General features: G+C 33.0%; 6 protein-coding genes across 10 annotated transcripts; 3 read left to right on the top strand and 3 right to left on the bottom strand.

Annotated features, from left to right (window-relative positions):
• Positions 1-592: 592 nt before the first annotated feature.
• Positions 593-6745, top strand: LOC131930428 (cilia- and flagella-associated protein 299-like). The gene is made up of 7 exons (XM_059286902.1): positions 593-733; positions 1015-1246; positions 2299-2429; positions 3061-3151; positions 3394-3536; positions 3793-3922; positions 5185-6745. Exons 2-7 carry the CDS (start codon positions 1139-1141, stop codon positions 5281-5283), a joined length of 702 nt encoding a protein of 233 aa, XP_059142885.1. The 5' UTR covers positions 593-733; positions 1015-1138; the 3' UTR covers positions 5284-6745.
• Positions 6746-6888: 143 nt separating this feature from the next.
• LOC131930427 (uncharacterized protein DDB_G0290685) lies at positions 6889-21004 on the bottom strand. Of its 5 annotated transcripts, none has more exons than XM_059286901.1 (8): positions 20692-21004; positions 19787-19901; positions 18066-19405; positions 12709-15156; positions 11308-11343; positions 10697-10840; positions 9587-9783; positions 6889-7888 (listed from the first exon to the last, which is right to left on the bottom strand). In XM_059286901.1, the coding sequence occupies exons 1-8, from the start codon at positions 20870-20872 to the stop codon at positions 7814-7816; spliced, it is 4536 nt and encodes a 1511-aa protein (XP_059142884.1). In that variant the 5' UTR covers positions 20873-21004; the 3' UTR covers positions 6889-7813. The 5 variants fall into 5 exon arrangements, with proteins under 5 accessions (XP_059142884.1, XP_059142883.1, XP_059142882.1 ...); XM_059286900.1 differs by having other exon boundaries at positions 18066-19525; XM_059286899.1 differs by having other exon boundaries at positions 18066-19645.
• A 2171-nt stretch (positions 21005-23175) lies between these two features.
• LOC131930426 (retinoid-inducible serine carboxypeptidase) lies at positions 23176-31416 on the top strand. The gene is made up of 13 exons (XM_059286895.1): positions 23176-23419; positions 26177-26331; positions 26768-26857; positions 27234-27389; positions 27968-28042; positions 28639-28749; positions 28866-28938; positions 29327-29467; positions 29661-29774; positions 30263-30325; positions 30448-30525; positions 30867-31024; positions 31247-31416. Exons 1-13 carry the CDS (start codon positions 23287-23289, stop codon positions 31301-31303), a joined length of 1404 nt encoding a protein of 467 aa, XP_059142878.1. The 5' UTR covers positions 23176-23286; the 3' UTR covers positions 31304-31416.
• Positions 31417-31958: 542 nt separating this feature from the next.
• Positions 31959-35821, bottom strand: LOC131930424 (dnaJ homolog subfamily C member 12). Its single transcript, XM_059286892.1, has 5 exons — positions 35615-35821; positions 33842-33920; positions 33483-33619; positions 33221-33368; positions 31959-33055 (listed from the first exon to the last, which is right to left on the bottom strand). Exons 1-5 carry the CDS (start codon positions 35708-35710, stop codon positions 32970-32972), a joined length of 546 nt encoding a protein of 181 aa, XP_059142875.1. The 5' UTR covers positions 35711-35821; the 3' UTR covers positions 31959-32969.
• A 268-nt stretch (positions 35822-36089) lies between these two features.
• LOC131930425 (NAD-dependent protein deacetylase sirtuin-1) lies at positions 36090-50406 on the top strand. Its single transcript, XM_059286894.1, has 10 exons — positions 36090-36424; positions 43281-43321; positions 43434-43533; positions 43698-43942; positions 44047-44199; positions 44401-44548; positions 44725-44804; positions 45158-45344; positions 45657-46709; positions 47050-50406. Exons 1-10 carry the CDS (start codon positions 36205-36207, stop codon positions 47517-47519), a joined length of 2697 nt encoding a protein of 898 aa, XP_059142877.1. The 5' UTR covers positions 36090-36204; the 3' UTR covers positions 47520-50406.
• A 338-nt stretch (positions 50407-50744) lies between these two features.
• On the bottom strand, positions 50745-56131 carry LOC131930429 (uncharacterized; the record flags this gene model as incomplete). The annotated part of the gene is given in 11 exon segments (XM_059286903.1): positions 50745-51431; positions 51947-52076; positions 52252-52512; positions 52736-53007; positions 53610-53715; positions 54058-54161; positions 54363-54534; positions 54626-54774; positions 55095-55249; positions 55442-55590; positions 55857-56131. Coding segments are annotated over 11 exon segments (2241 nt in total). The 3' UTR covers positions 50745-50912.
• Positions 56132-58917: the final 2786 nt, after the last annotated feature.

Consider the following 58917-nt stretch of genomic DNA (forward strand, 5'->3'; position numbering starts at 1 on the left):
CCCTTGATGAAAAGGTCTTTCCTCCGATCACAAGGGTAATCGACATCATTTTCGAGGATGTTTTAACTTCATAAATGTTTAACTTCATGACGTATTAACATATAAAAGGTAACGTCACGAATATTGTTAGGCCTAGGCACTATATGCAGTGGCATAGCGAGGTCGGGTGTCCACCGGTGCGGCACTTAATGGTGGTCACCCCCCTTCCCGGGGACAAACTTTCAATTTTTTTTATTTGCACCCCCCCCCCCCTCAAACTTTCGATTTGCACCCACCCCTCAAGTTTTTCTATATATATGTTGCTATTATTTGCCTCTGACTATATGTTCTTAGCTCAAAGTAGAGATAACTTATTTTTATTCTAGAGACGAAGCAAATTATTCAAATAGTGTTAGCGTAAGTTTAAAAATACTAATGTCATCACTTTCTTTTTTTCGAAATAGACCGAGTAAATTAAATAGGTGGTACACATATAATGAGGGGTAGAAATACGCTCTATGTTATTACTTGAGCCATATGTCGAGTTTCTTTTACAAACGAGGCTAAGGTTAGTAACTCTCATCTGTTAAAGATATTAAGGTAGTTGTCTTTCTTTACTGTTGCCAAGGAGATAGTCGCTTACAATAAGCTTGCTCTTTGCATTTGATTTTCTATATTCCCGGTTTATACGGATAACTTTTTTTAACAAATTAAATAACAACATTAACTTAGACGATACCACTGAGCTCACCTAGTAATTACTTTGTCTTTATTTATGAGCCTAACGATTTGATTAAATAAAATTAATGTGTTTGCAATGAACAACTCAATGGAACAGTGTCGTGACTGAGACTGTGGTGTAGTGTGTATTTACTACTGGGTTGTATTGTAATTTTAAATTTTTAAAAAGCCATTGGGATATAGATCTAGATCTATTTCTAGATTCTAGATCTAGTCTTGATCTAGGACATTATATATTATATACCTATATGATTATTATATGAAATAATAATGACTAAAATTATAAATTACTAGACTACAATACAAATCATACTCGAGTACTAGAGGGAAAAAAAGAAAAAAAAAACAGTCACTGGATTGTTGTAGTCAGTAGTGAAGTGACTTTGTTTCAAAACATTACCTAATCTAAATTGAAAAGATGGAAGAGGAAATATCTACTGGCAGTGACAACATTGTTACAGAATATAATACCTATGAGGATTTTCTGGACTCACAGATAACTTCATCTGATTTATACTATCTTGAGGTTAATATTATTAATATATATATATAGGCCTAGACTATGTCAAAGTTTATATTACTATTATTAATTATTAGGCCTAATACTTAAGTAAAAGGCATAGTCAATAATACTTACTTGGTAGATCTAACCAGTTTTCTTCCAGACTTCTTAAAGTTTATTATCTGGGGGGGGGGGGGGGAGAATAAAAATTTTGAGGGTGGCGGCCACTGTTAAAAGTATATATTTTCTATATAAATTCCAATTCATTCGGGGGGGGGGGGGGGGGTGCGGTAGACTCTCTTCAGGGGATCTGAGCCCCCCCCCCCCACCACCCATGGTAAACTGTCAGGTTTTTTTTTGTGCCCCCCCCCCCCCACACCCTTTTCTATATTGGTATTACATAGATTTCTCACATTTTTTAAAAGCCTCTGCCTCCCTTCCAGTAGAGAAAGGTTGAGGTTCTGTTTACCAGTCACTTTTCCTTTTTATTATGGTGTCCCACATTTGATGTAGAAAACAGTTTGGCACCCCTTAGTGCCAAGCCGCCCCAACCACCTTCCCCTCGATACACCCTTGGATCTAACCTTAATTAAATAAATAAGATCATATAGAAAAAGAAGAAAAAAATTGACTAAACAAGATCTATCTGCTAATTGAAACCTTGAATCAGACATTCATTCAATATCTCCATTCTTTTTTTTTTTTAAATAATTAACCAATAATAGGCTAACTGTACCTCTAGTTCTACAAAGTCTAACCCTATTATAAGATTATGTAAGGAAGGCTAATTTACATCTATTAACCATCCCCAAGAGTTTAATCAAAAATTGTTAACAGAGATTGTTAATAAAATGATTATTACCGCAGACTAAACCAATATGATGTAATACCAGAACATAAATCTATTACTCTTTTGTATAATGCATTTTTTGTAAATATAATTTATGATACGTTTGTGGTGCGTAACACCTTATAATACAGTCATTAGAATTTAACACAAGTTTGAATACTAGGTAAGAATCAATCAAATTACGATAGTACATGTCAATATATTTTTTATAAATGATGAAATGCAGGATCAAGAGCTAGCAAGACAGTTAGTGGAGCTTGGTTACCGTGGAAGTGGGGAGGTACTCAAACGAGATGAATTTGAAGCCAGAAAGCAAGCAGCAGAAGCTAGCAGACTTTCAAAGCGTAGCCAGCAAAAGTAAGTGAAAGCATCTTTTTAGGTGGCTCCTATAATTGATCAAAAGTCTGAAGACCATTTTGGGGGTCTGTGTCTAATAGTCAGTTTTGGGCCCACAAGTCTAGCAGGCGAAATCCTGGTGGGCCCCCATGTAAAACAAAAACTAGATTGGCTACAAGGAACAGTGCTGTAGGTCTACTAAACCTATTAGTGCTTAATTTTTTTTTTAAATCAATCTATCACGTGCATTTTCATCAAGCTGAGGATGATCATTGGGCTTTAATGGGGTAAAAAAGCACAATGAAAGTTTCAATCTGTGCTGAGGCACATTTTAAAAATTTTCCGGATTAATGGATGTAGCAAGTCCACCCCCGTCTCCCCATATAGTTATGTATATATTTATTATTACATAGCTATAAGATTTCCATGATGCACAGTGTGTGATATAAGTTGCCCTATACATCAAGAATTGCGTTCAAAGGATTATTGTAGGGACATTTAAATGGAACAAAAATTTTGAGAATAGAAAACCATCTAGCACTTTTTGATGACATTCTAAAAATATTTTCTTGATTTTTACTCATTAAATTTTTTTAATTTAAGTTTTTAATATTTTCGTTACTTTTACTGCTTTATTTTTTTTTTCCTCCAGAAAACTGGCCAGTGATGACAAAGACATTAAGGAACCACTTTTATTGGCATTAGCTGCGCGAGAAGCAGGAAACAGAAATGGAAAAATGACAGTTAGTTTAACTATAGATTTTTTTTTTCAAAATAATTTCTGTAATGTTTAGGCCTATATACTATATCATTTAAACTTACTTTGATTAAAAACATCCATGCTTCACTGAAATTTTAAAATGCTTTTTTTAAACAAATATATTTAGAGCTCACCAGAGATTCACAGAATAAAGAATACTAGATACATACTTGTTATTGCCTTCTAAAAGTGTGTCTAAATTTCATTTTGCTGTATTATTTTCAGTCAATTGTTTTTATAAGAGATCGCAACTCCAGAGGCCAAGAGATCTCAGGGTACATTGATTACGCTTATAGACTGAAAACTGAAGATTTTGAACCTTACTTTAGTGGAAAGAAAAGGCTTCTTCCCCGGCCATCAGATTTAAGGTTTGTCTCCCTTATTTTTCCAAAGTTTAATATTTCAACTCATTATACAAAAACAGTATTAAAATTCCTTTAACATAATATGCAGACATACACAAGACAGCTTAAACTCTTAAGTTTTGAAAACTACGAGTTCAGGTTAATCCCACCATCTTCTTCTATAAGAAAGTATGTCTTAGCAAAGAAACATAAAATCTAGTATTGTATTACTTTGCATGCACAAAGTTCAAAGACGTCTCTAAAAAATATTTTTTTATAGTTTCTACAACTGGGAGACTGCAACATCCACTTCAAACCCAACACCCAACTACCAAGTCATCGCTGAGAATGCATCAGGGCTGCTGTTCAAAAACAAAAGAGACAGGAAGATTATCAATGTTGACCCTAAGGTTGTTTTTTTTTTAATTTAAAAAAATTGTCTTTGATACCCTATACTTAGTTCTTTTTTATTTCCATTCTAAAGTTTCTCTACTTCAATCCATCAAATTTTATATGTTGAAAAGCAGTTTTGATATTCTGAATGAAAAATTAAAACTGTTTAGTATAGTGTCTGCTTGATGGGATTTTTATAAATAATAACTGGACTAGAATTAGGCTAAAACTGAAGGAAGCAACTTTAATCAGGTAGTGACAACAGCTTTCCTGGCAGCTTGATACGAAGCGTTAACTCTTCTTCCTTGTCTCAATCCTCTTTCCATATTTTTGTTGGCCTGCTTCATTTTCTTTAGATTTCTTTAGACAACTATAACCTTTCAGTGTCTGTATATAACAGTGTTATGGCATGTGTTTAAGATAAGCTACAGGAGCTGAAAAAAAATAATAAAATAGAAAGCTTTTTTTAAATTCCCTAGCTTCACAAATTCTGCCCAATCAGCTTTGTAGAATATAGGTACAGATACTTTAAATATTGCCTCGTCTAACAAAAATTTTATTCACAGGCATAGGTACAGATACTTTAAATATTGCCTCGTCTAACAAAACTTTTATTCACAGGCATAGGTACAGATACTTTAAATATTGCCTTGTCTAACAAAACTTTTATTCACAGGCATAGGTACAGATACTTTAGATATTGCCTCGTCTAACAAAACTTTTATTCACAGGCTTAGGTACTGATACTTTAAATATTGCCTTATCTAACAAAACTTTTATTCACAGGCATAGGTACAGATACTTTAAATATTGCCTGGTCTAACAAAACTTTTATTCACAGGCATAGGTACAGATACTTTAAATATTGCCTCGTCTAACAAAACTTTTATTCACAGGCATAGGTACAGATACTTTAGATATTGCCTCGCCTAACAAAACTTTTATTCACAGGCATAGGTACAGATACTTTAAATATTGCCTTGTCTAACAAAACTTTTATTCACAGGCATAGGTACAGATACTTTAAATATTGCCTCGTCTAACAAAACTTTTATTCACAGGCATAGGTACAGATACTTTAAATATTGCCTCGTCTAACAAAACTTTTATTCACAGGCATAGGTACAGATACTTTAGATATTGCCTCGTGTAACAAAACTTTTATTCACAGGTATAGGTACAGATACTTTAGATATTGCCTCGTCTAACAAAACTTATTCACAGGCGTAGGTACAGATACTTTAAATATTGCCTCGTCTAACAAAACTTTTATTCACAGGCTCCAAATCCTGGAGATAATTCAGAGCGCCACATCATCAGTACGAACAAGTACATCCAAGTTGTCATCTATGACCACATCAACCGCAGGAAAACGTAACGTCCTCATACTTTGATTATGTCAACGTAACTTCCACTTATTGCACATTTTATATGTTGATGTCAAGTTTTATAGAACAAAACTGTACCAATGGTTAATTTTTTTCTTCAGTGTCAATATGATCTAATTACAACTGCAGTGCAATTTAATTTTTTTTTTTAAATATAGCTGAGTAATGCTGAGTAATGTTAATACAACACTTTCAAATGTAAATATAGGCAGCTAGTGATTTAAATTATTTAAACACTAGACAAACTTTATCAATACTAAAACTAAGGGATTATAATGTGTTGATTTTTGTAATGGTTTTTATAATAGTTTTTTTTTTCTTTCCAAGAATTTTACATACATTTAAACTTTTTAAACTTAAACTTGCTCCCCAAATTTAGAATCAAGAGTTGTCACTCATTTAACATTATTTAACTTAAATTGCTTTATTTGGGCTTTAAGAATGGATGTTTTTCTATGTATTGAAGTAATTGTTAATCACAAATGGTTTTTCTAAACTGTCGAAATTTGTCTAAAACATTTTGTTGTTTGTTTTGTAAAACAAAATGAAATTATAATCTGTGTTGATTTTATTTTAAGTTATTTTTTTTTAATGGTTCAAGTGATAAAACAGTTTTGATGTCAACCTTTTTACAATTGTTCTTTTCATTTAAAGACTGGGTTAAGAAACTATTAAACTGTAAGTTTAACTCATTATATATGGTAGAAGAATTCATATTATTATTTACTCTACAAGTGCCAAGTGTTTGGAAATGTGTTTAAAGTAAAACTTACATAAATCACACTCTCAATCCAGCTTATTTATAAGAAAAAGAAAATCCATTTTACAAAATATTATCCTCTTTATTTTTTGAAATACCACATAGGATGTTAGGCAAGAGCAGTTGAACAATGCATCAAATATTCTTTAATCTTTAAAAAAAAATGTTATCAAAATGTATTTCTGTTATGGAAGTTATCACAATTAAGCATGAAAAAAGCAAAGTAAAAAAAAAATGTACCAGTTAAATGTTGAATACCCACAGATGAATAAATATAATAAGTGTGAAAGCCAATTATCTATACACATCTTTCTTTTCCTTTATTGATAATGGTTTATTTAAAGCATCATATATTATAATTCCAACTATAAAATCTAAAAAATATATATATATAAACATGAATGACAGTTTACAACAGATCAAGTAAAGTATTATGCATTTTTAAGGTGGTGATGTAGAAAAAAATGAGAAAAAAATCCCTAATAATTAAAGCCCTTTGTTCTTTTGTAGTAACAAGTAGTCATTACCATATTTAACAGCCCATACAAAATATTATTTAAAATAATAAATACAATAAAAATAAATTAATGAAGGTGGATTTCTATTGTGTCCTCACTAATACTTAACATATGAAATAAAACTAGAAGTTGGTCCACTTCTGCAATTCTTTGGTGATTAAGCAAGTTTTTTTTTTTTTAAATTGCCTGTCCTTATTTAATCTCTAGAGTAACAATATTAATCTTGATGCCAAATTTAACTTCTATGTGCCTCCAACATTTTAATTAAGTAAAATCATTAATAAACCTCCACTGGAGAGGCTGCCTATCATCACAAAAACTTTCCATAAGGCACTTTATTATGTACAAAATTAAACTCACAAGACAAAATACTTAGTCCTAAGTAAGATTAAAATATTATTATTTATACTTCTTGATTACTTTTTTAAAACAAAAATAAAACAACACCTTTTTAATATAATACACCTATTTTTACTTTTAAACTCTAAAAATTTCAGTATACATTTTTTGTTAATTTCCAAAAATAAAATTGTTATTTAAATTTATTAATAATAGTCCATTTGTTACTTTTTACGGTAAAAAAAACAACCTAAGATGGGAGGTGTTTGCAAACTGTTAAAAAATATCAAGATCTATTGTCAAAATATGTTGAACCATCTAGAACATCAAAGTTGGGACACAAGTACTCCCATCTTTCACAACCTTCTCACCTAACACAACAATCTATGACATGAAGGAACAATTCTTACTCTTAAAGAACAGTGCCAACCCTACAAAAATTCAGGTTATGAAGTTTAAAAAAATAGATCAGAGATTCTATACTGCTGGTGTATCTCATACATTCTTATGTACATACAGTGGAGTGAGATCTTTGAATTCAAATGGTATGTTTAGAACAAATCTCTCAGCTCTTATAATACATCTAGTAAATACCACATTAATAACAAGTTTTGGCTTCATGTGAACAATACATCATTATAACTTATCGCCATTGTAGTCAAATCATAAACAACCTGTACTGAGCAACCAGAGAGAGTAATGACATCACCAACACATAAAATGACACATGTCAAAGGACACATATCAAATGACACACCAACAAAAAAAAATCTAGGTTAAGACTCAAGAGAGCTGTGAGAAAACTTGCCAACAATACACAGTACAGTGTTATGATCTTCTAAACACAGTACAGTGTTATGATCTTCTAAACACAGTAGAGTGTTATGATCTTCACAACCTGATTTAAACAAACTCATGATCCAGCAGACGTTTCTTGTCTTCTCCATGGCATGGGCTTGACTTTTTGAAATACGGCAGCTGAAATACATTAAATAATATAAGCTTATTTACTATTACATAAAACATTCATGAAACGATTTCTGAGGAGTCCCTTGCAAAAGGTGCTAAGTAGCTTTAAAATTTATAGAAAAATGGATAAAGCATTGTTATAGCAATCTAATTTATCCATACATCCTCATGTAACAATTTTTTTGGTTGAATTAGGGCCCACAGGTTACTGGCCAATACGTAAAATATTTGCTAGGACAATGAGGACAGAAGACATCCAAAGTTTAGCCTGAGAGATCTGCTATTACAATAAGCCAGTTATCTTAAAAAAATATAAAAATACTAAAAATGTGCTTCTGAGTGGGTTTCTATTTTCAGACGTATCACTTCATAATATGCACAGCAATTTTAACAGAACCAATTTATTCAATATTTATCTTTCAATAGCAGTTTCTTAAGTTTTTCATTCCTTAGATTTTATTAATTTTTTGACATATTCAAGTAACAACTGTTATTACAAATCAAAAGACAACTGACTTTGTACCTTTTGGCAAGTGGATTCCTCGTTAACAGAAAAATAATAATTTTGTAATGGTTTTTTTTGTTATGAAATGTAATGTTCCTATGAATTTCTCTCGTTTCACTTGTATCACCATGATATCAGTCAGCTACGTAACCTTATAGAAAGCAAACAAGATAGTACCAGAGACAGTAAAACAAAGGCTGAATCTAGAACTTAATGCTGACTATAAAAGTTGATTCTAGAAAAAAGTATGACAAAGGCTGATACTGGATAATGGAATGAATAGGGGACAATGCTTGCTATAACAGATAGATAAAAGAATACAAGACAGTACATAAAAGACATAACGATAAAATGGTTAATTATTATTAATTAGTTACTCTCACATTTTAGCACTTAGTTAGGCTACAGGTAGAACTGATGGACTAAAGCAGTAAGTTTTATAGTTAGGCTACAGGTAGAAGAGTGACAAAAGCAGTAAGTTTTATAGTTAGGCTACAGGTAGAAGAGTTTGACAAAAGCATTAAGTTTTATAGTTAGGCTACAGGTAGAAGAGTGACAAAAGCAGTAAGTTTTATAGTTAGGCTACAGGTAGAAGAGTTTGACAAAAGCATTAAGTTTTATAGTTAGGCTACAGGTAGAAGAGTTTGACAAAAGCAGTATGTTTTATAGTTAGGCTACAGGTAGAAGAGTTTGACAAAAGCATTAAGTTTTATAGTTAGGCTACAGGTAGAAGAGTTTGACAAAAGCATTAAGTTTTATAGTTAGGCTACAGGTAGAAGAGTTTGACAAAAGCATTAAGTTTTATAGTTAGGCTACAGGTAGAAGAGTTTGACAAAAGCAGTAAGTTTTATAGTTAGGCTACCGGTAGAAGAGTTTGACAAAAGCAGTAAGTTTTATAGTTAGGCTACAGGTAGAAGAGTTTGACAAAAGCAGTAAGTTTTATAGTTAGGCTACAGGTAGAAGAGTTTGACAAAAGCAGTAAGTTTTATAGTTAGGCTGTGGGTTGATTTATCCTTCAGAGATATGACAAATCACGAAAAAACAAATTAGGACATTTTGAAAAAGTCTCAGTAACTGGATGAAAAATATCCTCAGGAATTTTAAAAAGTCACATCCCTGATTCTTATTTGCGTTACTAGCTATACATGCATGTATGTCAGGCTTATTGTGAATGTCAATAAAAAAAAAAAAAAACTACTCACTATAAATGCTTTAAAGCGTGCCTGGTATGTGGATATAGCCACAACAGCAATGAGAATAGCTACAATAATCCAAGTGTACACCAGCACCATCCCTGATGGTGCTGTGGGGCCTTTCTTGCTTGGGTCTACGCTGTTGAAATTATCTCCTTCCACGTTAAAGTCATCAGATTCAGTCCTTTCTGGTTCTGCCTCTTTCTCTGCAATAATGGGTGAAAAAAATATTCATTACTCTGGTCCATTCTATGGAGAAAATTAATGTTAGCTCACAATTAAACTTAATAATTCACAGTCATGAAACTTTGTTGAAGTAATTTTCTAAACCCAAACGTCCATATTGCAGGTGAGGAATAGACTATCTGCCTTGGCATATGAGAAAGGGATTGGCAGAAATGTAAACTTTGTCTTATCTAAGAATAATGATGTTGTATGCCTAATCAATTACATCTGTCTTATCTAAGAATAATGATGTTGTCTGCCTAATCAATTATATAGTGTGTCTAATCAGTGAAGCGATCTAACTTATGCTTGTAAGTCAATAAAACCTTTTTGACATACAATACAAAATGTGCCAGTAAAAATTACTCAACAAAATCATTTTAAAAGTATAAACATTGCACACAGCAGTATAAAAACCTCCAGGCTTACATCCATTGTTTGTAAGAACTTACATACCATCCAACTTATCCACTATCCTGTCAGATCGTACATATCATCCAACTTATCCACTATCCTTTGTTTGTCAGATCTTACATACCATCTGACTTATCCACTATTCTGTCATATCTTACATACCATCCAACTTATCCAATATCCTGTTAGGTCTTACACACCATACCACGTATACACTATCCTGTCTGTCATATCTTACATACCATCTGACTTATCCACTATCCTGTCAGATCTTACATACCATCTGACTTATCCACTATCCTGTCAGATCTTACATACCATACCACGTATACACTATCCTGTTTGTCAGATCTTACATACCATCTGACTTATCCACTATCCTGTCAGATCTTACATACCATCTGACTTATCCACTATCCTCTGTCAGATCATACATACCATCCCACTTATACACTATCCTATTTGTCAGATCTTACATACCTTCAGATTTTTCCTCTGTCCATAGTTTGTTGGACTCCTCACGCATATATTCATCATCATCGTCTTTATCATTATCTAAACCGTATTTCTCATCATCATCATCATCCACAGTATCTTCATGCTGATTCTGTTTCTTCTGATCTTCTGAAACAATACCACATTCCTCTTAAAAACTTTTAAATCAATCAAAATACTACACTTTAAAAATGGGACACCATGACCTAGTTGTAGAGCACTAGAATTCTAACATGAGTCTCGAGTTTGAATACTCGAGTCTTGAATTCAAATCAGGGTTCAATTTAGTAGAACACCCTGAGTCCAACAAGTTCTAATGGATACCGAACTCACATTTGGGAAAGTGAACACGGCTGGGCATAGTGCTGACCACACTATCCCTTCATATGCAAATGTCACAGAAACAGGTGAACTCTAATTTATCTGAACAGGAAAAGATAATTTGTGTTTTTATGTGCTTAAATGTCATATAGATTATTACCAATATACTAAAGTTCAATCACTTGCATCAGGTTCAAAACAGGTACTTTACTTTATTTTACACTTTTAAAAAAATCATAGGTTCCTATATGGATTTTTACTTTCAAGCTACCTACCATCCATGTCTCTTGTCGATTCATCATCACGGTCAACTGTTTAAAAAAAGTGCTAAGTATTAGAATTTTTAAGTGAATAAATTATAAAACAAATAAACAAAAAAAAATGTTACATAAAAAAAAGAATAAAGGAGGAAAAGTTGTTTACACATGTGCAATGGGTCTCAACAAAGCAAGCTTGACAACTCATTACAATAAAAATTACAAGTTTCTAAGTCTGTGAGAACCTTGTAATTCTAGAGTTGCAAGCTAAGATAAATTATAATAATGAAACATTATACCAAGCATTACATGGGGGACAGTCAAGCATTAGTAAGGGAACATGCAATAAGGTTTAATCATGTTCATAAATAAGTCATCACTTTTTTATGAACACTAATGTTCATAAATACTGAACCATTAATGTTTATAATTACTGTAGTATTAATATTTATGAATACTGTATCACTAATGTTTATGAATACTGTAGTATTAATGCTTATAAATACAGTTTCACTAATGTTTATAAACACTGTATCATTAGTGTTTATAACTATTGAATCAGTATGGAAAAGATAGGAGTGGTGACAGAATAACAAAACACCAGTTATTTCATGGCTCTCATTACAATTGATTTTTTACTGCTGAAGTTAATAAATGTCTATTAAACATGGTCAATAATGTAGGAAAATCAATAAAAAACCAACAATATACCAGCTGTTCAAAGCTTAGTAAAGATAAAATTGGCCTGAGGTTTTAAGATAATTCTCAACTCTGAAACTTCAGCTATTAAAATGTTAACTTCAGGTTATTAATTAGGGACTATAATGATACCTTTGTTGGAAACCTACAAACATAGTAAACGTAATTGATTTAATATCTTTTAACACAGAGGTATTATAAACCCATTCTTAGAGAAGAAAAAAAGAAAATTGCCTCACTTCTTTCTACAACAAAGAAGGTAAAGTATCAGATCTGTCAGATATAGAGAGCTTCAGTTCTAATCAGATCAGGTGTAATCCAGGAATTGGCATGCAGATAAATGGGTTAAGCTTGTGAACCAGTAATTTACTTACTATAACTAGCCTGATTCAGCTGAGAAATTAATGCTTAAGTTTTAACTATGTATACGACCAATGATACATTAAGTACTAAATTTAACAATTTGCCAAGATTAATTTATTATTTCAAAAAGTAAATGAGCTTGAGGTGGAATTTAACTTTTTTGTATACCATAACTTCAATTCATAGACAATTAATAAACCACCTTTAAAATAAAGAAATACCAACTCTTTTTTTAACACCCAAAAAAAAAAATTAGAAAGTAAAGAAATAAAAAATCCTGTGACATGCAAAAACATCAAAATACCAGTGTCGAGCTTCCAGGGTTAGTGTAATGATCCCAGGCACTTTCTGACTTACCCCCAGGGTTATATGTCCAACTGTTTAGAGGTAATTTATTGAACAGTTTCGTTGTTTCTTCTGTTTGTTCAATATTATAATCGTCATCATCATCACTCCTCAACATAGCTTCAGGTTCCTGATAATAACTACTGTCATCATACAGGTATGTATCAGTATCGTCATAATTTATTCCATCAACAGGATTGGCAGTGCTTGAATAGCTGGGGTCACCTATGGACAAATTAGATGGTTCTTTCAGCCAGGCGTCCAACTCGAGGTCATCTTCTAATTTTACATTCTTGACATTTTCATCTTCAGAGTCTTGGTAGCTGGGTTCTACCCTCTGTTGTAGACTTTGATAGTTTGGCTTCTCTTGATTATAAGGGACATCATTCACTTGCTGTGAATTCTCATAAAGTTGCTGGCCATTTTGATCATTGTTTTGTTGTAAATCTTGAATAATTGGATGCAGTTGATTGGTTGAATCAATATTGTTTTGTTTTAAATTTTGGTAGATGGGTTGTTGTAAAATTTGATTTTGCTCATTTGATAATTCTTCCATATTTTTCTGAAATCCTTGATTTACTTGATTCAGCTGATTATTAACATCTATATTTTGTTGTAACTCTTGATTTACTTGATTCTGCTCATTATTAACGTCTATATTTTGTTGTAACCCTTGATTTACTTGATTTTGCTGATTATTAACATCTATATTTTGTTGTAACCCTTGATTTACTTGACCAATCTGATTATTAACATCTATATTTTGTTGTAACCCTTTATTTACTTGATTTTGCTGATTATTAACATCTATATTTTGTTGTAACCCTTGATTTTCTTGATTTGGCTGATTATTAACATCTATATTTTGTTGTAACCCTTGATTTTCTTGATTTGGCTGATTATTAACATCTGTATTTTGTTGTAACCCTTGATTTACTTGATTTTCCTGATTATTAAGATCCATATTGTTTTGCTGTAAAGCTCGGTTTATTTGACCTATTTGATTATTGGGATACTCATTATTTTGCTGTGATCCTTGATTTACTTGATTAATCCTATTATTGGGATACTCATTATTTTGCTGTGATCCTTGATTTACTTGATTAATCCTATTATTGGGATACTCATTATTTTGCTTTATACCTTGATTTTCTTGACCAATCTGATTATTGGGATCCACATCATTTTGCTGTAAACCTTGAAGTTGATTTACTTGATTAATCTGATTATTGGGATACACATTGCTATGTTGTAAACCTTGATTTATTCGTCCAATCTGATTAATTGTATTCACATCATTTTGCTGTAAACCTTGATACTCTTGATTAAACTGATTATTGGGATCCACAACATTTTGCTGTAAACCTTGAAGTTGATTTACTTGATTAATCTGATTATTGGGATACACATTGTTTTGTTGTCTATTTATTTGTCCAATTTGATTATTAGGATCTACATCATTTTGCTGCAAACCTTGATTTTCTTGACCTATCTGATTATTGGGGTACACATTGTTTTGTTGTTTATTTACTTGACCTATCTGATTATTGGGATACACATCATTTTGCTGTAAACCTTGAAGTTGATTTACTTGACCTATCTGATTATTGGGATACACATTGTTTTGTTGTTTATTTAATTGGCCAATCTGATTATTGGGATACACATTGTTTTGTGGAACACTTTGATTTACTTGACCTATCTGATTATTGCGATCCACATCATTTTGCTGTAAACCTTGAAGTTGATTTACCTGATACACATTGTTATGTTGTAAACCTTGATTTATTTGTCCAATCTGATTATTGGGATACACATTGTTTTGTTGTTTATTTAATTGGCCAATCTGATTATTGGGATACACATTGTTTTGTTGTTTATTTATTTGTCCAATCTGATTATTGGGATACACATTGTTTTGTGGAACACTTTGATTTACTTGTCCTATCTGAGTATTGCGATCCACATTATTCTGCTGCAAACCTTGATTTATTTCATCTACCTGTTTATCCTGCAAGTTTCGATAGCCTGGTATATCCTGGTTAAGCCATTCCCCAATATTTTGGGGTAAACTCTGCTGTTGCGGATTCCCCACATTAATCTTCTCTAATTTATAGTAACTCTTCTGTGCCTGATTGTTGTTTCCATAGCTTGGCTGCAAATCTCTGAAGCCATTTTGTACCTGATTCAGGTTACCAAACTGCTGCTGACTGTAATCCATTTCCTGCCTCTGTTTAGCATTTTCCTCTTCTTTCACATACTGGTATCTAGAGAGGTCACTGTTACTTGTATTATGATCTGAATCTATGAAAGGAAACTTCTCAGGAGGGCCCCACCTTGACAACAGACCAGATGTATTGTACAACTGAAGACTGTCAGCTAGAGGTTGATTGGTTAAGTTCTTAATAGGCTCAGAGTGTCCATCATTAGCTACTACATTATTGTATAAGCTAGTTAAATCTAGTAGAAGAGAACAGATATAAACTCAAACAAGTTACTTTAAATGCGTAACTGCAGGCATACAATTTAGAAATATGGTTTGATGTAAGAAGTATTAAATGTAAAAAAAAAATATCAGTGATTTCCCCTGATGTATATTTTAGATATTTTATAGTAATAAATTTTACTCAATAATTCCTCTAAATCAGTGGTTCCCAACCTTTTTTGAGTGGCGACCCCCTTTTATACAAATTAAGTGACCCGCGACCCCCATAGAATAAAAAAGCCGAAATTAGTATGGAAATTAATAAGCACTAAAATAACATTTTCTAGTAAACTTTCAATATGAACTACTCTTGATAACTGTTTTAATACCATGAGTAAAAGTGCATACTATTCACTAAACATTCGCGGTTAATTTTTTAAAGTATTTTTTTAACGCCAACATATGTCATTATCATTATCTTAATTTTGTTTTTAATCGAAAAATAGTGTTGAAAATCTATTCTCGTAAAGTCAATCAATTTTACGTTTGGGTATGAATGGTGAATACTACACCAAAATTCAATGTGCAGTTTTTTTTATCTTACGTGGAATCATTCTACAAATCAAAGAATTCATCTTGTAATTCATCGGGAATGCTGGCAACATTGAGGGAAGAAGAGAATGGATAACGCGTCAATGCAGATTCTTGTTTTTTTCAGCTCAGAGAAATAGCGCTGCAGTTCGTTTTCACTTGATTCAAGATGCCCAGAAATTTCTTCTTTCAAAATTTTAATGATCTCACAATTAGATTCATCTACCACACTGCAGAGTTTCTAAAATTTACAATATTTCCAAGATTTATTTTCTTCGCCGATTTTGCAGCTTTCATAAAAATGCCCCGAGATAATCATGGAAAGTGATAATATTCGTTCATTTTCCCTGAAGCTTCAGGTTAAGATTATCTTGATGTTTGAACACATCTGCTAGGTATGATACTCTCTCCAACCACTCTATGTCGTTTTAAGTATACCAAAATGTCTTGTTTCCTTTGCATTTCCAAGAACAATTTTGATTTCAGATTTCAATTCAAAAATACGATTCACAACAATTCGTTTGACAGCCAGCGCACTGTAGTGTAGAAGAGCAGAACCTCGTGATCTATATTCAGGTCTTTGCTCAGTTCTTTGAAGGCTCCAGATTTTATATAATTTACCACTTATACTAGCAATGGAGTCTTGGTGGCGATTGGTGAGGGCAGTGGTTAGGGAGCTAAATCTTTTCTGCTTTCTGAAAGCCCGATTTTGACCTAAACATAGATGGTGCACCATCCCTACAAACCCTCACAGCCGTTTTAACCCATTTTAATCATCCAATTAAAAAAAAACGTATTTATTTTCTCCATGCTATCTACACAAAAGAGAAACTCTTCTTTGCTATCATCTGAATGAATATAGACAAAGACCAGCAACTGCGAACACGAACTCACGTCTGTTGATTTATCAACTTGAAAAGCAAACAATGGTGAAAGCTTAATTTCAATAAAAATGTGTTATTTAACATCTACGGACATGTAAGAATTAACTTCACCATCTTCAACATGCAGCGTTTGATGAGATTTTCTCCTATTGTGTTTTTTTTTTTTTTTTTTTTTTTGCTTGGCATTTTCTATCACGACTTCATTTGATGCTTGCACTAATGCTGTGTTTCCTTGGTGAAAACTTCCTGTTCGATCAAGTCTCTGACGTTTGCAACTAGCTTCATACCGACGAAAGACCTTCATATCTTTTTTGATGTGTTTCGAATGACTCGTCTCAAATGACGTTTTAGTTTTGAAGATTTCATAAACTCGTGACTGAGAACAACTTTGTACAGTACGCTTTGCTTCTTCTCTATGCCCTTTCCAGTGATGTTAGTAAAGCCGAATTTTTAAAAAAATTCTTCTAAATATTTATGTTTTGTTTCAAATTACTAAGGTTTAGTATACCAGTTGGCGACCCCCCAGAAAGCCCTTCGCGACCCCCAGGGGGGTCGCGACCCCCAGGTTGGGAACCCGTGCTCTAAATAATATGTGATGCAACATAATGATTTTCTTCTAAGTCAAGTAAATAAACATCTTTTAGTGAGTTACTTCAGGTTAATTTTAGTACCTAGCAGACCACAAGATTTTATATGTAAACATAAATACCTATGTAGCAGCTGATTAGTAAAGCAAGTTTGATTTTTAGCTAGGACACTTTACATGAGAAAATTAATTGACCGCAATAGAGTACACAGGATACCTACTCTGATAGGCTGAACTGGCACTATATAGCTTAAGTCTTTTTAGATGTTATATATTTTTAAAAGTCATTCATTGGAATGGAGCATTTATCTTGGGATGGAGAGTATTAAGAATTTTTTTCGTAGCATAACAAATAAATGGATGACTGAATGGGGGAAAATGTGTTATTAGTGTTCCCAGGAGTTTCAGGTGATGTTATCAAAAGGTGGGTAGCTAATGAAATCATGTCTGGGTTTTCATGTATGTGTGTGGGGAGGGGCGAAAGAGTGGTGTTAAAAGGTCTTTGTTTTCTTGAAATGTGTCGTCTGTTGCTGTGCAATAAACCCTAAAAGCATCCAAAATCTTTGTATTTTATTCCCATGTGTATCTGAAATCCTGTACTTAAAATTCAGGTGATTGTGGTAAGTGGTAAACACTCAACACACACACACACACCCCCTCTCGCCTGGAGTTACCATAACCAAGTTCCCCATAAACAGACTTTTAAGAAGGTTCACACTTGAATGAGCAGCAAGAAGGCTTTGGTTGGATGGCAACTGACACCAGCTGACATTTGATCAGGTCAAGGGGTCAAATTAAAAAAACTTCAAACTATAAACTGAAGCGAAGACCACACAAGAAAATTAGCATCATCCTAACACACAAAAACACAAAATATGGTTACCTGTTTCATCATACAATGGACTATTATTATTAGCCACTGGTTGTGTACGGCCTCCATTTACTGTCATTTTCTCTAGGTCTGCATCTTGGTTTTCATCTGGTTCATCATCATCCTCGTCTTGACTATCCGTTGGAGCTGCTGCTTGAGAAGGTTTGTTGTACGATTTATAGACAGAATTTGAATTTGACGGTGGAACATTTTCATTGGGATTTAAATTTCCTTGAGGAAACTGAGAACGTTGATATGGATACATCTTTTTCTTTTCAGCAGAGTTAGGAACAAATTTATTTTCAGGAGATGTATCAGAATCTTGCTTGTCATCTGCTGCATCGTAATCTACACCTGGTATACCACTATCTGTGACTGTTTCAGAGTTAGAATTATCATCTTTATCATCTGCAAGTTCATCTTTAACATCGTTAAGCTGGGACTGCGCTTCAGTTGGTTTAATAATTTCGTTTTCATTGACAGTTTGAGAGTTTGATTGATCTTGATCATCGTTCTCCAAAAATTGGTCAACATCTGCAAGTAGTGGCGGGTCTGTTTTAGTGGGCTCCATGTCATCTGATGTTTTTTTTATTCCATTATCATTAGCTGTTTGAATACTTGACTTGTCTTTGTCATTATTACCCAGAAATTGGCGATACCCATCTGCACGCTGGGGCAGATCTTTTTCAGTGGGTTTCTCTTCAACTGATGTTCGCACCTTATCACTATCATCATTCTCCAAAAGCTGGTCAACATCTGCAAGTTGTGGTGGATCTTTATCTGTGGGCTGCACTTCAACTGATGATTTTTTATTTTTATTATCTATTTGAGAGTCCACCTTATCACTATCATCATTCTCCAAAAGCTGGTCAACATCTGCAAGTTGTGGTGGATCTTTATCTGTTGGCTGCACTTCAACTGATGATTTTTTACTTTCCGTTTGAGAGTTCACCTTATCATTATCATCATTCTCCAAGAGCTGGTCAACATCTGCAAGTTGTGGTGGATCTCTATTAGTGGGCTGCACTTCAACTGATGATTTTTTACTTTCCGTTTGAGAGTTCACCTTATCATTATCATCATTCTCCAAGAGCTGGTCAACATCTGCAAGTTGTGGTGGATCTCTATTAGTGGGCTGCACTTCAACTGATGATTTTTTACTTTCCGTTTGAGAGTTCACCTTATCATTATCATCATTCTCCAAGAGCTGGTCAACATCTGCAAGTTGTGGTGGATCTCTATTAGTGGGCTGCACTTCAACTGATGATTTTTTACTTTCCGTTTGAGAGTTCCCCTTATCACTATCATCATTCTCCAAAAGCTGGTCAACATCTGCAAGTTGTGGTGGATCTCTATTAGTGGGCTGCACTTCAAGTGATGATTTTTTATTTTTATTATCTATTTGAGAGTTCACCTTATCACTATCATCATTCTCCAAAAGCTGAACAACATCTGCAAGTTGTGGTGGATCTTTATCTGTTGGCTGCACTTCAACTGATGATTTTTTATTTTCAATAGCTATTTGAGAGTTCACCTTATCACTATCATCATTCTCCAAAAGCTGAACAACATCTGCAAGTTGTGGTGGATCTCTATTAGTGGGCTGCACTTCAACTGATGGTTTTTTATTTTCCGTTTGAGAGTTTTGCTTGTCATCTGCTGAAGGTTGGTCAATATCAACATCTGCAAGCTCTTGTTGCAGATCTGTGGGGGTTTGAGAGATCAACTTGTCATTTTTATCATCATCTGAATTTTCTGGCAGCTTCGGAGGCTGAATCTCTTTACTTTCTTTCTTTAATGATGTGTCTATTTCTACTGAATCACCATCAGTTACTGTAGGTTTACTTACTGTAAAAAGTAATTTTATGATTTTAATAGAGAACATTCAATATACATCAAATCTTTAAGATGATTTATTTAAATTCAGCTCTTATTAATATTTAATAAAATTGCAATGAAATCGTAATAATAACAGTTAACTTACATCACCTAATATCATTTTACAACATACCAAAGTTAAGCTCTTAGTTTAGGCATAGAGATTTTTTTTTTAAATCTATGCACCTACTTGTAAAAGTTATTTTTAACACTCAAGGTAAACTCTCAAAGACAGAACAACACTCGCAGCGTTCGACAAGCCGGCCTGCCATGCTATAATGACGCTCCAAGTGTCCAGTAAAATGTTCTCTATTTAAATTTAATTTGTTGTTTTTCCTAATCCAAGTAATTAATCATAAATCTAGGACATAGATCTATCGCTAGTTTCTTATTGGGTTGATTTTACATTTTAAAAAAAATTTTTGGTAAAACTGCATTGTATAACACTGTGGAGCTCAGTTAAGCAGCCATATCTAAACGTTTAAGCCACCACATTATAAAATTAACCAAAATTTAAATATTTTAGCTAGATCTAGATCTAGATTCTAGATCTAATTCGATCTAGTCTAGAAATCTATGATTTTTGTAGACAAATGGAGGTTCTTTTGTTTTCTAAAAAAAAACTCATGAAATAGGCCCCTGCCCCTACAATTTTTATTATTTATTTTCCTGACAGAAGCATATTTTTTGCCTGAAATTATCAACTCTAGATCTAGATCTAAATTTTACGACCTTATGCCTTATTAAAATAAAAACATACATTTTTGGTCACCGAGATTTTGGTTGAAGCTGTTGGCAACACTTCTTGCCTCTGAGTCTGTGGGGTCAACATCACTCGTAGCAAATCCAGTATGAAAATAATTCACCGTTAAACACAGTATCACAAACCACGTAGATCTAGATCTAGATCTAGATCTAGATTTACAACAAAGGTTACTCATTTTGATTTTTTTAAATTAAATTAAATGATGATGGATTAAAGTGTTGTCTTTGTACTGTTGTGTGTTTGACCACACCTAAACTTTAGTGCTTGTCACTGTCACAAACGCCTTACTTGTTACAGTAGTTTTTTATTAAACCATATAGATCTATCAATGGTTCCAATATTATTTTATATGACCCAGTATAATAATATAAATAGCGTTGCACATGTAGGCGTGAATAAAATTCACCATTTTGTTGCTAATTTAGTAGCAAGACTGAAATGCACTTCAATTTTGATATCAGAGTTTCTTTCATGCATTTTTTTCGGGGGTTTATTGTTGTAATACTGTGTCTATCGATCATCATTTCTTTATCTGTCTAATATTATTAGACTCTAATAGTCTAATAATAGTAAAGGGTAGTGTTAGGTGGTTCTTTCAGACTTTTTTCTTTGGGGACGGGGGGGGGGTGCAGAGGCGTAGCAAGGGAGGGGGCGGAGGGGGTACATATGTCCCCGGGCGCCGACCAAAATGGGTTGGAAAAACAAATTTTAATCTCATGTTCGCTGCAGTTTTGCATTATAAATATAAAAAAATATATTGGGGGGGGGTGCAAATGGAAAATTTGAGGGGGCGCAAATTGAAAATTGAAAGGTCGTTCCCGAGAGGGGGGTGGCGTCAAATTGAAAGTTTGTCCCCGGGCGCCGGGAAGGTTCGCTGCGCCTCTGCGGGGGGCACTTGAAATTTTCGAGGGGGGGGGGCGGGGCGGACTAAATCTAAATTTTCCGGGGGGGGGGGGTTGATACTGGTAAAAGTATTCTATGAGAGTGTTACATGACTTTATAGCTCTCATTGTATAACATATGTATGTACAAAGCCCAGAAGAATACATTAAATTCGACTGTTTATTATTATTACACTAAGTTTAAAACTTCATAACTTTAAAAAGAAGAAAAACTATTACGTCGTGTATCATGCGGATGTTAACCCTAACACGAATTTTAAAATAATGCTCATTCTCTTAATAAATAGAGAGATGGGGTAGCACTATTCACTATAGTATAGTGTATACAATATATCAACACTTGTTTAAATAGATCTAGATATAGAGTCGTGATATAGATCTATACTCACCTCCATTTTTATCACATTTTGACAAACGCCGACTATAAATATTAAATATTAATATAAATGAAACTAACCATGTTCAAACCCGTATAGTAGTATATGACTGAGTCCAATGTACATATTGAAAAGTTAATTTAACAACAGATCAATGCCTTGCGTAGGTAATACTTTCAATTTTTTATTTATTTATTTTTTATTTTTTATTTTTTTTATTTTTTTGCTTGTGACTATTTATTGGGACATTTATGCCCAACGGTGACATCAGTTGAGGACCACTGCACATTTAGGCTAGCCAGATTTTAAAGTTTTTTTTTTTAACGTTTTTGCATTACAATAAAATTAGTATTACGACAATGTTTTTGTGTATAATTTGCAGTTATGTTGCAACTATATAACTTGAACACAATTAAGCAAGGTTGTTATTTCTAAATTTTAAAAATGCACGTATGTTTATATAGATTCTAAATTGACCATCAATTTATTAATCACTTAAACTCATTCAGAGTGCTTACGTTGTATGTAGAATCTGGATAAATGTTAAACATTATAACTTCAGAACTAAAATAATTGTTTACTTATGTCATCGACTTATTTTTTTTTCTTTTAAATAGACAAGGGGATTAAATAATTAAGTAACAGTTCATTGTTTACGAGGGGTCATTACGAACATTGGTCCTATGCTCAATAGCAGATAGTTTATGCATGTTCAAATAATTTAGCATCGCAAATAAATAATTCAAAGTTATTAGATCTATATATTTCAATCTCTATAGAACATCGGTATAGCTTAATTGCAGCGTCTGATGGAGTTGTTCCTTTTGATAGAGTTGTTTTTATTCAATGCCTAATGGGCATACTGCTAACAGTAGGTTTACTTTCTAATTTTAGAAGTCACATGACTTTTGAGAAGTGTCATGCTGGCTTATTTTATTTAATTGTATACATAAAATATCCTTAATGTTTGATTAAAATTCTGGGTTAATCAATTATTATTTTTTTTATAAATTGCGCGGAATGCAACAAAACAATCTCATTTAAGACAATTAAGCAAAATAAATAATATATCTAGTTGCCAAACAAATTAAAAACATATTTTAAAACTGTTTAGGCCTAATGTTTATAAATTAAATTAGTAAAATTACCCTAGCCTTTTTTTTAAACTTTAATTATATTTTTCCATTTTAATCTGGCAGTTTTAGTTGATCATGTGACATTGCATATTTCTGTGTTAAAACTAAACATTTGGAAAGCTAAATAAAAGGCTGCATCTTCAGATCTAATTTTAGTAAATAAATACACAAAAAATGATATCCTTCAGGGGTGTTTTCAGCAGTTTCTTTCTCTATTTATTTGTAATATTTTATTTTATTTGTGCAACTAGATCGCATAATGTAAATCAACTTAAATATAAATCTACATTTCAGAAACATGATTCAGGTAATAAAAAATATTTTAATTTTGGCTTAGACATCTAGGTAATCTATAAAAATAAGAATAGCTCTAGTAATTGTAGTAATCTATCGTTTTGTAGGTACGTAAAATCGGCCGAGGCTAGATTCTTCTAGTAATGTGAAAAAAAGGGTGACTCATCAATTTTTTGTAATTATTTCACATTTTTAGGAGGGTTTATGTTTTAAAAGTTACAAAAATGTTTCAAAGTTTCATTAAAGTACCTGTTTTTAAACAATTGTATTAAAACTTTTCAGTAATAAAGAAATATATTAGCGATGTTTTCATCAGAGATGCAAACAAGCTCATTTACTTTTAAGTTTTTTGATAACATTTTAGCTAGAGATTCAGGGGAAACCACTCTTAATTTACAGATGGCTGCTGTCAAACCTTGCTCGCAAACAAGGCTGTTTAAAGTTAATTTCTGGCCTTTATTGATATATTTAATATTAGGACATTGCTTTTTGTTTATTATTGAATTATCTATTATACTTGACACAAAATATAATAATATACTTGTATTAAAGGCTAAAGCCATATTAATGAGACACTTTTCTCGCACATTACTAACCTCGGCCGATTTTACGTACTTAAAACGATAGATTACCTAATAATATTATCGCTTTAGGTGCGGGAGGTAAAATCAGCCGAGTCTAGTAATTTGAAAAAAAGTTGCCTCATAGAAGTATATTGTGATATATTTGTGTCAAATATTATAGATAGGCTAACTGAATTAAACTAAATAATAATAATAAGTATTATTATTAGGCCTATAGGCCAGATAATGCAGATAGTATCTTTAAACAGCAGTGTTTGCAATCAAGATTTGCTATATAAATAGTATTATAAACTTGGCAGCATCGGATGAAAACGTGGCTATTCTTTATTTTTTACCAAAAAGTTTTAATAGTTTAAAAACAGGACATGAATAAAACTTACAAACATTATTATAATATTCAAAACTTAAATCCTCCTAAAAATGTGAAATAATAACTAAAATTTATTGTCACCCTTTTTTCACATTACTAGTCTCTGCAGATTTTACGTACTAAAACGATAGATTAGCAAAATTTAAAATATTTAAATTAGTAATTAGTACTATTATTCTGTAATTAGTAAAGTAATCTAATAATTAAAAATACTTATTATTAGGCCTACTTTTTTATTAGGATTAGGCCTAAATAATGTATTATAACTATGATATTTAACATTAGCCTAAATAAGCCTAATTAATTAATTAATTTTACATGTGTCCTAATATAGAAATAAGATATGCCTAGGCCTAAATATTAATTTATTGATATTAGGCCTATAAATAGTTTAACATAATGGACGATATTTTGAGTCGACCCTTGATATCCCTTGCAGAGCGAACCCCTGGCATGGCCTCAAGTAATAAGGGGTGGGGGGCTTGTTGCATTGAGTTAAATATAAATTCAATACAATAGGCTAATATAATAAAGCCAACAATACAGACAACACCACAAAACTTTAAAGATTGTATGAATGAGGTGAGAAAGACATAGAATTGTATAATATTGCTGATGTTTTTTTTCCATAAAATGTTAATTATATATACACAAACACTTTAGAATTAATTTGTGTACGTTAAATCATAATGTGTGTAATTACATTGATATTATATTCGTCACACAATTATTTTTGACGGAATGTTTTAATTTTTATTGGCTCATGTGATCTAAACTTCTTCAAAACTTCCTCTGTGCCCTTTTCTAGGTTACATGACTACTATCTTAATCACTTAATCTTAAGACTCAAGAGCCTGTTATCTTTTAATTATTATCAACTGCCAGCTCATGTATACTATAGTCATGGCCTATATCACTAAACCTCTTTAAGCCACTTAAGTTAAACGGCCTGTGATCTTAAAATTACTTATAGTGTAACATGTTATTTCAGTCCCCTTTTGTTTCTTACCATAATGGTAAAGCTGATGATGATACTTGTATAGTTAGTGCTCGAGTAAATGACAGACTATGGTTGAATCATCTTCATCAGAGAAACAGCCTAAAAAATCTGGCTGTAGCAGATTTTGACTCTATGGTACCTAATGAACTTCATTGTTTATCTTTCACTTTTTGCTTTGTCATCAGCTACCAATAAAAAAATGTAGTAGTCATTACTAATTTATTTTCACTGCTATTTGAAAACAATTTAGTAAAAATTTTAAAGGCATTTTTTTTCCTAATGTTTTCTTTGTTTATTTTTGTGTAGTCAAAGAACGGGGAAATTAAAATTTTAAATGCATGATGCAATCACATCTCTTTGATAAGTAAAATTGAGCAGTTTAAGAGAATCAATTTTCAACCCCATGATATGATATTTCTGAGAATCTGGTATTTTTCCAGCCACCTATCTCCTAACCAAATATCAAGTTTTATTGCATCTGCAAGTGGTGGTTCTTTAAAAAATGTTTACCTTATATCAGGCAGTGTTCACTCTATGTTAGTTTTGGTTACTTTGAACGCCATTGTAGAGATGGTTCTAATTTACTGGTTAGAGACAGTGAACAGCAAATTTTGTAAAGGGCAATTCATCTGATACTTTCCTATCAATACCCAGTTTAAGAGGTGTGAGAATCAAACAAACCCCATTTAGCTTTTATATATATTTAGGTTGAATTGATTCTTGGTTAGGATTAGGCCTAAAGGATAATCACAGGATTGTCTGACTATTAAAAAATTGGGCTTTAAAACAAGTATCCAATGAAATTCTATTTGACAGGGTTCCTTCATCACATGAGTGTAGATCCACTCTCAGAGCCTCAGCAGGCGTGGAATTATGTCACTGTGCGCCCTAAAGCTCATCTCTTCTATTGGCTGTATTATACGACACACCCACAAAGTTATAAAAACCGCCCACTAATTTTATGGCTACAGGTAAGGGACACAACTCTGGATTGTGTATTTTTACTTTATTTGGCTACATGTTATTGTTACTGTTGATATATCTGGGACCCATAATGCAGTTCTATACACTGGCATAATCATCATCTCTACCCTTTCATGCCTTAGACATATGAGGCAGATGAAGTAGAGTTCATTTGTTTCAGTGAATTTGGTAGTAAAGGGATAGTGTAGTCAGCACTGTGTCCAGCTGCCTTGGTTTCCTTAACTTGAGTCAGGTGTCTATAAGAGCTGAGTGGTCTAAGATACATCCTAAAGACTCAAACCTGTGATTCAAACTTAAGACTTTTGAGTTAGCTGTTGTTAGCACTACCATATGAGCACGCCATTCACTGGCATAATACAGTGAGTATATAGGTGATATTCACTCTTGAATCAATCACTGAAACAATTTAAATTTTCTTTCCAGGGTGGACCAGGAGGTTCTGGAACTGGTTTTGGAAATTTTGCAGAGTTAGGTCCCTTGGATGTTAACCTCCAGCCTAGGAATACAACTTGGGTAATAATTTCTTTTTACTGGTTTTTTATTTTTCATTTTTATTTTTTTATTTGTTCAGTTTAATTTCAAAACTATACATTACTTAATATCTATCTTAGATATAAAACATTTCCAAATGTTGTAGTTACCAATCTAAAAAATGTTTTCTTGGAGTAACAAATACCAAGAATAGATGCCTTGGATATATTTATTTGCTATCTTTAAATGTTATGGTCTGGGTCTTTATAAAACTCTTATTAATGCATTAAAAAACTCAGCTTCAAGCAGCCATTCTACTGTATACAATTTTGTTTCTAAAATACCATATTTAAATATACAGCTTTGTCTAAAAGCCAATCTGTTGTTTTTGTACTATTGTGTCTCTGTCAAACAACAGCTTCAGACAGCCAGCCTGCTGTTTGTTGACAACCCTGTGGGTACAGGCTACAGCTATGCTGAGGACAGCTCGGCTTTTACAACCAACGTGGCTGAAATCTCTGCAGACCTGCTCACTCTAATGAAGTCCTTTATACAGTCTTTCCCAGACTTCAAGGTATTGTCACCTTTGTTCTGTTAACACATTGTTTCACTGTAAAGATATCTACATTCAAAACAGCTGTTGGTGTTGTAGATAGGTGGTTTAAAGGTGCAGTTGAAATAATAGTTTAATTGGATGTCGGCATTTTGATGAATTATGTAATCAGTATTATCTGCAGCTGTGTCGACTTTCACCAGCTTAGTCATGTGATCACATACTGTACCATCCACCCTTTTGGTAGACTAACAAGCTTATCCATGCTATCACATACTGTACCATCCACCCTATTGGTAGACTAACCAGCTTATCCATGCTATCACATACTGTACCATCCACCCTTTTGGTAGACTAACAAGCTTATCCATGCTATCACATACTGTACCATCCACCCTATTGGTAGACTAACCAACTTATTCAAATAATCCCAATCTCTACCATCCGCCCTATTTGGTAGACTACTTACAAATGCAGACAGATTTTAGAACTTGTTAAGTTAGATGCACAACTTGCTCCTGATAAAAAAACTGACTACTTCACAAAAACAAATTAATGTATTCATTTTTTTTAAAATGTGTTTTTTATTTTATTTGTAGGAAGTTCCTTTTTACATATTTTCTGAATCCTATGGCGGAAAGATGACAGCAGACTTTAGTGCTGTACTGTATAATGTAAGTAACTCTTGAGATTGGAACTGTATAATGTAAGCGAATCAACATTGTAAAAAATTTCTTTAAAATATCAACATTGTGAAAAATTTCTTTAAAATATCTTTATGGTCAATAGATAATGAAATGACCATTAACCTTTAATTAAATACAAGCTAATTTAGTAAGTCTCACACTTCTTAAAGTAAATGCTATTTTTATTAGACCCCACATGTAAGCTAAACATGTAAGCTAAAAATTTTAAAATTTTGCCAACATCTCCGTAAACTAGAGGCAAAAAAAAATATTTGAAAATCTAATGACCATTTGTTTTAAATAAACAAAGCTCAAGGCAACTGTAGGATTGATACTTATTTGTGTTATCAATTTCTACAAAAATTGGTATATTTTATGCAAAATTCAAATAAATAATTTTTTTTTACCTAAATCAGATTTTGATACATTTTTAAAAATCTAAGCATATTCGTACCTTTGTAATAAAATGATAAATGAATCATAAGAATATAGATAATCAAATTATCTTGTTTTATACTTGTTTCATTTATTCTGAATATGTATGTAATGTATGTAATATTGATTACATGTTTCCACTTTTGCAGGCCATACAGAAAGGTCAAATTTCAATGAACTTTCAAGGTTTTGCCATGGGTGACTCATGGATATCTCCTGTAGACTCAGTCAACTCATGGGGTCCATTCCTCTATGCTACAGTACATTGTTTTAATTAAATCATTTTAAATAATAACTCTCTGCATTGTTCAAATGTAAAATGAATCTATATTGACATTACAAAATTTAAAAAATAAGTTATGCTAATTTTTTCTAGTCTATTGTTGACCTGCCTGGCATGAACAGAATTAATGCGGTCGCAAAAAAAGTTTCTGATCTTGTCCAACAAGGTAGTATACAAGTCATTCATATTTATCATTTGTTTTACATAGTACTGTATTGAATATTTTTACCATTACTGTAACATACAGTTGTTTTACAAATACAAAGATATATAAGAAGATGAGGAAATATAAACTTAAAATAAAATCAAAACTGTTCGAATACTATTAATTTATAAAAAAAGTAATTATGCAAATACCTAATATAACTTAAAAATTATGACTACCAAAATGCAAAGAATTATTTTTACCCATGTTTTAAATATTTTAGGTGAAATTATTTGACAGATCAATATACTATGCTAAAATTAAAACATTGTAGTGCTTTTCTTTTTGTGAGATTTTCGTTTTCACTATTTACTATCTTAACTACAATAATGTACATATTTATCATCAGGTAAATTCATAGAAGCAACAGCTGCTTGGAGCACAGCAGAGGCAACAGTGGAATCAGAGAGCGCTGGTGTCAACTTTTATAATATCTTGGACTGGGTTGGGTCTTCTAGTCAACAAAAAAAAGTCTATCGAAACCCATTAGGTGTGTTTTTACTAAAAGTTTTTATAATCAGTTTTTTTTAAAACAATAATCAACTTTAAAATCCCTCTTGACCTACCATAAGCATCACATATCTTATAATCCTGTATAATTTAACTTTTTAAAAATATTGATCAACAGTGATGACTTAATGTTTATCAGGAGAAATGTGAGAATAGTAAACATTTTTTTCTAGAGAACCTTTACCAGCGCCATGTTGGTGTTATGGCAAACGATGACTTAGACCAACTTATGAATGGCCCTATAAAAGAAAAGCTTAAGATAATTCCAGACCATGTCACATGGGGAGGTTAGTATAAAAAAATAACAATACATTTAGAGATTGTTTTTTTTTTACCCAAAGCCTCTAATATCTGTTCTAAAAGCCATGATTTATAGCTCTTTTAATTATTAATATTTGCCTTAGTCCATGTCATTTTTTACCAAAATAAATACCTTGCCAAGGACAGAAAGCTTACCACTTAATACATTTCTATAAAAGACACTATGTTAAGTTTGATGATAATTTTCATTTTTTCAATTATAATTCAATTAGATAATAACAGTTTAATAAGTTTTAGTGTCAAAAAAAAAAATCAGGGTAATTAATTATTATTGATTAACTTTGAAATAAGTAGTGGAAGAATAACGTTAAGATTTCTGCATGTATTGCACTGTACGATAAACCTTAGCAAGTTATTTAGAGAATGAATGCATTTTATTTTGTTGTAAATAAAATTAATTAGTTACATTATTATTATTTTTTTAAATGTTTTTTTGCTCTTTGTAAAATGTCAGGTCAGGCAGGGGAAGTCTTTGAAAAACAAGCAGCAGATTTCATGAAGAATGTAACAAGCACAGGTACTTCATCATACACATGACTTAATTAAGCTCGTTTTTAATTTCAATTTATTTTAAAAAAAATTTATTGTGCTTATGTTGATGTTTGAAACAATTATCACCATCTTTTGTATTTATCTTAGTCAACAATCTTGTCAACAACTCCAAGCTGAAGGTCATTATTTACAGTGGTCAGCTGGATCTTATATGTGATGTGTTGGGTAAATACACAACTGTTTTAGTTTTAACTACTATTACTACATGGCTTATGACACAATAAAAACTGTGTTGTGATAAATAAGTAAAAATAAAAATACTTCAGTGTGTTGTGAGGTATCTATATTCATTGAGGATTTTATTTGATTATGTTAAGCAGAACAATAACTAAATGTGCATGTATTGAATTCTATTAGTGTATTTGACAAATTGAATCCCAATTTTACATGTAACTAGTTATTATTGAAAGTAAATATCTCAGATCTGAATACTTGGTTTGTATGACTAACTTGAAGTTAATTCTATACTGTGTTAAAAATCTGTACCATTTGAATAATTTCTCCAGGAACAGAAACTTGGTTCTATAAAACTATTGACAAATCAACACCATTCCAGAAGGCAACAAAGCAAGACGTCCAGTGCGACAATAAACCAGGTGTTTGTTTTTATGTAAAACAGTTTGAGAACTTGCAGTTCTATTGGATATTGGATGCAGGTCACATGGTAAGAGTTATGCTGTGGCAGATATATAAGCAATTAATGTTGTCAGCGCTCGTTTGATAATTTCATGAATTTTATTTGAAACGTGTGCACTACTTATTTTTTTTAAAATGAGCCAGTTTATTCATTGTAGTAATGTGTTGATTTTACTGAACCGTTAGCAATTTTTCATGAAACACTTATATACATTCTGTCTTAAGTTAATCTTTTTAATATTATTTTTAGGTTCCAACAGATAATGGCCCAGGGGCCCTTGCAATGGTAAATAAAATAATCGGCTAGAGATATGTCAAGGCTTTTGCTTTATATATCAAAGTATTATTCAAGAAGTTCTTAATAAACTATTTTGTCTACATAATTTATGTATATTTGTAAAAAATAAAAAGTAAATAAACTGCTGCTTGTTTGTTATGAAACCCAAATCAAAGCAGATTATAGCCCAACATCCCGGACAATCCTCTTATCAATTACCCCCCCCCCCCCCTGCTCATCTTATCAATTACCCCCATCCCCCCCCCCCCCATCCTCTTATCAATTACCCCCATCCCCCTCTTACAAATTTTAAAATTTACATTAGTTAGTTAAGTAGGTCTTAAATTAAATAAAATCTCATACTTGTCAAGTGTACAGTTAAACTTTTGGATCAGTCATTCAATAGGGCAGATGAAGTTTCTGTCATCTTAAGTATAAGATAAGATGGTTTAGTGAGATCAATTCCATGCCAGTTGCCGTGATATATACATAGATCAAGTACACATCAGCAGGGTCAAGTCAGTAATGTCGTACGGACTGGGATCCAAGCTCAAGACCTTTGACTTAGCAATAGTGCATTCCACCAACCGACTATGCTGACCCGTATATAGGACAAGTTGAAGATTTCAATTTGCTATCCATTTTCTTAATAGGACTAAAAGACATTGTGAACATAAGTATACAACAACAAACATACATTGCATGTTAAGCAGTAACTTTTAATGCTCAAAACTCAAAAACAATCCTACACTTCTAACATGCAAATATTGCATAATGCATTTTACCTATTACAGTTTTTCCAAATTCATAACTACAGTGTTTCTAGTTCTGGTTAACAGCATAAAAATACATAGCATGGTACTCTTAACAATAGTATTACACATTGACTAGTAAATAATTTAAAACATTATAGCAGTTTTACAAAATAAAAACGTAAATATCACAGTCAATATATTGTAAATAGTTTAGAACTAATAAAATAAAGGAATGATTTTAAATCAATCAATCAGCAGTTCTATCAACTCAACAACTCTCAAAATTTATTCACGCATTTCAAAAAGAAACTACAATTTCTGTACACTTAAATAATAGTGTTCTATTTTATAATTATGTCAATAACTTTTAGGGTTGAGAAAAAATGTATTAACTATTAATTAGAAATTAATCATTTCTATTGTGGAATATGACTTCAATAACAGACCAAAATTACATGAAGCTTTAGTATCGATCAAATCAAGTCTAATATTCATAAAATGTCAACTGTTTGTCTGTGTGGCTAAACATTGTAAATCTAGACATACCGAAGCCTTTAGGATGCCCCTGAGTCCACCCAACTCTGATGGATACCTGACTAACATTAGGAAAACTAATGGCATAGTGTTAATCACACTATACCTCGTAAGCCGCGGTCATTGAAACAGATGAACTCTGCTTCACCTGCCTTATGTGTCTTGGGCACAACCAGGGAGATGATATGGAGATGATAATCAAAGAGCTTCATTTTCAAAAACTCAAAACATACACAATACATGATATATTGAAATGAAGTTTCATTTAGACACTGGCAGCTGCTAAAGTGTTCTACATATCACATTTAAATAGGCAGCAAGTGATGCTAGCAAAAAGCCATTTCATCTGGTCAAAGTTTTCTATAAATCCCAAGTAAGAAGGTGGGATGTGATGTTAACCGCAGGCATCATATCTGGTAGCTCCTGAACTTTTCCAGCAAAGGACTGGGATCTTGTCTGTCCCATCCATTTCTAGAGCTATCTACTGGCTGTTCTGTAAATTAATTTTTTTATTTTTTTGTTAAATGTCTCCTCTATGCCATTATGCATCACTAATATTAAACAGTAGAATGTTTGAATGATAAAATCTAACTGTTAGTAGTAAAGAAAATCTTATATGTAAGTATGTTTAAAAACTATTTTTCTAATAGGTCGTTACCTCTAAGTTGAAATTTTAACTTTTCTTCAGTGTTTATTAAACTTTGGCTCTTTGTGGGCTGTGAAATAGGGACTAATGTTGGTTGCGGTTCAGGCATTTCTGGGTAGCTAACTGAAGCCTGATCCTTGTGGTATCCCCAATGCATTGACTGTGAATAGATCAAAGTTTGCCTTGAAACTGTTAAAACTCAAAAAAGTTATTTATTAAAATTACCTATAGAAATGATAAAAATCTATTGCAAAATTTAAAGGGCAATAATTACTGTTTTAACTTGAGGGAGTGATTTCCAAGTCTCAAAAGAAATAGCAATATTGCTGTGCCTCCATTGGTCATACTCCTTTCTCTTCTCTGGATTTAGCAGAACTTCCTTGGCTTGTGATAAAGCTGAAAACTTTTTATCTGCAGAAAGTAAAGTGCCAGAAATGTTGAAGTAATAATGTATTGGTGAAGTAATAATGTATTACATTAGTTTTAAATTTTGTTTTCAGCATAAACTTCCTAAGAAAAAAAATAGAAAAGAGTTATGGGCCCTGTCCTAATATTTGCATGTGTTCTAAAAGTTTTAAGTAAGGAAAATAAATTATCTCTAATATGCAAATCACATTTAAGTAAAAATCTTACGAGCTGTGGGATCATTTGGATGTTTGTCCGGATGACAGGAAAGTACTCGTGACTTGTATTCTGAAGTAATTTGCTCCTCCTGTGAAATATTTTTTAATATGTTTGAGGCAAGTTAAAAACTGTACCAGTATGTAGATTTTGTAAAAAAAAAAAACATTCTAAAAACATTTTTAATAACCTGTGTAGTAGTAGTAGCCTGAGTTTTATAAATATTTCTCAGCTCTGATTTGGTAAAACAGTAAAAGCCAATAGAGCTCAAATATTATGACTTGTGCATTTGTATTTATAAATTATAAACTAGGATTACATTTTGAAAATTGATTTATTTTTTTTCAAAGTTTAAGAAAAAAAAATAATGCTTCAACTATTAGTTTATTCCAAAGTAACACTTAAAAATATATTAAAGAAAAAATATTAACCTGTTAATTAAATGAAAGCTACCTCCACCCCCCAACATGTTTTTTGTTGTTCACAGTTTTACAATTAAAGTTTATTAAAGCCATTTTTACTTTATTCATTCATAATTCCATTTTTTTTCTCTTTTCATTTCAAGATCTCGTCCTTTTGAACCATGTAGTTATCATATTACATTCAGTCTAGGCAATTATAGACACATTATTTATATATATAATTCGTCCTTAACGAGCTACTGATAGTGCTTTAAAGCAAATATTTTCAGTGGCAGCATTGGTACTGTCGAATTCACAAATTATGAATTACTGAAAAGTAGAAAATAAAACAACTAAGTAGCAGCGCATCTTACGCCAGGGGTAGGCTCGTTTTAAAATATTTCTTATCAAATGATTAGAACTAGCCTGTTGTTTGACCTCCTTTTTTTACCATCTTCATGGTAATGATGGCTGCCGAAAACGACAATACTGTGATTCCGTTTTTAAACAGTGTTTCATGGTCATTTCAGAAATATATACTTAAAATCGTTATTTTTGCATATTATTCAACTATACCAGTCTAGTTTTAACAATGGACAATTAGTGTTTGATGCAAACTTGCCATTTGTACATTTTTTGGTCTAATTGCTAAGGATATCGAGCAGAACATAATAAAAGTAAGTAAAACATGAATTGCTTTATTAAATATTGTTCTAAACATACTGAAAATATATTCTAAACTATAGAAAATTATAACTTGCTTTCTACTAAACTAATGTCATTCATGTTTTAAAAATCATGCAGGGTAAGAACAAAACCTATAAAAAATAACTTGATCGAGACAACAGCTAACTAAGCCCACCCATTTTGTCCGCCGTGTATTTAAATGGCGAGAAATCTAGCAGACGACACATGTCTGATGAGCTGCAGTGAACGGTCAATTGCATCACAACAACACTCCTTAAAAAACTAACCCACCATATCACAGAAAATCAGTCACATCATCATATATAATATCATAGCCATTTAAAATTTTAAAACAAACACGTTTTTTTTCTTCATCCAGGCATCTCTTCGGGGGGGGGGGGGGGGGGGGGAGGGACTCCTTGAAGAAAGTCTACCCCCTCCCCCCTGAACGAAAAGAAATTTATATTGAAAATATATACTTTTAACAGTGCCCCACCCCCCTGCCCCCCCCCCCCCCCCCCCTGGAGAAAAATGTCTGGAAGAAACACTGACCCTAACTAATCCTATCCCTAACCCTAGCCATAGGTCACTGCGCATGCGCAGAGCTATCTTTTGCCGACTAAGTGGAGACGTTGGGGAGAAAAATCTTTTTCCGAATAACGGCGAATAGTCACTTCGTAAAAAAAAGACGACTTACAGATGAAGTTTCATCACAACCTAGAATATAATAATAGTCATGTTCTGCGCATTTGTTATAGTTGAGGATTTCATCAAAAGCACTCAATTTATTCATTTTGTATATATTCTAGATCTAGATCTACAATGATCTAGACTAACTAATAATAAATAAATATTTTTTTAAAAATTGGGCCCAAGGATTTAATATTTATTTAGTATTTACTTCGTTTCTGCATCTCGTCACATCTTATTTATAGTTTTTTAATTTTGGGAGCATAATTGTTTAGTAATAGATTATTATTTCAATAACAGCTTTCAGAATTCAGGTTTAATTTACTAATGCGTATAATTTTGTTTCTGAATATACTTTGATCAACAATCTGTGTAGTAAAATTAACTTTTACAAATTAATTTAATTGTCGCTATCATTAAATACAATGAATGAACCCCAAAAATCACAACATCCGGGCATGCGTAGACCATTTAGCGTTTAGTCGATTTCGATGTTTGACACAGTTCGAATTACTTTGTCTTTTGCTCTCGTTTATTTGTATTTAATATTTTTAGGTTAATTATTTAATTAACAGTCCGATTTTCTAATAAAAAATTATGCAAGATACGCAAGATTTTTCTGACATCAATTCAACTGTGCCTCAGCAGGCACAGGAGTTTCATTCTCCTAATTTTCGGGAGTTGGATATGGAGGAAAGTTTGCTTGTCGCAGTTGAGAGTGATAATGCAGCGAATGCACAACAGGCTTCGCAAATAATAGGATTAGATATTGCAAACTCACAAAATACCGATGATGATCGCAAAACTTCATTTCCGGGTAAGTGAAAGTGATTAAAAGTCTATTCACATAGGTATCAATCTTCTTACTAGTAGGCCGGATTGTTGCTTATATGGCTGGATTGACCTCTGACCCTGAAACGTCACGCGTCGTTTTTTGACGGTTTTTACGTTTATTTTAGGGGTCCTATCCACGACAAATGAAAAAACTGCTAATATCGCAAATTCTCATCATTATTTTAATGCGATATGCTAAATAAATGGACGCCATGCCTGAAAATAACCGAAAAAATCGCCAGATATGTGGTTTTAATTAATACACGCTATTCTTGTCAAGTACTCTTGGGAAAAACTGAACTGCCGCCTTAAACGGCCCAGTACATGGTCGAAACCCCCTGGTACAAATGCAGAAATATATAATTGAGATATTTATAATGAGTAATTACAGTTATGTTGATTCGCCTTTTTTATATCGAATTTCCATATGAGGTACCCATGCAGACATTTCTGTCCGCTTTGTTTACTATCGTGACGTCATTGTTACGCTAGTTACCTCACAGAAACAACTCGTTTTTGTTTTTTGCGGAATGAACTGTTAAGTCTAGTATTTTAATTATAATTCAATTGTAGCGTGTGCAGAAAAAGTAAAATTATGGAAATTATTTTTGTATTAGTAATTTTATTAGTATATTGATTTTTTCTTCACTGTGGGCCGACAGTAGCTGCATTGAATTTAATTTGTGACCGGTGGTTAACCTCGTCAACGCTGCGTGGCCTATTCGTTTATATAATTAGTGATGCTCGTTCAGTGGCCTTTTTCAGAGCTAGGCCTAATTACGGGCGTTTTTTAGACTTAATTGATCGGCCGTTAGCCCTTTTCATTGCTGCGTATTTTAAAAAATGCTCGTTCAGCGGCCTTTTTTTTTTTTTTTTGGCGCTAAATAATCTGTTTACGGGCATTTTAAGCGTTTATTTATTTTTTTTAAGCTAGACGTAGATCTAGTTTAAAAAATATTTTTTAATACAGCTGGCTGCGGGGGGGGGGGGGGGGGGGGTGCAAATCGAAAGTTTGAGGGGGTGGGTGCAAATCGAAAGTTTGAGGGGGGGGGGGTGCAAATCGAAAATTTGAAAGAAAGTTTGTCCCCGGGAAGAGTCGCTACGCCTTTGGGGGGGGGGGGGCTGACACCATTAAGTGCCGCACCGGGTAACACCCGACCTCGCTACGCCACTGGCTGGCTGTCTTGCATGCCTGATATGTGAACTTAAAAAAAAATGACCGAACTTTTAAAAAAAATGACCAGAAGTAGGGAAGTAGGTCTGTTTTTCAATTGGCTAGAGGGAGGGGGGGGGGGAAGAGAGAGAGAAGTGAAGACACCGACCATCTCGTGTACGCGTGTTCATGCTATGACGTGTACTATAGGCCTGCTGAACTCACGGTGACCCGCGACCGTGGTGGGATTTTTCATCCACAGGATAGTAAACGTAAGCAAGCAATCACGCGAGCGACGATGTTTGGAGATTTAAAAAAAAAAAAAATCACATACGTCATGTTTTCAAGATGAAAAAAAATGTAATGTAAAAAAAAAAAAAATACCATGTATGAACCTCAGCTGCCACACTGTTGACTCAATATAATGTGAATTGAGTGTAAAATGTATTTGTATTTATAAACGATCATAACTGTTACTATCATATTATTTTAAGCATATTTATTATTTATTATTTAAAATTAGAATTTGAAATAAAAAATATTTATTATGGTCATTTGATTTATGCAGGTGTTCATTACTTCATAAAATGGTATGAATAACATGTAGAGTAGAATTTAATAAATAATAAAATAACTAGATCTAGTTTTATTATCAACCAGTTGCTTTTTGTTATTTTCCGGTGAGTAAATTACCTAAGCTGACGCAATTACCATGGCGGGAATTAAAAGCTCGTGTACACAAGTCGACGACGTCATGTTATGCCAAGAACGCTGTTTTGTCATTCATTTTCAATTTTGATTAATTTTCAAATTCTCTCTTTTCTCGTCAACCGAGTAAGCTAGATATTTAAATGTGGTGTCAAATGTTCTCTTAAGGGGTAAGGAACTTAATGGTGTATTTGAAATAACAGAATATTTTATTTTAAAAAATCCATAATTTAACCTATTACTAGATCTAGAAGCTAGATTCTAGATCATTTCTAGAATAGAAGGGGTAGCGAGAACTATTATTTTGGGTAGATCTAGTAGCTAGGCCAATGCCGCTGCCGAGAAAATCGGACAAATCGGCTTTTCCCTACCCCCTGCATGTTTAACTCTGTTTTTTGCATGCTTTTATTGTGTTTATATTAACATGTTATACATCATTCTGTTCGTAATTGAATAACCTTTTTAACTGTATTAGTTTGATTTCTGTATTATTTCAGACGTTGAAGAAATCGCCGATTAAATCGCATTTTTTACCCTCCGCGGCGACGTGCCGATAAGGGGGGAGGCTTTTTCACCTTTTTAAAAGGGGGGTGTTACTTGGAGTCTATAGACTATGTGAGTTTTCGTACTACAACTGTGAAACTTGGTAGAAGAATAGATTAAATGTACACGTATAACGCTCAGGGTTCTTGGTTAAAATATGTTAAATACTTTCGGAGATATCGGACCGCAAAGTTAAACTAAGTTATTTGAGCTATTTATGGACCGATTTTTTATTTGAACCCTGAGCTGTATTCCTGAAATCTCGACGTTTATTAATATGTATCATATGTCCTATAAGGCCCTATAATAAGGACGTCTATAGACTTTGAAATGGACCGAAAATATAAACACGACGCGCCGACCGCTGTTCGACTGAACCGCCCTGCTGTGCTTCGAATCGCCGTCTTTAACCTGATGACGCGTTACAAAATTTGTATACACGTATCGAGTTTACGTACTACAACAGTTAAATTTGGCAGACGAATACATTAAATGTAGACGTATAACGCTCAGGGTTCGTGGTCAAAATAAGTTAAATACTTCGGGAGATATCGGACCGCAAAGTTGAACCAAGTTTCCCGGTCTATTATTGGACATATTTTACATTTGAACCCTGAGCTGTATTCCCGAAATCTCGACGTTTATTTAAATGTATAACATGTATTATAGCGCCTCGTAATAAAGCCGTCCATACATTTTAAAACCGAACGAAAATAAAAATTAACGCGTCGGCCGCTGTCCGACTGAATCGCTCTGCTGTGGTGATCTACACATCGTGTAGCACAGCCGAGTGTGTGGTCACGTGACGCTAGGCGCTTGATCCGATTGGATGATACTATAAACAATGTCTAAAGATAGATACATGTGTTCCCGTGTTTGACTCGACGGCTATTACTACTTTATATTTATAAGCACACAGACATGTTGCATAACTTTGTCTTAACCCATTGAAACGTCAAACAAAAGTTTTGTTAGTATTTACGGCTGAGGACTAATCGTCAAAATTAATCTTCTTTAGAAATTAATCCGAATAGCTTCGGCCCGATCAAACAATGCTGTGATGTGATTCGTGTAACGTTTCATAATTGTGTACATTACTTTTTCGTAAAATTGGCTTTAAAAAATAAATTAAATTATATCCGGGGCTCTTTTCTACAAATGTTAATACCACTAACAACGTGGGGGTTACTAGCTTGCCAAATCGACCAAAATGGGGTGGGGTGGATGGGGGTAGCCACTGACCATCCCACACCGTATGTAACACCCATAGCCTCACCCCGCCCCCACTAGTCCGTGACGCGACAAGCCGACGCGCATCGCTTTTGATGTTGTATAACACCCGTACGGTACACGGTGGTTTCATACCCCACCACCCTCCCCCTTCACTTTGTGGAGTTGATGTTACTAACCCTCGGGCATAGATCAGGAAATCTTGCCAGACTTTTGTCTCTGAAAGTACATAATATTCGTCTGACACGTTCATCGGGTTGGCCGACTAGCCTATCCAGCTGTAGTGTTTACGTAATAGGGCAATAAAATTCGTTGGTCAGAAGACCTGGTTACCCACATGTCTGATTGAACTAAATCTAGGCAAAAGCTGGTGGTGTTTAACCTGTCTGTGTATAGCCAAACACGGCAATCTTACACAATTTCTAGAATCTACTAGATCTACACAGTCAAGCACTCAAACACGTGCTTTTTTCTTAAGAAAGTTGTTAATTGTAAAAGGCCTACTGGTAGGCTTACAAAATACATAAACCTACTTACTACTAGCCTAATCATTGAGCATAAATATAAATTTATGTTATATATCTATAACTTACACTATACCTTGTGCAAGTTTTTAAACAAAATATTTTCCTCCCAAGTTTATTTTATTGACATTGTAAAAATGATTAACTTTAATATGGGTAATAATATTATGTAATTACCATAAAGCACACTCTGATTCTGATCAGACACATTTGTAACTAGGCTAATTCTTTAGCAAAAAGGATTAAGATATTTAAAATAACAAGAAATATAATTATAATGAGGCTTATATTTTTGGAATAGAGTAGGCCTATGGTATTGCACATAGATTACATAACATCTTTTAAGAAGTTACATAATCACAAATTTACTATAGCATTCTTGTCTTTGTATTGAAAAACTTGATTAGTTATATTTTCTTCTAGTAGGCTATTAACTTGGAGTTAACTGACAATAAGCAAAAGTGATTTTAAAACAAATTCATGGTATATTTTGGGCAAAGGGTGGGATTACATAACCTTAACATTTGATAGTTATGTAACAATGTTGGACCATTTTAAATCTACCATTATCTTGAGCTTATACAAATGTCATATTTTAGATTAAAACAGCGTTACATTTAAAAGAATGACTTCTTATCACATTGATTATTAGATGTTTAAAAAAAATTGAAAGGGGGATATTACATAATCTATGAGATTAGTAGGTTGAGTAATCGAATGACACTTTTTAAAATAGCATCATTGGATTCAGCATACAAAAATCTATAAAATGTCTTAAAATTACATCAATTGATAAAGTATTCTGGCTTTTATACCACTTTTAGTGAAAAACGCTTAAAAATTTGGTCCATACCCTCCCAGTATTTTTCCTCTTTCAGGGTCTACCCCGGTTGTCTGAAAAAACTGCTGTTTTTTAATGACTAAAAAATTCATAACTTTTTTGTTTATGGTCAGATTTTGAAAATTTAAACTGATCTGTAATCAGATTGACAGCCCCTATCCAAATATGTAACTATTATATTGTTTTACTGAAATTAAATTTTTGCATTGGCCTAGCTAGATCTAGATTTTAGCTAAATTTCTGCATAAAATTCTAAAGCTACAGTTACACCATTGTTGTAAATTTAGGTGGAGCAAAAAGTCGTGATGCAAAATGGGGAGGTATTTAATTAAACAAAGTGACTACTCGGAAAAAGATTTTTCGCCCCACCGTCTCCACCTAGTCAGCAAAAGATAGTTCTGCACAGTAACCTATGGCTAGGAATAGGGTTCTGCGGTTGTAAATACATACATGCTCAGTTCCATCGAAAACATCGCAGCTAAGGCAAGTTGTAGTTTCTCTCCATTGCACATGCATATCTTTTTCCGGCTAGCATTGGCCTTAATTAAATGCAAGTGTTGCCTGTATCGGTCAGGCAGAGCTTCTTCCAGGCATCTCTTTAGAGGGGGGGAGGGTTTACAATCATAGTGGCGGCTATTAAGGGCAGATAATTTAGTTTTTAAATTATTTGAAACTAAGGGGAGATAATAAGATAATAGCATGTTCTGCTTGCTCTTTTCATTGTCGCCTGTAAACAGACGGCTGCTTACACAAAGGCGGAGTGGAAAGTGAGTGTGAGGATAATCGTCCTTCACTAGCTACTGATAATGTTTTAAAGCAAAATATTTTCAGTAGCAGCATTGGTAGTGGCAAATTTCATAAATTATGAATTACTGAAAAATAGCGTTGTATGCTACGTCGCGGATCAGCTCGTGGTATTTAAAAAGTAGAATGGTTTTCTCTTTGTTTAGGCCTACATGGTTTTTGTGATCTGATTGCATGCTGTGTAAAGGTTAATTTCTAATATGTTAAAAGCTCAATTTTTCAAAAGTTTACTCGTCGAGAAAGAAAGTTTTCATAGCAGATACATCTTTTGTGAATAAAAATATTTGTTTTTGGATATTTTACTTTGACATTAGTTAATACTCATTTGGAAGTAGTCACTGTAAGTACGTTACATTGCCAAATTGTTATTAATGGTATATTTTTTCATAGTTTTGATATAATGACAACAGTATTCTCATGTAATATTATAATGTGCAAATAAATCTCCCTATTGTTGCAGTAAAAATATTTTAATATATATTATTTTTTCAGCTCCAGATCTTATTTTAACTGTATTAAGAATAGGCCTACACATTTTATTATTTATCAAGATGTGCCTAGTTTACTAAATACTACACACTTTTGGGTAATGGCTTAATTTGCTTGATGCATTAGTTTATTTTAATTTTAGTAGAGGTTGGATTTTACCTCTCCCCACCAACAATCATAACAAAAAAAACAGACATCAGATAGTAAGGTATGATCAGTGATCCACTTCCTCAGCTCATGGCTTGTTGTTTTAAAACATTTTGCGTGAATATTACATATCAGAATGAAGTTTAATATAATCATTTTTATTTGTGTTCAATTTATCTAGGGGATAACTACATGAAGTCTAGTCTTCTCTCCCTCCCCTAATTTCTCTGTCCACTAAGACTCACATGATGTTAATTTCTGCAAGCCAAAGCATTAAGAAGGCTCAATAGTTAATTCATCTTTTTTGTAGATGTTCAATATTTGGAATAAAATCAATGATAATTGAAAATCATTGTTATATTGTGAATTATTATAATTAAATCAAGCTTTTTTTTTCCAGATTCTAATACCAGTAATTCTGAAATGAAGCCTGGTAATGAGGTAAAATATTTTTTTTTTTGGTGTGATCTCCACTTTTAAAAATTAGAATGGTTGGTACTTAAAGACAGGTTGTTTTTTTTTTTATTACTTTTATCGTTTTTGTTTTTTCTAGCATCAATTGGAGGCTCGGCGGGAAACAGAAGAAGCAGATAATGCTAGTGAAATAAGTGATTTTTCTGACTTCAGTCAAGAATCTTGGCAACCCGTTCAAGGTTTTCATTATTGTGTTGTTATAATACACATATTTTAAAAAATGTTCTATACATTATTTCAAAATATTTGCTTAAATAAAACTCTTGCATAATATAGGCCTTCATAAAAACAGTAGTTTTTTATTCATAGAATGAATAGATGTTTTTTTTGTCCCATCCCATAGGTCCTATAGCATGGGTGCAGGAACAAATGAGGAGAGGTCAGAGTCCTCGCAAAATCTTGGAGGATTTGGTTCCAACTGGCACACTGATTCCAGAAGGCCTAGATCCAATAATGTTATGGAAGATCATCATCAATATTGTGTCCGAGCCCCCAAAGCGTAAAAAACTTCATGGTATCAATACATTGGATGATGTATTGGGGCTTCTCAGGACCTGCAAGAAGATCATGGTTCTCACAGGGGCAGGGGTAGGTTGTTATAAATATATCCTGATTTAAATTTTAAAAACATGTTTTTTGCAATAAATATTATTTTTTTTTCTTATAAATTCTATACCTGGGTATATTTTCAGGTTTCTGTTTCTTGTGGTATACCCGACTTTCGATCTCGAGATGGTGTTTATGCAAGACTTGCTAAAGACTTCCCAAATCTCCCAGACCCACAGGCCATGTTTGATATTCATTTCTTCCGTTCAGATCCCAGACCATTTTTCAAGTTTGCTAAGGTAAATGGGTTTTGAAGAAAAGTCCAGTCATGTTTTTTTTTTATTTTACTTTGCAATCATTTTTTATAGTTGGCTGTAACTAGGAAGTGGGTTTCTAAAAATATATTAACCCTAATTGTTTCATTATCGTGTTTTGGAATCTTCAATTACTTGTTGTAAAGTCATTGCTGTTTCACCATTCCTTGTATGTTGTATATCCAGGAGATTTACCCTGGGCAATTCCAACCATCTCCTTGCCACCATTTTATTCGTTTACTGGAAGAAAAAGAAAAGCTACTCAGGAATTACACTCAGAATATTGATACACTAGAGCAAGTGGCTGGTATACAGCGGATTGTGCAATGTCATGGTAAGAAGAGGCGTTACATATTATTTTTGTGAGCAAATTTTTTTGTCATTGCTCTTGATTAAAGCATTTTAAAATCTGTATTGTTTCATAGTTCGTTATACACTATGTCTTTATTATTAAGTATAATTTACCCCAAATGTAGCTCCAATTAATTTTGATAACAATTTATACTTTAGGGTCATTTGCTACAGCAACATGTGCTGTGTGTGGCCACAAAGTTGGTTCTGATGCAATTAAAGAAGATATCTTCAATCAGGTACATGTTAGACCATATTATTACATTTTTGCATCATAAAAAGTTTGTTTTTATCAGTTATGCACTCCAATTGACGAATTTAAGAAAGCTCATTAGTAAGCCTGTGTATAACTGCTATAAATGTTCTTTTTCGTTTAGGAATATTCTTAAAATGATATCTAAACATTGTTAATACATATTCAAGAAAAGTTCGATTGGTTCAACAGTGAAGTTATATACATGATAGACATAGGTTCACTTTCATCAAAAACAGTTGAATTTTTAAATGACCTTTTGCTTATCAATTTAACTAAGAACATCTCTTTACATAGAACATGTGTAATGTTGACTCATTCTCCCATCCCTTGTGTTAGGTGATCCCACAATGTCCACGCTGCTCACCCGCTAATGTAAATGCTGTCATGAAGCCAGACATTGTATTTTTTGGGGAGAGCCTGCCAGAACATTTTCACAACCAAATGGCAGCTGACAAGGATGAATGCGATTTGCTGATTGTCATTGGATCTTCATTGAAAGTTCGCCCCGTTGCTCTTATACCTAGTAAGTTATTTTAAAATTTCATTCTCTTTTTATGACATTTTGTTGTGTACAGTATAAAATGGTCTGTGTTGTCAACAGTTAAAAACATGCAGCTTAATTTCTGAACAGTTGAAATAAAAATGTTGGTTTTTAACCACATCTTTATGATACTTAGATAATGAGTTAGTGTTGTTATAAGTGTACAGAGTTTTGAATGAATAGATGGTATATTTGCCAAATAATTCCCTTTGTTATACTATTTGTTTTGTTCTGGTGTATATTTGCTATTTATGTTGTTTTCATTAATCATAAACCAAGTATTTTTTTTTCCAGATTCATTGCCTGCTCATGTGCCACAAGTGCTAATAAACAGAGAACGGCTGCATCATTTTAACTTTGATGTTGAGCTTTTAGGCAACTGCGATGGCATCATCGCAGAACTTTGTCGGCGCTTGGGCCCAGGCTGGGACCACTTAGCCCCACCAGGACCTCCTCTAAACGAGGTGTCCTTGTCCAGTCTGCCCTCCCCACCTGTTAGCCCAGAGTCCCAGGAGTCCAAGTCACCCAGCTGTCACTCTGATGACTCCGCCCCTGGCTGCACCAGCCCCGCTGAACAAGCAGACATGCTAGAAAGTTTGTCCAACAAAGATCTGCCTTCTGCTATAGACTCATCCGAATGTCAAATGAGTAAAGTCACAGATCCGCACATCCACATCCGGGATGACGATGTTGGAGTGTATGAGGTTTCCACATCCCAGCCTGATGTCTCATGCACTAAATCACATAATCACAAACATGCAAACAAATGGCCCTTTTCCTCACGCAACTCACTGACATTAACAGACTGTGTTCCTTCTACAAGTGTTAATGAACAGTCTTGTTCAGACACGCCTGCATTGGACAAACAATCTAACAACGCATGCACCTCTCAGGAAATTGAAACGATAGTTAACGCATGCCATCGGCGTGATGTAATGTACATACCTAATACTAAAAGCCACAGTCATCATGGGAGCTCCCATCATGTTCATGAACAGCTGAAGTCACATCAGCATTCTCCATCTGACGACCTTGTCTTTGCTCAACATGAGCACCCATCTTCTCATGAAAAGTCCTCCCATGGTCATCCACCACACGACCAGTCAGAAACTGTGAAAAAGTGTGAGAAAAGACCACACAGCAGTTTAGGGGTGGAGGATTCAGATGCTCAAGACAAAGCTTGTTCAGATATAAAAAGGCACAAGCAGAGCTTAGAGGAGGTGGAAGAGGTTAGCCAGGAAGCCGACAAGAAAGAAAGTGATTCGTTATCCCATGAAGAATCATTAGATGAGATGCGTAAAATGTGGCAAAGTAAACACAGGCTCAGCCTTGCTCACAGAATATCAGGTATGTAAGATAGTTCATTTCTGTTACTGGTGAGCAATTTAGTGTAAATTGCCTCTGTAATTTAAATCATATATAGCTCAATCATAAGTTGTATTTAATGGCATAATCCATTAGAACACTGCTTTTAAAAAAAAAAATTAACAAATGCTTATAAAAAAAATTAATAAATGCTTAGTGCGATAATACTAACAACAAGTTTCTCTTTCTTGTCACATAACTCTTTATACTTTAATAAACCATTCTTTATGTCATTAGATTTTTTTTAAATTTGTCAGATCTTTTGACTTCAGCATTACTTATTTTTAATGTGTAATAATTTAAATGCTTTACTTCTTCACAGAGGGTCAAGTTTTATTTATGCCCCCAAGTCGCTATGTTTTTAAAGGAGCAGAGGTTTATACTGACTCTGAGAGCAGTGATTCTAGTGAGGATGATGATGAAGAAGAAGATGATGATGATGATGAAAGTAGTGTATGCAGTGATGAAGATGCCCCTGAGGATAACCCAGCTGATCCCACTTTGACAGCTCTAGCTGATTCATCTGCCGTGCTGCCTACAGCCAGTGACCTGAGTCACATTGTGGAGCAGTTACCAGTTATGAGCTCTGATTGTATATCTACCTCTATTGATGCAGTTATTCCTGCACAGGTCCTGGCTGATGTTCTTCCTAGCGGTCTGGATGTTGTGACCAGCTCTAACAAAGATGACAACCCATTGAACCAATGTTTAACTTTTTCAAACATTCCTAAAGAGATCTTGGCCTCCTGTCCTGTGTCCTCCACTGATGAGGTTCTTCATCTAGACAAGTGACAATACTGTGAAAAATATGCTCTTCTGTACTGAAGTTAGAAAATATGCCAGCAATTGCTGTCTCTTATGGACTCTCCTGAGAAGAGGGATGAAATTAGTGCTTTATGCACTTCTACTGCAATCATCTTAAGCTTTTTAAAAAAAATTGAACAGCAAAAGTAAACAATAAATGTACATAACTTATATTATTGTTATGCTTTTTATGAATTTTCAAATTCTACTATTGAATGTTTATATGTACAGTTTGTAATATCTTACTTTTCATACCTCCTGTCTGGGTGAATTAATTATTGAATCTCAAATTTGGTGTCATTAAGAGACATTTGCCTTTAAAAAATTATCATTTATTTAAACATTGTCCATTTATTGTTATAAATAATCTTTTTTGTTGTCATTAATGTTTTTCACTTCCTTTGTGTTACATAATGCCAACCAATATTTATTAAAAGAAAAGGTTTTTATCTTATGTACATGGTGATTGTGGAATATCCTTTTTTTTCTAAGGTAGTTGATTTATCAGTACTGAAATATGCTTTAATTAACTGTTGTTATGCAAACTAGAAAACCAGTTTAAATTTGACCAGATAATGCTTTCAATAGCTTCAATTTCATAGACATTTTGTAACATAAACCTAAACCTAGTTTAGATGGCAAACATCCATACAGCAAAGGTTGTGTATTTTTCCTTTAAATATTTTTATATTAGTATTTGTGATTTATTTTTTTATATGTGTTGTATACCTTCTGTTTAGCATATGTACATTTCTTGCAGCATGACATTTCTTCTGGAATTCATTGAATATATTAATTAGTGTATTCTGGTGGAGTTTTTTTTTTTATCAGGAGTTAGATTTGTCTAAATAAAGAATTCTTCACCTTATTTAGTCATTTCTAATTTTGAATGAAATTTCTTCAGGCTTTTTGTTGGAACATATTTCCCATATTTAAGAGTACTCTAAATTTTTTAATGCATTTTTATTGGTATCCAGCTCAAAAGATAGCATGATGTGTATAAATCTACTATAAAAGTTTATGATTCAACTGCAATAAATTATCATTGTAACCTTTATATTCTTGCGCAAAGTTAAAGTTTCCTACCTAGCTTTTATCAAACAGCAACAAGAAATTTAAAAAAAATTTTTGGATTTTTTATTTCTTTTTGTATAGTCAAATTTTTTTTTAAAATTTCATTTATAGTTGCTGATGATTCTTGTTTCCATCAATAGTTTATGATAAAGAGTTTTTAGAAATTTAGAAATGTAAATAATTACATTTGTTGAGGCCAGTAAACCGACATTACCTAGCAGAATCTATCATTGGTGATTGACTATCTCTGTCTATTAATCGTACTAGAGATCAAATAGTACATTGTCATTGTTACTGTACTTAATGTTGTTCCACACTGAATGAAATCAGCAGTCTTTCTGGGTACTTACTCTCCAGGGTAGTTCTGATGACTAGAAACCAGTGTGCTTGGTGTACAGCCTTCAGTCTATGATGGTGCTGAAATGTTTTTCATGTGAAAATGTGGATTCTATGCTGAACTTCTTCCATGTTACATAATTTACTTTTTATAATTACATTTTGTATGTACTAAATATTTTTAAACAATTTGTTTAGATTTATCACTCTTGCAAGTAGGAATCTATTTATTTCAACATGGTTTATCAGATAAGGGATCATCCATTTATGATGTTCACGAGAAAAAGAAAAGTTTCACGCTACCTTCAGTCCACATTTACCCTGTAAGGTCATGTGGGTCATCCAGGGAACATAATTTTCTCACAACTTACAAACTAATCTAATTCAGTACCACCATGCACATTGCAATGCTAATATTTATGTAGTAATTTTTTTATTATTATTAAATGTGAAAAGGGTTTTGAGAAATAAATTCATTTAAAAGAACAAATTTCTGATACACTCGTTTTATTTTAATTTCAGAAAATTAACTGTAGCTCAAATGGAGTACTAAGCCTTTCCTCTTGTTTGGAGGAAAATATTTTAATTAGTAATATTTCTAGTCAGATTCAGCATTTTCTAATACTCCTTTTAAAATTCAACATAATTACCAGTGGTTTTTGTTTTGTAACCTAAGCGTTGTAATTTCAATGCATGCATTATTTTGCAGGATAGTTTAGCTTGTTATGACCTATATGTGTAGTGATGTTAAATTTTTTGAGGTCCACCAAAATCATAAAATACAACTTTGGTCAAACCATCACCTCTATGTTGACATCATAAAAGGATGACCCCTATAATGAACAGGTTTATGTTTTTACTTGTTTCTAAATATACCCTTATTTTAAACTTCACTATTTTGTTTTATTGTGTTTAACTCCTGTATGCATTTTACATAACCCATTCATTTTTTTAAAGAGCATATTGAGATTACACTATCCTTAGTTTAAAATAGAACTGTATCTGGATCATTGTATTAGTAGTTGGGCTATCACAATAAGGTGTTGTTTTTTACTAAATTTCATTGTAAAACTTACAAGAGAAATAATATATAATAACACTGTTAAAGTGTTCAAGTTATTGTATATATATATATATATACGTTTATCATTATATAAATATCTCCTAAATCTGTTTTTAAGGCCTATCTAATGTTTAGCTAAACAAGTTTTCCTGTAAATCTGGGACTACCAAATCCTATTATTTTTTATTTCACTGAAGAAACTTTATCCTGATCATATGGTCTGTAGGCTTGTAAAGTTAGCTCATGAAAGGCAATTTTCCTATTGTCCAGATCTCAGAACTGTCTGACACCATCTTAAGCTCTAGATTTTCTACTCTGACCAGATTTCAACTGGTGATACAGGCAGGACTTTTGGTTTTATACCATTTGACTATGTATATATTTTGAAAAAGTAAAATTTATTTCAACATTGAATATATTTTGTTTTGTTTTTTAAATTTAAAATTGCACGGGGAAATTTTAAAAATATCCTTGTGTTTGTCATATACACACACATTTTTATGGCTTGTAGGAAGCCACAGGGAACTGTTATAAATGAGAAGGATTGCAAGTTTTTGCTGCTACAGGGGATTTAATGTACACTCATCCTATGAATGGAATTAAAATCTCATTAAAAAGGCACTTGGTCAGGTATGAGAATACACCTTACATTAGCAAAATAGTGTTCCAAATACATTGTTATTGGAAATAGAAGTTTAAAAAATTAATTACAGTAAAAAAAAATGTCATAACTCAAAAAACGTTTTTTTAAGCAACTTTAATAAAAATTAAATTCCCTCATAGCTTTTGCCTCAAAAATTAAAAAAGAAACTCAAGGGGGTCGCCTTATGTGTAATCTTATTCTCTGCAGAACTAAGTGGCAAAATCAATTCAGGCATTTAAAAAGTCGTCCTCTTGATGTATAAATATTAAAGATAAAAAACAACTTCATCACCTAGAAAGTTGTTGGAAAGAAACACTGGCACCACAGCAAATGAGGACAAGTGTTGTTCAGTCTTTTTATAAACAAAAGTTTGAGCAGCAACCTGGCCCAGAAGTGTCTTAACCCCACGCTGATCATAAGAAAAGACTAGGAAATAATCCACACTTTCCACGGATAAAGTATCCCATTTTAGAACATAAAAAGTACTTTCCGACGCGATGGAAGACGAGCTGGCGGAGGCCTCGAGGGATGCAGTTGAGATGGAGGACATGGGAACGCAGAGGTTGAGGTCTGAGAAGCTTCTGCTGCTAGGCTCTGATACACTGCCAGTGACAGAGTTCTCATCAAGTCCGCCTTCTTCAACACCGTACATGTTGAGGCATGGGTGCAGGACAATTTTTTCTTTGCCTTGAGTGGACAGTGGGAGCTCAGTCTGCACACCCAAACACCACAGACTTTTTATACTTGGTTTGGGGATCTCATGCTTTGAGCTATCTTCACAGATCTAAACAAGAAAAAAAATATTGATGCTGAGCCTGATTAAACATATATATAGTTTATTTTTTGGTGAATTTAAAAAGCTAATTAATATGTTTTGTAGAAGTTTAATTTTCTACATTTTAGAATATAGGATCAGAACAGTAAAAATATAATTAGCAATATAATTAGTAACTCGATACTAGTTTTAAAACAGCAGTATTATAAATATGATATCCATTCCAACAACTTTTATTTTTATTGATGCCCCAGCTAAACTGACTGATCAAGTTCTTGATACTAACCAGTTATTTCCACTTTTGTAATTTATATATTGTAAACTTCACTAAATACATTAGTAAACTTTAAACAATCTTTAACAATTAATTCATCATCTATTCAGATTAAAATTTAGATTGTCCTGCACAATCATCATTGTAGATGCAGATAACTGCAAGGTTAAAAAAAATCTCTTCTTTGTAAAGGTTTAAAATTCAGATCAAAGAATTGGCCACCAACCCACAAATGAAAAAAAAAGCTTACCACAATCTGCCCAATGTGGCAACACAAACCACTTCCATCCACATCTGAATGTTGTGGAAGTAGTACTGCACAGAGCATAAATTCTGGGTTGCTGCCCTCTAAGAAGCCACTTGTATCCACATGAAATGTGCTTAAAGCAAGATAAGTTATTATTTAAATGATTTTAAATTTTTGTAAAATTTAAAAAATTAGTTAAATAGACTAATATTTGTTATCAATATTTTTAGCACTAAAATCTCAAATATAAGTATGTAAATTACTATCTGTTACAATATACTGAAGAGAAAAGTAATATCCCATTATACCTGCTCATGAATCCTCCAGCCAAAAGCCTAGGCTCCTGTTTAGATGTAACACTACAGTACAACTTAGCGCAGTAGACACCTCCTATCCATTCCTTGTGATTATCACCCAAGGGGGACAACTCCAGTATAACATAGGACCCTGCGGTACTCTCCCCTGCTGAATTACACAATACCATTGCAAAATTTGTCCTACTCTCATCAATCTTCCAGGTCACTGTTACACTTATATTTTTACAGTTTTTGCTGTTTACCTTGAACATCCTGCAAAAAAAAGTATAAAAATCAAGTAATTTAAGGCTAAAAGAAACAATAAAATGAAAAAACTGCTTTGTGTTATAAATATATTCAATCCTTATAGCTGACATATTAATATTATCAATACTAAATGTTACACCAGAACCCTCCTGATCCAGGAGAAAAAATAAATATTTTATCAATAAACAATGTCTTGAAAATATAATTTTAAAATTTATAGCAAACTTACTTAAACCACACAGGCTCGTTCCCCTTTGTTGTCATCTTCAGAGAGCCTCCACCGATGTAGGCTGTGTGTAAATCTAGCTCCATCTTTGGGCTGGCTGGATGAAGATGGCTTACACTGGTCTCTATCCGAACTTTTTCTTTGACCCCAGCCTCCTCATTGGCCACTTGATCAATGAACTTGGTCACAGTGTAGGACAAGAACTGACTCTGTGTGAAGCTGGGTTGGATCTGTTGTGTCAGCAAGTTACACCAAGGTGTTTGGCTGGATATTTGCTGAAATGGCAAAAGGAACATAAACTTATTATACATGACCAATATTGACTAAGATAAAAAGATGAGTTCACAGATGTAAATGACCACATAAAAAATAACTTGTTTTAATATCTGAAAAAAAGGTTGCATGTTGCTGGTGAAAAATCAAAGGTAATTTCAAGTTTTTCAGGTGGTAATTATAAATATGAGGTAAACATTACGGTAAAAAAAATTGAAATGTAAGTATCATAAAGATTTAAACTTAGAGTGAATAGTTTCTTTACTGAGAAAAATAGGATTTTCTGAAAATAAGGAAATGTTACATCTCTTAAGTTTATATACTGAAATATAAACAAAGAGTTAACCTAATCTTTAACTTAAAATTTAACTGTAACCTGAATCTTTCTATCATAACCCATATAGTTACATACACATTTTTTGTCATACTGAGATTAGAAGTCTATGATAAAGAAACAAAAAACTGTAGGCATTAAATATTATATAAAGTATTCATACATTAACACACAATAATAAAATTAAAATGTATGTTTATATTCACAGATAGTTAAATTGATTTTGTACACAGCAAGCAAAATTTTAAAATTTGAATTAGAAAATATTACCTGACCCTCAATGTAATAGTGATGACCAAACCCCTGGCAAAAGGATGTAGCAAAAGGTATTGTAACAGGCCTCGGAGTTACCAGCTGTGCTATTATTCCCCAATACCTAAAATTACAAACCACAAATCAAATTACAGAGATAAAGTCAAATTAAAATTTATTGATGAATAGAATAGCAACTACTTTGAAAATGTTAATGCTGTTACAGAAACTTTACAAGGTAAGGGTAAGTAAATGGTGTTAAAATATGATTATCAATTTCACATTACTATAAATGAACATTGAATTTTGCTGAACTTTTAGCAATTAATCACAAATCTTATTTCAGGAGGGATGTTAAATTGATAAATGGCACACATAACTAGGCCAGTGATATAAAAGTTTAAAGGATCCGCAGTGAATTTTTAGCCCGGCACCCAACACAAGCTTAATCAGTCAGCTCACTTACATAATTTCATTATCCTCAAAGTTATCTCCCTTGAGAAATTCATGGGTCCATCCAGGGGCAAAGATGGCAGAAGAAAGACTGTGGTCCTGTGCCATTTTCAAAACCTGGGTAAAACAAGAGAGAATTCCAGCAACTATTGATTACACTACACAGTACATCATTAACTATATTTAAAAGACTAAAAACAGTTTTTTTTTTTTCAATTTTGACAGGGCAAGCCATAAAAGTTTAAAAAGCATTTCAATATTTTATTCCCTGCATTAACTAAAACCTAAATCTTAACAAAAAAAAAAAAAACCAATTACCTCCTTGCAATTGAATCCTCCCCCTCCTGGTGTCCCACGTCCAAATGCATCAATTCCAACATAAACATCAAATTCACGGCCTGTTTTAGAAGCTAACACCCTAGACTGTTCCAACTTTTCTTCTGTAATGCAATAGTTTAGAAATATTCCATCACACACGTGAAAGAAGATTCTGCGAGATCAAGAATTGAAAAAGTTAACTCCCTTGTCCAGCAGTACACAGAGTTAGAAGAAAGTAAGGTAAAAAGTCAACAACAACTGACTCGTTGGCTGCATTCAGTTCATTCTGCCAGTCCAGTTCTCCCTTGACTGTGACACTATCATACCACAGAACTTTGGCAAAGTCCAGGATAGCATGGCACTTGGCTGTAAGGCTCTGCACAAAATACTCCAGGAGTGGAACTTGATCAGTCTGTACAGACAAAACATAAGAATTGTTTAATAAAACAGCAAATATGATAGAAAAATTATGGAAAGAAATTACAAAGACTTTAAAAATGTTTCTTTTTTTTTATATATATAAATTTCTTTTTTTTTATATTTCTTTATATATTTATTTATATATAAATAACTGGATTAACATTTCAGTTATTAAAGCAGTTTTTTTATTTTGCATGTTTGTTATTTTAATTGTAAAAGTCGGACCAGCAATAAAAAAAGAATTACAAAGAAACTGTCTGTATCTTGGTCCTAAAAGACTTTATTGCTTGGAAGCCTAGGCCAATACTGTACCTCAATTTTGTTTTCAATGTTGATGAGCCAACCATCAAAGCCATAGAAAGCAGCCATTTGTGCCAGCTTAGCTGTAATTTCATCAATGAACTGCTTGGACTTTAACAAATTTTTACAAGTCTCTGCTCCATCATCCCATTCAGTAATTATGGTTCCTATTATACATTGAACAGAAAAATACAAGAACGTTTATCATATTTGTTCATGCCTTGTGACAAGAACATGTCCTATATACAAATTTGTTTGGGACAAGTTATGTTCTTTAGTGTTCATTATTATTTACCAGTTGATGTTCATCATTAAGTAAATTAATTACTTTATTTATTAGAGTGGGAATATATAATGACCTAGAACAGTGACACCATGTTTGTGGGCAGCCTTGATCCATCCTATTGGTGGTATGGTAATGAAATGATGACTGAAGTAGACGAAAGTATCAATTAGATGCCAATGGTAGAACCGGTATCCTGATGCAACCTTGCTGCCTTGACTAAACCTGTAAAAATAGTGGACTGTCATAAACTCTAGTTTACATGTTAATTTTCTTTTTTAAAATGCATATTAATATTTAACAAATTATGTATCATTTAGTAAGGCTTGAGTAAAATAAAAAATGTAATTTCTCCTTAAATTTGAACCTAAAAAAAATTGTAATATAAAAATTACTTAACTGAATATTTAGTCTTAAAGATAACTTACTACTCCTAATTAAAAAAATATTTAAACCTTTTAATATTAAAAGAACATGTTTTTAATATATACCTGTCTTCTAAGTATCCACCTGACATATCATGACATACAAGTAGCTGTGGTCTAACAGGCTTAACCACTTTTCTGGGTATATTTTTATCATTTGAAAAGTTGTCCAAATGAAAATTGTTTGAAGCATGAAAGGAAAACTTGCCAGCACTCCACTGCAAAATGTCCTCAAGGCTACCAAATGGTTCAGATATGGGATTACCCAATTCATCAAGTCCAAATTTCATTTTAAATAAATAAGTGCACTTAGGTCTGAGATGGCTGTAGTACAATGATAACTGCAATAGATTAAAGTACACATTAGAAAATGAAAAATGGATTCTAAAAATAACATGAGCTAAACTAACTTTCATGGTTTTTACTGATAACTCATTATAATAACTGTCTTAATAATATTTAAGGGCCTGTAGATCTTTATGATATAGAAATAGACCTGTTTTAAAGAATTTTTGTTTAATTCCACTACTTGATTCTAGTAGTAGTACTATTGTGGCTCATCTAACTGTGAGGCAGTCTAGCTAGAATATACAGTGAACCTCTACTCTATATAGTCTGTGGAGTAGATCGTCAAAATAAGAGTAAAAGTAAAAACGGCATCCAATAAGTTGTGTTATCATTTATTTTTAATAATAGTGAAAATAAAGTGTAGTATAGGCCTAGTAACTACTAATTATGAAGTAATGTTTTAAATTTAATCAACACAAGGAAACAAATAAAAACAGCATGAAGAAAATTAAATTAGTATTAGCAACTACAATATAATCAATATAGATCTAGTTATGACTTATAGTGTCAATTATAATAAGTCAATTAGTAGAATTAGAATCTAGAACTTCTTTTAAGAAGTTACTAGATCCATGTAACTAATAATTGTATGTAGGGCCTAATGCCTAATAGTAATAGTATGTATGTAGGCTATCTATAGTATATTGAATATACTTTAGTATAGGCCTATTCAATTCTATGCACTATTGTCAAGTAGAAATGTTTTGACTAATAGTATTCAGTGTTTCTTCCAGACTTTTTTCTCCAGTGGGGGGGGGGGGGCGAACACTAGTAAAAGTATGTTTACTATATAAAATATGAATTCCATCTCATTGGGGGGGGGGGGGGGGGGGTTGCAGTACTTTTTTCCACCCCCCCCCCCCCCCAAAGGGAGGCCTGGAAGAAACTCCGATAGTATTTATTTTATTTAGGCTAATACTAGTTTTTCTTACTATTTGTGAAATCTACTTAATTCTCAATTTAAACATGACAACTGAATAAAAAACGTCCATACTTTATCCTCTAGGCACTAAATTTGGGGGTTGTAGCGAGTTTAGACTAAATTATTGAATTTTAAATTTATTTGTCACTCACAGCTATGATATGACGGATCATCCATGACAACCTGGTTAAAAGTTGAAAGGTTTAACTTTTTAAGTGACCGTGAAATAGATCTAATTTTTTTTCACAAGAGAGTTCCTAAAAGTAGAATTGGCCCGTCTATCGTCGGGATATATTTATAGAGGAAAAAAAATTAAGAGAATGTCATCAGAAAAGAATTTTAAAAAAGACAAGACAGAAGTGATGTTTGAATTCTTTTATTTCTTTAATTTTATAACATTTTTTATTGTACAAAAGAGCAAAATAAAAAACCATGCCAGGTAAACGTATCCATTCAAATAGCGGTCACGTGGTCAAAAAAAATAAAAAAAATTGGTTGTCATTTTTTGGACACATCTTATAAAAAAAAGTGTTGAAGATATTTGATTTATTTTTTCATAGAATGATAAAACTAATAATGCTTTACTTTGGAAATCAATTTTGTGATATGGAGATCTATATTTAAAAAGTTATATTATTTTGAATGACACCGACTTTAAATTTAGCCTACATTCCCCAAAGCAATTTCTGAAAATGCTTTTCTGGCATATTTAACCTTGCCACCTATAGCATGTTTTTATAACGTGAAAACCCGCCATTTTACTCGTGATAAACATTTTTAAAAGTAATTCTAAGAAGGTCTCTGGAACTAAGTCGAAAAACTCGCCGGAAGTCATGGTCCGATCCTTACGCCATGTTCTGGTTAGCAACCAAGGACGCTTTTAAGTTAGTGAGCCTCCCTACTAATACTATTGAATTAAATAGTATTTAGTTATTAGTATGTATGTATTTCAATTTTAAATCTAGAATTTAGATCTAAATTCTAGATCTAAGGCAATCGAAGCGAGAACTAGACGTATACTGCAGAAATACTATGAAATAGATCTAGAACTTGCAGAAAATTTGCGACAATTAGGCCCCTAGGCCTAATTTTACTAGATCTAATTTAGATCTAGATCTAATAATTATAATAATATAGTAAATATAGACTTATAGAGATAGATCTAGATCTAGTTAGAATCTAGATCTAGATCTTGTTTCTAAGACTCAAAAAAAAAATAGCGAACATTGATTAGACGCAATGATTTTTATGATTGATTAGCAAATTTATAGATCTATTTATTTGTTGATATTAAATTTTGATAATATTCTTAGAGTTATCTACCCCGTCAACGTAATCTAAAAATAATGACCAAAAAGTATAGTAAAAATACCGACTCAATCCTTTTAAAAAACATTACATTTGCATAATCAAGGGGCAGTGTTTCTTCCAGACTTTTTTCTCCGCGGGGGCACTTGAAATTTTCGGGGGGGGGGGGGAGGGGGTTAGCTTTTTTTCGGCCTATATAACAACAGTTGTAACGAGTTTGATATTTCTGTCAGTTAGTATTACGGCTTTGTCCCCCCCCCCGCCCTCGAAGCGATGCCAGAAAAAATAGTGCTTCTTTCAGGCATATTCCGCGGTCACCATACAATTTTGATTTTGTTTTAAAATTTGTTTTGTTTAGTCTACAGGTCTGCGACACCCCCCCCCCCCCCCGCCAGAAAACCCTTGTGTTAGAGGCCCAACATTTCTGGTGTCACTCGATGCGGTAATTAAGTGTGACACTCAATCCACTCCCAAAATTTTGAATGTTTGTTTTTTATAAGTGTTAAAATATTTCACTAAACGCCAGTGGCGTAGCGAGGTCGGGTGTCA

This window comes from Physella acuta, unplaced genomic scaffold (assembly GCF_028476545.2).
Source record: "Physella acuta isolate Inbredline_101_S28 unplaced genomic scaffold, ASM2847654v3 ptg001775l, whole genome shotgun sequence".
Classification (NCBI taxonomy): domain Eukaryota; kingdom Metazoa; phylum Mollusca; class Gastropoda; family Physidae; genus Physella; species Physella acuta.

Bases quoted from the DNA above. Each gene is read 5' to 3' on its own strand.
- LOC131930428 (XM_059286902.1), top strand. From the start codon at position 1,139: ATGGAAGAGGAAATATCTACTGGCAGTGACAACATTGTTACAGAATAT. The intron at 1,247-2,298 runs GTTAATATTATT...GATGAAATGCAG, and splicing joins CTGATTTATACTATCTTGAG to GATCAAGAGCTAGCAAGACA. The intron at 3,537-3,792 runs GTTTGTCTCCCT...ATTTTTTTATAG, and splicing joins CCCCGGCCATCAGATTTAAG to TTTCTACAACTGGGAGACTG.
- LOC131930427 (XM_059286896.1), bottom strand. From the start codon at position 20,872: ATGAGTAACCTTTGTTGTAAATCTAGATCTAGATCTAGATCTAGATCT. The intron at 9,784-10,696 runs GTATGTAAGATC...CCATTATTGCAG, and splicing joins GACAGAGGAAAAATCTGAAG to AGAAAGAGGCAGAACCAGAA. The intron at 7,889-9,586 runs GTGAGTAGTTTT...AATGTATTTCAG, and splicing joins CACGCTTTAAAGCATTTATA to CTGCCGTATTTCAAAAAGTC.
- LOC131930426 (XM_059286895.1), top strand. From the start codon at position 23,287: ATGATATCCTTCAGGGGTGTTTTCAGCAGTTTCTTTCTCTATTTATTT. The intron at 27,390-27,967 runs GTATTGTCACCT...TTTTATTTGTAG, and splicing joins AGTCTTTCCCAGACTTCAAG to GAAGTTCCTTTTTACATATT. The intron at 28,939-29,326 runs GTAGTATACAAG...ATTTATCATCAG, and splicing joins TTCTGATCTTGTCCAACAAG to GTAAATTCATAGAAGCAACA.
- LOC131930425 (XM_059286894.1), top strand. From the start codon at position 36,205: ATGCAAGATACGCAAGATTTTTCTGACATCAATTCAACTGTGCCTCAG. The intron at 43,534-43,697 runs GTTTTCATTATT...CCCATCCCATAG, and splicing joins ATCTTGGCAACCCGTTCAAG to GTCCTATAGCATGGGTGCAG. The intron at 44,549-44,724 runs GTAAGAAGAGGC...TTTATACTTTAG, and splicing joins GCGGATTGTGCAATGTCATG to GGTCATTTGCTACAGCAACA.
- LOC131930424 (XM_059286892.1), bottom strand. From the start codon at position 35,710: ATGAATAAATTGAGTGCTTTTGATGAAATCCTCAACTATAACAAATGC. The intron at 33,620-33,841 runs GTAAGATTTTTA...TACTTTCTGCAG, and splicing joins TCCAAATGATCCCACAGCTC to ATAAAAAGTTTTCAGCTTTA. The intron at 33,056-33,220 runs GTAACGACCTAT...ATTAATTTACAG, and splicing joins GTTAAAATTTCAACTTAGAG to AACAGCCAGTAGATAGCTCT.